Source organism: Cornus florida, unplaced genomic scaffold (genome assembly GCF_030987335.1).
Source record: "Cornus florida cultivar Cherokee Brave unplaced genomic scaffold, ASM3098733v1 CherokeeBrave_3.0.0_Hap2_Chr11, whole genome shotgun sequence".
NCBI lineage: Eukaryota > Viridiplantae > Streptophyta > Magnoliopsida > Cornales > Cornaceae > Cornus > Cornus florida.
The window spans coordinates 120418298-120490234 of record NW_026775581.1 but is presented as its reverse complement, the minus strand read 5'-3'; the positions used below and the strand labels follow the sequence as shown (position 1 = coordinate 120490234).

Here is a 71937-nt window from a genome sequence, read left to right as displayed (position 1 = left end):
AGTCAAGGAAGGAAGTTTGGTGTGTATTATTGGACTGCAATAGGAGTAGCAAGGGTGGTTTAACACAACCCACGTTGCCAGAGAAGATAGAGACAACAGGTGGAGTTTTTATTCAAAGTTTCAAAGACAAGTTCTGTTCTTCTCTTTCCCAAGAATGTGTTCTGTGCATACTTAGTTGGACTCCAGGAATTAAACTAAGTGTTAATCACATTGTTTAAACATGTTAAATCAGTTTCTAACATCACTGGATTATATTCTGTTTCTCAGTTTTTACAAGTTTCAGTTTTTATATGTTTATCGTTGTTTAAAACATTGATCTGTAATTAAATTCATTGATGTATAACTTTGCTTTATGATCAATCTGGGAGGAGGATAGGTACTTAAAACATGTAATAGAACAAAATTGAAAGACTGAAAACCACAGGAGTCGGAGAGGAAAAAAAAAAAACACAGGGACGGCTCTTAGAAGTGAGAGCAGGCTCCAAAAATGGAGGGAGCCTGCTCCCAAAACACAAGAACCGGCTCTCTAAGGTTAAGAGCCGGCTCTCAACCATCTAGAGCCAGCTCCCAAGGAAGGGGAACCGGCTCTCCTTTTTTGGAGAAGACTCTTTGAAACTCAGAGCCTTCTCTTTCTCTTGGAATTGCATAAAACTGAGTTTTTAAGTTCTGTTTGGCTGGCACTGTGGTTCTTAAAATTGTTTAAAAGCTTTTGGGTGACTTAATACATGGTGTAAGACTTATAAAATAGTTGAGAAGCAAGTTTATAGTCAGAATTTAGGACAGAGTTAACATAAGTTTAATCGAAGGTCGATATGTGGATAAGTGAACAATTGACTTATGTTGCAGACTGATTTGCAATTTGATTTCTTTGCATGATCTTAAGTTTTAATCATGTTCTGTAGTTGAGTTATGAGCATTATGTTATTTAAATACATGTATGCTTTGTTGTGATTGATTGATAATTTTAACCTGTTATATATCTCATTTGTTACAACACTGTTTGGAGGAGATTTGATACCTTTGCATGTTCTTAGGTTTGGAGTCATGTTTTGCAGCTCTGTTATAAGCATGTTGCTATTTAATAATGTGTATGCTTAGTTGGAATAGATTGATGTTTTAGTCTGTACATAAATGTATCAATTATAGTACTGTTGGAGATCTAAGTTTCATAAACATGTTTTATTAAACTTAATGGACTGAAACTTGGGTTCTAAATCTTTCAGTGGAGGCATGACTTAGTTACACCCATGTTTAACTATACTTATGTTGGACCAAATTTATATACACCTTGCTATGGAACTGCATCGATTTATGGACAAGTTGAAAAATGTAAATGCTTAGATTATTTTAGCAGTTTACATTATTGGAATGTTATTGTTAGGCCTTATAATGAATGCCTAATATTGATATATATGTATTAGATTATAATGATGCATATTTTGGAGAATGGTTGTAGTATACGTAGTGTTATTTGTAAACTATGCTATTTGGAGGATTGTTTGTACCGGTATGGGACGGTGACATACTAGGTATGGATTAGTTTAAGCACTAAATCCTACCTAATTTGGAATGAGTTGGATTAACCATAAAAATGTTAACTCCCACTTATACGGATGTATATGAACCGGTATGGGACGGTGTCATATTAGGGATGGCTTAGTTCAAAACACTAAGACCTACCTATATTGGGAATGGATTAATTCAAAACACTAAGTCCGACCCAATTTGGATTCAGGTATGGATTAACCATAAAGGTTAAGTCCATCACCTACATGTGTCATATCAATTGTGAATTGAATGATCTACTATGGTTTCCGAATGGATTTATTATATAGATATCAGCCCACTACACAGATGGATGATATTCTGTATTAGGAGGAGTACGGACTTTATATATTTATTATATGTGCCATGGTATGAGCCTGAGTCTCGGGACCATGGTTAAGGTGCGTATATCGCCTAGGATGGATAACTGGACAGTGGTTTTGTTCCCTGGTAGGTCTAGATACACATGACCACATTACGTGCGATTTGCATGGTATCTCTACTCAGGCTGAGACATACCTATTGGACTAGTGAGCGTCCTATAGTGTGTAATATATACATATATGGACTACTCTAGATATTGTTGAGTCTATCTAAGATGTATCTGCGTATCGGATTCCTGTTTGGATCGTAGTAGATCAGGACTTGCATATGGGCCTGACCCACTCTATTATTTTTCAGGTGTTCAACAGTACCTAGCTTGGAGCTTGATCGTGTTGATGCAGATACAGACACTCACTCTTCTGGTTACATAGGATTTTATTTCTATTTTAATTTTGGATTTTAATTCTGTAAATTTAGTCAAGGATTTGGGATTAGGGGTCCACTAGGTGGATTCCCGAGTTGTACGGTTTTAAATCATATTTATTATTTCAAGTTTGAGGATTCTTATCTTAGATTTCTTTCAGCGTATTATTAATTTATTCTTAATTCAGTTTTTATTTCTGCTTGATTACATATTATTTGTTTGGTATCCCTTGGATCTGTGCTCGGACTTGATCACCCGTGGCTCTAGAAACGAGGGGTATCACAACGTGCAATCGTAAATACTCGAATCGGATATCTGCAAATTTCGAAGGAAAAAAGTCAATGTTATGGCCTAAGAAGTCATAAATATAACAAAAATGTTTTATGGCACAGGTAAAGCAAGAAGACTCGCCCGAATCATCAAATGCAAGAACAGATGGGGCATGAAAGCTCGTCCAGATAGGAAAATCCTGAGCAGAAAAGGAGCTCCACGCCCCTCCGACCTTTACAATCTTATCTTTCCAATCTTTATCAGAAGTGTTAAGATAAGTAAAAAGAGCTCTAACCGTCCTACAATGGAAATGAAATTGACCCTCCTTACCTTTAATTTTATTAAGGGTATAACAGAAGAGAAGATCAGCGAGATTCAGGGTCAAACCCCTAACCTTATTCAGAGCAAGAAGGTAAGAAAGAATATGACAAAAGTTAGGGTTAACCTGAAGGGGAGCTAAATCCAACACCGACAGAACCTAAAGATAGAAAGGGTTAAGGGGAAATCGAAAGGCAGGGAAGTGTAAAGATGAAAAAAGCATCTTGCCATCTTCCAAACCCTTGCCGATGCTAAAATTCATATTGTGATCATATTCCTTAAGAGTAACATTTGAAGGGGCACGATTCTTCTTCCTCAACTATGAAATAGAGAAAGATTTTCTCTCTACAATATCAAGGGGAAATACAATCAGCCCCTCAACATAATCACTCAAACTTACTGCCGGCATCACCAACTCAAATTGGATGCATGAACGCTATGGGTACGTTCGCTACTCGCTTAACTCATAACGACAGAAAGGGAATAAGAAAATGACTAACCTTAGCACACGAGAAAAAAATTATGCGGCGGCAGAAAAATCCTTGCTTAGAATAAAAAACAAAACTGCAGAGGTATATATCAAAGTAACAAGGTCACAACATATATGGACAAGATGAAGCAGATAACGAAGAGGCAAACACGAGACCCCAAAAATGTGGGCACAAATGATAATGATAAGTAGTAACAGCCACAAAAACTTCTCTACTTCCCGAAAATAGTTACTATTCCATTGGGTTCGGTTTTTCATCACTTGATGTCGTCTCAGGTGCTCTGGAATGATTTCCGAGTCTCTTTTCCTTGGATTGACAACTTCCTTTGGGAATTGTGTCATTTTCATATTTTATTTTTCCGAACACTATTCACATTTTGTCTTTTTTTCATTTATCCTTTTTCCTTGCACAACCTCACTTTTTATGCTCGGATTTGATTCCGGTTTTGTATGCATTCATGATATTTGATTTCCATGATAGTGGTATTTTTACTTTTATAGAAAAACATGTTGATTTCTTACTTCTTTCATAAAGGGGCATTAATGCATACTTTAGTGTAATTATTCTTAAATGTGGGGTTTTAGTGTATTAAATAAAGTAATTATTTTTCATGTTGGGGACCATTTTGTAATTAAATTTAGAAGATATTTTCAAAAAGGACCTTTTTGCAATTTTTGAAAAGTGTGACAAGTGTCCCACTCTCATTGGTCCACTTGTTGACATTTGTGTGGAAACACTTTAATGCATTGGATGATGACATTTGGAGGGTGAGGATTCACCCACTTGTTGGCCTAGGATTGGTGCACTTGTTGGCTTGGATGGTTGACAAGTGTTGGTGTGGGATTAAGCCTAGGAAGGAGCCATGGATTGGTGACAAATATAGGTTCACAATTTAGTCTTGCAAATATCTTTGGGCCACTTTGTGATTATGGTTTTAAAGGAGGGTTTTTGTGCAATTGACCATAGATGTGTGTGTTGACCATGGTGTAAGAGCACATAGTGAGTGGAGGATTTTTATTTCCTCCACTCACACTTAACCACATTATTTCATTCTCTTCCTTACAAGAAAACCCTAGCCTCCATGGATGGAGCTTGAAGCCTTAGGCATTGACCTTGATCTTTGAGGCCCTTCCACTTACTTTAGACCATAAAGCTTGGAATACTTTTTGTTCCCCTCATCCTCCTCTTCAAAACCCTTGAAGGATCTAGCCTAACTCCTAGTTTTGCTTTGGTATCTAGAGATTCAATTCTCTAATGAGGTATTGATCTATTATTTTGAAGTATTTTTATGTCATTATTGAGTGTTTTGCATGCATGGAAGAGAAAGACTTGTATTTTGCCCTTAAACTGTTTTAACTTGAAATTAATCTTGTCAAATTAAATATAGAATATGAAAATATACTCAATTAGCTTTCATTTAGTTTTGGTTTCATGTAATTTGGATTTAAAATGAATTAGTTATGAATTTTTGAAATTGCAAGCTAGTTGCTGGAAATTTGAAGTTTTTCCTTTTTGGTCCGAAAATAAATTTTTATATGGAGCTGTGGTGCTTCAATTGCCTTAAAATTTTTACTGGAACTTCCCCCATGGGTTTTACACTACTCAGAAATTTTTCACGATTTTAGAGCATTTTTAAATTTTTTTAAAAATCCGAAACTATCTGTTGTCCATGTTTTTATTGCAGCTGGAAAATATATTTTTAGATGATTTATTTCACTAACCTTTTGACATTGGATTGTGGCTTAAATTTCCAGTTTTATACTCTCATATGTTTACTTCCAAAATAAATTAGGTTTGCCCAATTTGGATGTCAAATGAATTTTTCATGAATTTTCAAAGTTGGAAGCTACAGGCTGAAAATGTGTTTTCTGGGCAGAATTTGTTTCAAAGTTGTGGGTCAAAACTGTTTCAATTGGGAAAATATTTTGTTAAACTAAATTAATATTATCAAATTACAGTGTTTAAGCTTTCATTGGGCTTTGGATTCATTCAATTTGGGTTAGAATTGAATTTTTTATGAATTTTACAAGTTGAAGGTAGTAAGCTGAAAAATCTGTTTTGCGGACCGAAAATTTGGGGCGATTTCATTTCGGTGGTAATTGGGATTTTCATTCCAATTGAGGTAGCGAATATTTTAGGATTATTTTTGTGTTTTTATTGTGTATTTGCCATGATTATACAACATATATGTATGCCTTGTATCAAATCTAGAAAGTTAGTAATTTTTATTTCTTTGTATAAGATTTAAAATTTATGATGATGTATAACTTTGATTTGAATTGTAACATGCTAGGAAATTATGCTTAGATATGTTGGTTAACATATATTGAATTTGGATTATTTGATTAAGAATTACAACTTTTATTTAATATTTATCTTTAGTGAAAGTTTAATTCGCATGGTTGTATCAAGCATTAAATCAAGTTGTAATGTGGTATTTAAATAGGCCTTGACATGTTTACTAACATAGATTAAATTGAGGGCATTTGGAATTGTTTAAAAATCTAGAGGAAATTAATTAATTAGCTTGATTAATTTTGTTTTAAGTGTTTTAATCACTAAACTTGTCATTTGATGTTATATATATGATGACCATGACATGTCTTTCAATATTTATTAAATTGAGATTATTTGGATTAACTTGGAATTTAGAGAATTTAACTTTTTATATTTAATTAAATTCTACTTTATTACTCCATGGATTTAATTGCATTTTGGAAGTTATTTCTATATTTAAATTATGGATTTGGATTTGATGTATGTTCACTTGATTACTTTTGAGCATTGGATAACATAGTTGTTACTTTTATATTAATGAGAATATGTTTTTCCTTATTGAATATATTGTTGCTATATGTAAGGAATTGCACACTTTGTATTTGACATCTTACATGCCATAGTAGTTGTGAATTTTGAGCATGTATTGTATAAGTTTCCAAAATTTGGATTGTGCTTGGAAAATAGTTGATATCTTGTATATACATGTTGATATATATACGTTGTTGCACAATTTGTTGATTTTGGAAACTTGGGGATGTTGTTATTTGGCTACGGCTAGGACTTGGTTCTAGTACGGGGGATTGTCCCTCTATATAGTCTAGTGCGCACATAGGGAGGTTACCCATGGGCTAGTAACCCTACAGTAACTATGTTGTCGGTCTGATCCGGCGTGACGTCTGTGATACCCCCGGATTTCCGGATGCAGGTTGGCCAGGCCCACGCCTGATAACTCAAGGATATCAAATCAATTAGCAATAATCGAACACAGAATACAAATAAAAAAACAAGAATACATAAATTGCTGAAAAGAAACTAGAATAATAATCCAAAAACCTCAGAATAAAATTTAATTAATAAAGAATGATTCTGATACATCCTATTTCTCCATTTCCATTACAACTCGGGAATCCATCTAGTGGACCCCTAATATATCTCACTGAACTCAAAAGATTGGAAACGAAACCCAAGTCTAAAATATGAAATAAAACCTTGGTCATCGGTGGAGTGAATAACTGTATCTGCTCAGCACGATCCAGCTCCAAGTCTGGAACTAACAAACACCTGTAAAAATAAGAGTGGGTCAGGCCCACATGCAAATTCTTCTCCAACGACAATCCAAACAGTGACTCGATATGCAGATACACCCTAGATATCTCAACAATAGCTATCTACTCCATACATATATATATATCCACACTAAGGGAGATTCACTGGACTACAGTAGGGGTCTCAACCTGAATAGAAGACAACATGCAAAAACGCACCCAAAGGTGGGCATGAGTACCTAGACCTAACAGGGTACACCTCAACCTACTATAGCCAGCTACGCATCCACTGCATATACGCACCCTAACCAACAAGTCTGAGACTCAAGCTCAACTCGTGGTACCATAAACATATATATAAAGTCCGTCCAAATCCAGGGTATGCAGTTCAACTATTTATTAAACTGACATACAATAAACCAACTAGTTAGTCACTCAACTTATTCAGTTGATATGACTTAACTACCATCCGTTAATCTAAGAAGTCATCCAACTTGGTTACAGCTGATCTGACTTAGTCACAATTAGGATTCAATATCTTTCAATCCATTCCATTAATCCATTAGGTTAGGTTTATGCGTTTTGAGCTAAACCGTCCCTAGTATGTCACCGTCCCATACCGGTACATACAATCTTCCATATCCATATAAATTACAACATATATAACGGTTCAATAATTTACAGACCCAAAAACCACCATCCAAATAATTGCAAAAAAATATTTAAAGCTTCAGCAATTTAAATCCAAACATTTAACCATATAGTTGCTAGAGACGATTTAATAAATCAACAACTAACATCCAGAGCATGCATAGACCAAATTTAATATGTCAGGGACTCCATCATGCATGTAAATAGGTTAAATAATCCTATTATTATCCAATAAATTGCTAAAACAATTTCAGAAGATTGTTTAATATTTCAGCAATTTAAATCCAAGCATTAACCATATAGTTGCAGGAAACGATTTAATAATTCAGCAACTAGCCTCCTAAGCATGCATAGATCAAAATTAATAATTAAATGACCTTATCATGCACTTGAATGCATTCTAAAACAAGTTTTATAAACACATTATATTCCATCAAATTGCTGAAATTTAATTCAACAATTAATTTAACTTCCATTTGTTAACAACATAGGAAGTGCCTTAATTTTTACACTGTTTGTCCCAACAATTTAGAATTAAACTTTAATCAATTTAGGGTCTTAATAACACTCAAAATTCATTCCTTAATCCCTCTGTAAAGTTCCAAATTCACTCAAATAGTCTCCATGCTCCAACAGTGAACACAGTACGTAGAAAATTAAAAAAAAAATTAAAACAAATCATAAAATAAAAAGGGAGCCTGCTCCAAATTTTGGAGCAGGCTCTTTTTTTCAGCCCAGAGCCGGCTCTAGGACTCCTTAGAGCCGGCTCTACTTATTGTGGGAGCCGGCTCCCACTTCTATGGAGCCGGCTCTCACCTCCTTTGAGAGCCTTCGTCCCCGTTCTGCTCCGTTTCAGTCCGTCTGCTCCCTCTCTGATCAATTCCTACCACTCTGCTGGGTTCTAAAACTAATCTTAGGAGTCTTAATTGAGTCTAGAAGCATCCCCAAGGTTGTTTACAATAACTGGGACCAATTACAGATGTTAGATTTAGCCATTAAACTAGCATGTTTACAGTACGAAACTTAAGCTAACTTGCAACGTCCATTCCATTCTAACTCCTCTGTTCCTCTTTACCCCTGAACCTAAAGATCTTATATCATCATAGTAACATCCCCATGATTTATTTACAGAGGTTAAAGGCAATTACAGAGACTAAAATTGCTTAACAACATAACATGCTTAAAACAGAAAACTGATCAAGGCTTGAAACAAGCTTGCACGCATTATACCATAATCAAATTTAACACGTAAAGATCCTCAATATATTATATAGCAAGCATGTAAGTTCCGATTTAAAAAATTAATTAAACCCTAGAGATTATCTAGGTGCACAGAACACAAGCCAGAGGGAAGGTTGAAGAGAAGAACTTGCCTGTGATTTCAGTAATGAAATCTCGGCGTCGTCTCTAAGTTTTCGGCAACTACTAACTTCTTTCAAGCCTCCTGTGGGTTTGACTTAATCCACCACAACCCTCCCTTGATCCTCTCTATTCTTCTCCTTGGTAGCTCTTATGATTTCCTCTGTTCTCTCAACTCTCTCTTTGTTCTGTTTTAGTTCCACTGTGCCGTGAATAAGGTTCTCCCAACCCTCAGTAAAAACTCATACACGTATATATATAGGCACTTAGAAAACCCTAATTAAACTAGAGCTAAGACAAAAACCCTAATCAAACTAGAGTCAGCCGATAAAATCCTAATCATATACATATATAACAGATACCTATATGACGTGCCAATAAAACCCTAATCTTAAATAATGAAATGAAAACAAATAATTAAATTAAAATAGTAAATCAAAGAATTAAAACTACATCACTTAAATCAACTTACCAAATAAACCAATTCAATTAAATCAAATAACTAATTAAATTACCCAATTAATTAAATTACACAATTAAATCAAATAATGAAAGAAAACAATTAAACACCTAAGCAACTAGTCACATAAAAATGAAATAAAAATAATTAAATTCCAATTTATCCTTTTTAAAACTAGGGGTATTACAACGTCCGAGTATCCACTTTGTTTGATTTCGTATTTCATTTCAAGTTGATAACTAGATGATATCGTAACTTGTTGTTCCTATTTGATTTCCTATTTTGAGCTTAAGATGTAGCTTTGTGAAAGCATGCCTCATGCGTTGTATTGGAAGTTCCATTGTTGGTTAAATTGCATAGATATCATAATTTGTGTTTTGATGTTCAAATGTAGTTTAGGAATGACCTTATAGATTCATTTTGAATATAGACGTTAGGTGGCATGACCCACACTTGTTGTTTTCGTATTTTGGATTTCAAGTTGAAGACTTTGAGAATTTATATCTTGTTGACTTGTATAACATGTTTCCATGTTGTTTGAATTGCATGAACAATGTGATTATGATAGAAATGATCTAGGTAGCTTAGGATGCTCCATGGGTCTCATCTTGACATAGACGTTTGGTGGCATGAGCCCCTTTAACATGTTTCACCATAAGGTGATAAAATTGTAAAATGCTAGGTCGATGCATGCTCATCTCCTACGAGTAGCTTTATGTTACTTACCCCTACGATACTGGGGCATATTTCAGGTACAGGACTCAGGATTTGAAGATTCCATTGCTCCTTGGATGGCTTACAGTTTCTAAGTTTCTATTTTATGCAAGTGTTAGCATAAGATGCCTCTTTGTAGCCCTATTTGTTTAAACTTGTATTCGTTGATTCGTATATGTAAAGTGTACGTAAGTGCACTCTTTTCAATGTATTTAACATGTATGAGATGAGGCCGGAGGCAATGACATGTATCTCGTTTTCTATGCACTTTTGTTTTCAAAGTTTATTATGAAAATATTGGAAAATGTTAAGTCATTGCTTCATAACTTTCGCATCGGGCGTTGGAATTTCATATCTTTTCTGCCCGGACTCAGAATCAGACGATTCTTGAGTCTAATTTTGTTCATTTTTTGTTGTCCTTCCAATGGTGTGCACGGTGGCACCCTTTTCAGTGAGAAATGACCATTTTGCCCTTAGTTCATCTCTTTTCGGGTTAGGCATTCTTGCTTCATTTGCTTGGCTCATTTGTTTTGTGGCTTCATAGAGAGTCATTTTGGGGCCTTGGGGATGACATACATCTCTTGAGGTTATTTGGCTTCTTTCGCTTCTGTATTTCGGGTCCGTTATCGGGTCAACTTCCGGTTCATCACTAACGCACCGAGTTGAGAAATCCGGGTCGTTACCCAAAGTGTGGAGGGAAAAATTCCCACCAACCACAAAATACCACGTGGCAACAAAAGAACAACCCATTACTAACTAAAATCACCCAGAAGCATACCATCATCAATTGGGAGCCCAATAACAGAAACCACAAACGTGTCAAGCCAGCCCGATTAAATAAGGGAAGCTTCGCTTGACATAAAACAAACCGATGGACAGTCCAATCTCGGCAAGCCCATAAGTCCATAACGTTTGCCATAAAAGAAATACGTACACAATCAGTAAGCATAAATACCCACGTCTGGGAGTAAAGCCAGAAAACGGCTCCATGTAATTCTCTGAACAAAGTATATAAATAGAGCATGAATGAGAATGAAAGAGAATCGAATTCCCATCACTATTCCTTTCTTCAAAATTGTCTGTTGTCTCATCTATATTTCGTGTATTTCTTTTTGATTTATTTCTTTAAGTGCTCGTGTGTGAGAAATTGCACCTACACCCTCTTAACTAAATGTTCGAGTACATGATATATGCAATTGTGGATTACCTTTTAGTTTTCAATTTTCTTCTTAAGGAAAATGATGTAATGGAGAAAAAAAGAGTTACCAAAAGGTTGGGATGAGACCTAGAAAATTAAGTGTAGGGTAAATTATACTCAGACCCCCTGAGGTTTGGTCATTTTTCAGCTAGATGAAAATTTTGGTTTTAACTTTCACTTACACCCCAATTTAATTTTTTGCCTTTGACACATGCGAATTGACCCTTTTACCCTTAATTTTTTAATACAAAATATACTTAATTTTAAATGACAAAAAAGCGCCCTCTCTATATATACAAAAAAAACCTTCGCCACCATTCTTCGCCGAACTCATTCTCGTCGGACTCGTCTCTGTTCATCGCCGGAATCGTGACTTTTCTAGTCGTTGTTCATTGCCGATCCTTGCTGTTCGCCGATTCCGGCTTGCTAGATCCATCTTCGGCCACTGTCAGTTCCTCACCGGGCTCCATCTTCGGCAGTGGATGATTCGTACTTTAGGAGGAATTATTCGGTTATTGCTGTGGTAGCCGCTGCAGCGGCGGTGGAAAAGGAATCGAATGGGGTGAGTCGAAAGATTTGAGGTCGAGCGAGGAGAGCAGTGGACAGAGGAATAGGGATACTAAGGGAATGAGGCGGTTGGCAAGGGCAATCGAGAGTTTTGGAGAAATATACGAGAGGGTTGAGAGGGAAAAATTGAGGCAAATGATTGAATTAGAGAAGCAGAGGATGGAGTTTGCAAAAGATTTGGAGGTTCAAAACATGTAGCTTTTTATGGACACTCAGGTCCATCTTAAAAAGATGAAGCATGCAAAGAGGTCATAAAGCATCCAACATTTTACTACAATTTTGTTGATTTATTTTATAGATTTTATATGTGCATGTTGCATAGATTTAGTGCGCAAAAGGTATTATGAATTGTTTGCTAAAAGATTGATCCCCATATTATTATTATATCAATTTTTTATTTTAGACTTTAAATTAATGCTGTGATGTTGACGTGTACGTGTAAATCTTTTCTTTAACATTAACATTTTCATTTTTTGAGCAGAGGCATCAAAGAATGCTGCCTGTGAGGCGTCAAATTTGGCTAGCGATAAACTGGGTGATACAAAGAACCTTCCTTCTGAGATGATGATGGTTTGAGGAGGAAGAAAATGAGAAGATGGGTAGTTTAGTCACAAAAATAGTCAACAGGAGGTCAAAGGGTACCATAGTCATTTAACATCTCAAAAGCACTCTACCAAAAATTGACATTTGGGGTGTAACTGAAATGTTAAACCACTAATTCAAATGTAAGTGAAATTTAAAACCAAAATGTTAATTTAGCTGATAAATAACCTAACCTCAGGGGGTCCGAGTGTAATTTATCCTTAAGTGTATCAGTGGCTGCGGGTAATTTTTAAATTTTATAGGTGATTATATAATACAAAATAAAAGAATCGGTAACTTATATAATATCAAAAACTAAAAAATCAGTGGGCAATTGTCCCCACTCCCAGAGGTATGTCCTTGAGATACCGTTTTCGAACTGTATTCCTAACTTGAATGGTGCATACGTCGTGGGGCCGATACACGTGCTCTAAGAAAATAATAATAATAATAATTGCCCCCACTCACTACTATATAGGTCCGTGCATGACAGTGATATCTATAAATCCTTTGTTGTAAGTTGTAACACCCATTAATTTATTGTAGCATTTTTTTTAATGCATTTAAATTTAGTTTCAACATACTTGCTTTAAATTTTAACACACAAATAGAAAAAATGTAATGAATCACAATTTAAATGCGTTGAAATTAAAAATAATGATATTGAAAAGATATTACAACACATTTAAATTTAATTTTAGCACATTATATTCGTATTGAATTTCTATACTACAATATAAGATCCAGACAAGACATTCATAGACGAGACTAAACTGCACCCAGATAAGTAGGGCTGTAAATGAACCGAGCCGAGCTTTAACATGCTCGAGCTCGGCTCGCCACAATTAGGGAGGTGCTCGAGTTCGGGCGAGCCTAGAATAACCAAGCTTCAGCTCGACTCATCAGAAAATCGACGAGCTCGGGCTCGGCTCGGTTCGGTTCAGGTTCGTCTGTGCACATATTGGGGAGGTTCTCAAAGGATACAAGAACAAACGAAGAACCAGTAAAAAAGAACAGTTTTGTGTAATCAGATTCGTGTAAATAGATACACAGCACACACACACACATATATAGTGCACCTATATATGCACAGCACACATATATACAAGCATATATAATACAAAACAAATTAGTATATATATATATATATATATATATATATATATATATATATATATATATATATATATATATGCACATACATACCTTCAGAATCGTTGCAGAGAAGAAAATAAGATAATACGGAGTAGAGAAGATGAGGGGTTACCGCTACTTCGTCAATGAAAGTTGAATAGGGTTTGTTTTTTAACATAAGTTACATAAGTGGGTTGGGTCTTTAAAATGAATATGGGTCATTTTTTTGGGGCTTTATTATTAGATTATAGTAATGGTTTTCAAATGGGCTTATATGTATAATTGTAATGGACTCACACGTATGGGCTAGATCAAGAACTTATAAATGGGTTAACAAACGAGCCTTGTTCACGAGCCCATACGAGTCAAGCCTAACGTTGTTCGGGCTCGCCTCGTTTCCTAAACGAGCCTAAAAATTGGGCTCGAGCTCGGCTCGTTTGCTTAACGAACGAGCCTGAGCCGACCGAGCTGTTCATGAACAGCGTGAACAGCTCGGTTCATTTGCAGCCATAGGGATAAGGTGCCTTGCAACCATTTGATGCTTTGGTCATCAAATATGGCAAATATTGTTTAATTTGGTATGGAGTGAAGCAAAGCTATTATTACAAAAAAAACAACATATTAGGGTCGGTTTGACAACTACAGTTGTTTTGTTGTTTTGTTTTGACTTGAAGTATAAACAATATTTTTGTTTTAGAATGTGTTCAACACTATTTCGAAATTTGTTTGATAACGTAAATTTGTTATAAGATTTTTGAAAGTAAGAACATGAGAGCATGTTTGGTAAAAAGTGTTATAAATTTGAAATTTTGAATGGCTAGTTAAAATGTTAATTTAGAAAAATAAAAATAATAATAATTTTGAATAGTGCTTTGCTACAGTGCGGAAGTAAACAAAAACATCATTTTGATGTTTCTGATTTTGATTTCAATTTTGAAAGTGCTCGATACTATTCAAATGACAACAAACATTATCAAACATACTTCGTGTTTTTATTTTACTACAATACACTAACAAAAGTAAAAATAAATATGAAGAAAAAATATTAGCCAAACAAACCGGTCCAAAACTCCCTTGCAACCATTTGTTACTTCGTCATGGTTGGAATGGGAGTCATTAGTTCGTCAGTGTTTTTCACCATAAAATTGTATATTATCCTTTGGTATTGGTGCAAATCTGGATTTGGTTGGACGCAAGTGACTCCATGTGGGCTGATTGGGAAATGTTGCGGTCGGACAAGTGACTAACTTGTGATTGAGAAATATTTTATTCAATCAATAATTCATTTTATTATTTAATAAATTGTATTTTAAAATTAAATTTAGGGATAATTTCACTGACACCCCCAGTAGTTTGGTCAAATATCAGTCTAAAATATCTTTCGAAAATAACTATCACTTAGGTCCATTTTGATTTTCCGTTACAGCCTCCGTTAAAAACATGTGAAAAGACAACTTTGCCCCTATTTTTTTAATAACATTTATTTCAAAATATCATATTAATTAAAAGACAATTATATCCCGACAATTGGGTAGATGGAACTGTTGGTCGTCATGGTGGTGGTGGTGGGTGGTGGTTCCAAAAGTTAAGGCTTTTTTGGTGGTGGGTGGTGTGTTGCAGAAGAGAGAGAAAGTGTATAGAGAGATTGGTGGTTGGTGGTTGGTGGTCGGTGATGATGGGGTGATGGTGGTGGTGGTGGTGCCGCCGACGACTATGGAAACTTCAGGCGATAGAAGCGGCAACATGGTTTAGGGCGGCGACGGTGAGGACGAGTGCTTGTTGCTGGGAGAGAGAGAGCGAGCTAAGCTTTTTTTGCTCGCCGGCTGCCGTCTGAAGACCCTTGCTCGTCGACCACAGCCGAGCTCGGTGGACTGAATCGGCAGTGAGAACTATATATATACCGATTATCTGGGTTTGAGAGAACCGGCGAGGGGCGACTGGAGGAGGATTCGCGGGACTTGGTAGCGAGTGGATTAGCGGGAGAGATGACAACTCCAATTCGGCAGTGAAGAGCTCGGCTCGGTGGTGGAGTAATGGCAACGGCGAGCTTGGAGATGGAGAGCGAAGATGGCTGTGAGAATGTTGATGGCGCCGGCGAGACAGATCCGGTGGCGGTAGATCCAGCGGAGACGAGCTCTGCGAAGAGGGAGATGACTGGGTCTTGGAGATCCAGCGAGACAGATTCGGGTCTTGGAGGTAGTCGGAGAGGTCGAGGAAATGGTCCGATGATGAGGATTGGAGGATCCGAGCGACCTTGCAGATGAGGTCGCGGCGAGGGAGACATCGGTTTGGAAGGTGGGAGAGTCGACTTTGACGGCGAATGAGCGGCCGTTGTCGGATTCGACAACGACTCCGCCGCTGTATTTGGTGGTGGTGTTGTGCTTGTGTGTGTGTGTGTGTGTGTGTGTGTAGGAGTATATATATGTCTGTCTGTATATATAATATAATTTGTAAGTTTACAAATTTTTAAGGGGCCATATTGTAAAAAAATAAATTAAAAAAATGAGGGTATACCAAAGTCAGGGTCAAACTAAAGTCAAAGGGTAAAAATGTCTTTTTACATGTAAAAAGTGGTCTGACACATCTGTAAACTAACTTTTGGGGTGTGAGTGAAAAACGGAGCAAACGTTTGTAATGTGAGTGATAATTATTTTCGAAAAATGTTTTAAACTGATATTTGACCAAACTATTGAGGGTGTCAGTGAAATTATTCCTTAAATTTATTAACAAAACCCATGTGGATCTTCTTTAGAATATTCACTTTTAATTTAGATCCAATTCCGATGTAGGTGGACTAGCAAATGAATCAAGTTTAACTTATTTTCTATTTCAAACAATTATCCTATTTTATTTACAGAAAAAAAAATTTTAACTCACCAAAAAAATAAAACATTTATCCTATTTTATGAAGTGAAGATTTGTTTGCATAATCTATTGATTATGTTCCACCTGCTGCTGCATGTAAACTCTTAAGGTTATGCAAATTCTAAAATTTAAACTTTTATATTAAGATTTAATGTTGGCAGTTATGAAAAGCAGGAAATGATTGAGTTTTTTAAAAAGTTTTTGAAAAAAAGTGGTGGTTTGGAGTGGCATTGTGAATTTACTTAACCTATTATTTTGAATATTGTCTAGTAGAAGGAAGTAGCTTGTCATTCCCCGCCAAAGGAATTAAGTTCTAGATTCTTTCATAATTGTGTGAGGTGTTGGAGGATTCTAGAATGGTGTGGTAGTGTGTAGGGTAAAGAATGTTTTAGAGAAGCAAAGAGTTTTATAGGCCTGTATATCCCAATCATCCGTTAGCAAGGGCCTATAAATAGTACAGTGGGTGTAGTGTAGCTAGTGAATAGTACAGTGGGTGTAGTGTTCAAAAGAGATGGGTGAGTGTCCGCCTCGAAACTTTAATGTTAAGGAAACCTGTTGAATAAGACCAGAAGTGATGTTGAAAACAGTGTTTAATTCTCAATTGTCTCTTTCTGAAAAAGGTGTTTGGGGTTCAATTTTCTATCTACTGTGCATGGAAGTAGTTACTGGGTATGATGATCACATTTATTTATACACAGCTAATTCTCTATTATGTGAGTGAATTCTATTATGTGAGTGAATGGAAAGTATATGTTTGACACTTAATTGGACAAAAAATTTAATTTCATTTTGGGGTATATTGTAAGAGTAGCTAAATGGATTTGTCTTAATGTACATATATTAATTCTTCTTTCTTTAAATAGACATGTTTCTTTTGATTGCTAAATGAAATATATGAATGCTTACCAATGAATAACCTGACTCTGTAAGTCATCCTTAATCATAAAAGTTCGAATAAATCTGAGTTTCCTTTATTCAAGATTGTCTTGGGTAGTTTGGTCATGGTCTCGTGTATTTGCTCGTGCCATACAAGTTGTCTCTTCTCAGTTGTAGAGAGAGAAAAGAAAAGCAAAAAGGAAAAAAATAAAAAATAAAAAACAAAAATGAGGGATTATGCTTTCCTCCAATCATTCCACTTTTGATGAGGAGTAATATGATTTACTCAACGAGCTTCTATTGACTGAGTCCATTACTTGCCTGGATCTGAGAATGACAACTGACGGGAAAGTAGTCTCTTCTCATCACTCTCATCAAGATCAAGGCTTTCCACTCCTTCATAATCTATTTCAATCACACTTCTTTCCTTTGTGTGTGGCTCATCTAATTCTGCAACACGAAGTTGAGAGTATTCTTCTCTTGAAGGACTGTTATGTGACTCTATTTGCAGCATCTCTGACTCTATTAATAAAGCATCCATTCTTGCTCTTTCCCGGTCTCTCGGATATGTACAGTGGAGGAAGGAGTAGATAATGAAACAGATTGCCATTGGAATGCCTATCGCTGTGTATAATGCCTTTGCAAGTGGTGCAGCATTCTCTCTATCCATTTTAATTTCTTCCGAGTTTGTTGATCCTTTTGCAATTGGTTTATAACCATAAACATGCTGAGCCAAAATTCCAACTAGGGGAGGAGAGAATGATGTTAATATTGACTCAAAAGACATATCCAAAGCATAGATGCATGTTCGAGATCTCTCCGGAACAATCTCTGCAAATATTGGACTGTACACATGTTAATAATGAATGGTTAAATAGCTTTACAAATTTCTAATATGACCATTGCGACACATAACTAAATAATGGTCCGGTCTTGATTACTCTACATTCACATTCCACGCTTTTAACATAGCTGCATGCAGTAACAATGGATTGGCAAGAAGCAGAAACAGCCACAATTCTAGACTTAGGAGGATTTATCAGATGACCTCCTTTATGGACATGCTTTTAGAGCTTTCTACCATTCAAGATCATGTCAGTGAGAATGTCAGATGATATTGACCTGAATAATAATACCGAATAATAAAGAGTTAAATCAAGGAGCAGGCTGCTCTCTTCAGTTTTTCATGCTCACACGGTTCTAGTTTTGCAGTTAATGAAGAAACACCATCCGGAGAACATGCATCTTTGCTCAAAAGTACATACCTGATAGGTTTTTAGGAAGCAATTAATACAAGTTTATAGTCCAGTCATGCTTCAAGCAGGGAATTGTCTGCTGTCACAAAAGATTGCTTGTTGGCTGGCCAGTCAAAAATTAAAAACGAAATCCACAATTTTATGTGTTCTCACAAAATGCGTAAAGAATATCACTAACTTGCAGTCTAATTTTCACAAGGATAAGACTACACATCCAAAAGACGTCTCTTCAGCAAATGAATTTGTAGCTATGATGATTATGACTAAATTTAAGGGTCTTTCTATCAGGATATATAGGAGTTTTTTCAAACAGGGGTGAGTGATGTACATTCCGGTTCCATCATTGTGGAAAGAAATAGGCTGCTACAATTCGTTCAGTGGCATTTAGGTGATCTATACCTCGGTATATTTACAGGAGGGAGTGATGAACAGAACATATTGAAGGGAGTGAATCATTACTCTCCTCCAAATTGGTTATGCAGTCATCCTTCCTAGCTAACAAATATCTCTATTCATAAGTTTCATTATTTATTTATAATTCCTTTGGGGTGCAATCAAAAACCTTTGCTCGTGCCATGCAAGAGCCATTTTGAATTTGAGAGATATTAGAAGAAGCTTAAATTTAAAAATCAAAATTAAAAATCTGTTTATCACAAACATGCGGAAAAATGATTATATTAATTTGAAGACTTACTTGTTTGTGGCCGGAGCACACCAAGATGTGATTAATCCCATGATGAAAAGGACTAAACCGTGCATAAATGCCGTTGAAGGATCATGAGGCAACCCAAGCAGTAGTATTGCTGCTAAAGGGATGGCTGAACCAGCACTTATCTGTGACAGGATTATTCTCCCAGCGTTTGGTAAGCGCTTGGCAAGGATGTCCCCCATCTTTCCTCCAAACAGACCTCCAAGTGAAGTAGCGATAATGAAGAGAGTCCAGAGCAATGCTGTTGTTTTATGAGAGAAGCCAATAAGTTCTAACCACATAGGGGTAAATGAGAAACCTGACCAGGGGAATGATCCTGCCACACCTTGAGCTACAATTATCTGAAAAGTCGGAATTTTCATAACTGATTTTGCTTCTTTAATCAGGTCCTCCATTTCTGACCAAAAGGAACTATTTGGATTTTGAGCTTTAGCTTTACTAGTATCGATAAAGAGGGGATCATTGGCAAAGATGCGGACCAAAATGCCAACGATAACACTTACTAGTCCAACGAGATGGAATGCAATTCTCCACCCGGGTATACCCATGAATGATGTTGAGGCTATCAGTACAGAACATAGGCCACCTAGAATTGCGCCAAGGTTTCCTGTCAATTGTAGCCATCCAAAAGCCATACCGCGGTTGCTCTCGTCAGTTGAGTCAGCAACAAGGGACTGGATAGCTGGTATGACTATGGCAAGTCCTATTCCATTCAATCCTCTTGAAATCGCCACCTGAATCACCAGTTGACACAATTAAATACTTATCATATGATGCAGTTAATTAATTCCAAGAAAGCTACATTTTCTAAGAGGGTGGCAAAGCCTCAAATCCATTAATGGAAATATCTTATTAAACAGTTGTTTGGAGTTTGTTTAATGTTGAACCATAAATGAATTCTTCAGTTAGATGGCTAAGAATTAATGAAATTTTTGGGTTTAGCCATGATCTCTCTATGAATATTTTTCTGTGTCTCAATTATTAAATGCAAAACAAATGCAAGCGCCCATTTGTACTAATTTTATTTTGCATCGATCCAAATATGTTAACACTAGCCTTATCATTCATTAATGGCAATAACTTTTACGGGGTTTTCTATTTGAAGCTATAGATCTCATCATAATTCATACATGTTAATAAATCTAAATAGTGTAAATCAGTAGCAGAGCACAAAATCAGTATCATCATCTCATTAGTGCCCACATTTCATAAGCCTACGCCACACTCACTCTCCTTAACACACCATTTCCTATCATGTCACTTAAATTTCATATGCACCTAGCTACATCTTTACAACACAAGACATCATAATCTTACTCCAAATATAAAGATTGACACATCTCCTATCTAAGTTAAACAGACAAAAGTCAACTGTTGTCTTTGAATCTCAAATCTAGCCATGAACAAAAAAAAAAAAAAAAACTCTAGAAACTTTATAAACATAACCATGTTCTTCTATGCTACACATAATCTATGTATGACAAGCACATACATCTCTCAGTTCAGTTATATCAAAACATATTCCCAATGAGTATGTTTGTGCATATATATATATATATACATATTATATATGTAGAGCTAGCGAGGGAGAGATGGGAGGGACCTGTAAGAATGTGGAGGAGATGGCAACGAGGAAAGTGGCGGCGGCCCAGAGAAAAGCGCCGAGGGCGATAACGTGGGCACGGTTGTGACGAATAGCCAGATAAGCGGCGAGTGGGTAGCACAAGGACTGTACAATGGATCTGAAGAGAGTGAGTGAGCCCAGGCCTGTTGGGTCAGTGTGTAGGGCCGCACCAACCTCTTTGTACACTCCTGGTAGCAGAGACTCGTCGGCCCGCTGCATTATACCAGCCAGATTCACCAGCATCAGAGTCAACGTCTCTGATCTCATCTCCTTCAGCTTCATTTCTGTGACCCCTCTCTCTCTCTTGTTTCAGATCTCTCTTCTCCTTTTTGTATTTTTTAAGGGAGACAGAGTGGGGGAGAAGGATGTTTTTATTTATTTATTTATATGTCTGAAGGATGGATCCGGTGAAAGTGGGAGTGGATGTAGGTGTGGCCCTACTTATTGATCTCGGTTGTAAATTGCTATTTTTAAGGAAAGCAATGGAGAGAGAAAGACAGTTGTGAGTTGCCTCTTTGGGAAAGAATGGGACACCCAATAAGACCCAGGCAAATTTGTTCCACGTATAATTTAAATGGTAAAATGTACGAGTATAGATAAATGGATATATAATATTATTTAATAATTTAAATTTTTAAATAAATGGGCAAATAATCATCTGTTACAGTTAGTATCATAACCAAATTCAATTCTTGATCCGATGCAACGACAAGTGTTTGGGGTGAGCCGCCTTGGTTGTGAGTTCGGATGTAAGAGATTGTTGTAATTGAAAACTTATACCACACTAAAAATGTATAAGGAAAACCTTGTCTCGTATCAGATTCGGATGGAAAAATGTATAAGTATATATATATATAAGAAGAAGTATAAATGGTCCGATGCAACGCTAAGCGCCTGACCCGAAAGGCGCCCGGGTAACTCATCCGAGTAGGTAAGGTGGCCCAAGCCGCAACGAGGGCGTTACGAGTTTGGGTGGGGGAGAATGTAATAAGGGTCATTTGTCCTACATCGGATCCGAATGAAAAAGTGATTGAGTATAGATTGGTGAATATACAACACTACCTAATACCTTTAACTTTTAGGTTAATGAATCCCACCCGTTACAATTGGCCTCCACATAAACAAATTATTTTTGTCTTTTTAAGTTTAAAGTGAGGAATATAAATCAGTGTGAAACTTTATTAAAATATTTGTCTTTTGATTTGGATTAGATTAGGTATAATAGTATAAGTGAACTTACAATTTGATAATTGCTCTTCTGCTGTCTTATTTGTCGTGTTTATAATTTGTTCGGATTGTTCATATATTAAATGGTATGATATGAATTATTTTATAATAATTCGATTGGATTTTTTTAAAGTACGTCAACCTTCATATTAAGATATAAATTTAATATAGTAAAGCAATAATGAAACAACCAAAACCGCAGTGTTTGAAATTAAGATATAAATTTAATATAGTAAAGCAATAATGAAACAACCAAAACCGCAGTGTTTGAAATGAAGGAAAGCAAAGAGAGAAAAATAGCACACAATTTACATCACTCTAGGCCTACATAATGGGCTTGGCTAACCATGTTAACAACAGACACTTGATATTTGGAATGGGCTGTTGGACTACACCGTTATTCAGGCCCACTTTCATGAATTTAAGGGCTGTAAATCTTTTCATTCAGGATTTTTTCCCCCTTCTGCTACATTTAAAATTTTAAACAATTGACTTTAGCATCGTATTTTTCTTTTTCTTTTTTTTAGTTCATTACCAAAAAAAAAATTTAAATAAAGAGAGAAAAAAAAAAAAAACTCTTGCAATAATTGCAATTTGTACCGCTCAGTTGCTGAAAAGGTTGCAATTTGATTATCATGAGGGGGCAAATTGCAATAATTTATATAATACCTTTTGATGTTTTATTCAAATAATTATTCTTTTAACTGGAAAAGTCGATGGCATGCTATGTACCAAAGTCGTCCCCATCATAAGGTGTGTCGGTGTCACCTGTCAATTAGCTACCGTACACTCGAGCCGAGGGGCAACAATGGTAATAAACCACACTAGCACTGGCCTAGGAGAAATGATGGAGGGTCCCACCCATTTGAGGCAGACCGGGCCTTGTGATCACGACACGTTAACTGATGATATTCCCATGTGTGCCACCTCCGTCAACAGTACACGTGTACTTTCCCGCCTCAATTAGATGACCCCACACAAACACGTCAGCATGAGGTGGGCCTGACGTTAGATGAGACGTAATTAACACTTTTCTTTTCTTTTCTTTATGAAATTGGTGATAACAAATGGGACACAAAAGTAATGAATTTCTTTATACACAAACAAGTACTATAAAATATTTATTCAAAACAGATTTATATTCACATATAAAAAATATAACAACATGAAAATTAAGGTTTCTTTATAACGTTTTAGTGATTTGTGCAAATTAATATTTTGATTTTGGAGGTCTTTATATGTGAAGCTTCTTAATTTGTAATATTAGCCTAAAATGCGGTACAATTCATGAAAATTGATACTAACATGGAAATTGAAATAAGAATTAAAGAATTATAAAAGTGAAATTACAAAAAAAAAAAAAAAAAAAAAACATATATATATATGAAAAGTATATTAAAGTCTTCATCATGCCCCCCAACCAACCATAGAATCCATAAAAAAATATATATATGGAAAACTTTATTTTGTCTTGTTCTGATATAAGCACTCGAATATATTCTTTTTCAATTGAGGGATAGCTTCAATTTAAGAGATGGTGCCAATCTTTTGATGGGGTTGCCAAAAGGTCTCTAACTTTTTAAAGTTTCAACTCAAAATTTTAGGGCATAAATGCAGAGGAGAGAGAGAGAGAGAGAGAGAGAGAGAGAGTATAGTATGGTGTTTGATGACACACTGGCATAGCCCTGTGGGCTGTGAGGAGTGAGTGAGTAGTACTGTGTGAGGCCAACAAGAGCCATCATTGCGAAGAACCAAAGGTGAATCGATGGCATGGGCCACCATGATGTTAAAAGAATGACACAGGTAACGAAGCCCTCACTCGAAAGGGCCTGGCCCTTTAAATCTCCCAAAATCCCATGGTTAATCATTTGAATTTTATTATTAATTCGGAAAAATAAAACAGTAATATGTAAAACAATTGTTTGGAACAGTGACATAAACAAGACAACAATTTTAATTTTATTCGATGCTTTATTTATAGCTAGAAAAAAGTCACACAAACCTATGGTTATCATATCCCTCCCAGCAGAGGAATGATTCCAAAATTTTGAAAATAAAGTCACTGCTCTCTCTCTCTCTCTCTCTCTCTCTCTCTCTCATCATTCTAAAATTTAAACCAAGGTGGAGGGTCTATAATTGAAGTGAAAAAGTTCATGATCTATCAATCAGCGGGATGACAAAAGATTACCAACTTTAAGATGGATCACCATTGTTGTAAAGGTTGCCTGCTTTGCCTCTGATTTCTCTCCACTTACACACACACACACACACACACACACACACAAAAGTGTCTTGATGCTCGAGTATTTCACCATGCAATTGGTTCAAAGGGAGTGTTTAAATAGTGGACAATGCTATTCTAACCAAAACAACTAGCAGCACTGGTTGCACCAAACAGCTGACACTGTTTCAGTAATTCTTTTCCGTTGGTTGTTTCACTTTTTAAATAATTGCTTCTACTATTCACAAACTCAATGAAGAGGGTGATCATATTTTGATTAATTATATGATAACTATTGAACTACCCATTCTTTTTAACCCTCTTAACAGTTGATTTAGTTTGGATTAATAAAATAATTAATTACTTAATTACAACAATCAGAGTTTGAAGTTTGAACTACACCATCCAAAGTGAATCAACAAATTCCCGCATAAGGAACCCGCACAAGGATACTGTCCCCTTCCAACTTGTAATTAGTGATTGTCGTTTCTCCGTGTTAGCAAAAGCTGGGTGTTGTACATTTATATTTAATTTGATTAGACATTATCAACAACCAATCACTCCATTAACTGCATATCATGTTCAGGAGGAGGTATTTACGTGCACAATTAATCATTCTCAATTTTATGTGTCTGTAGTACCCCTCCTTTTTTTTTCTTTTTTCTTTTTTTTTTTCCTGTTAATTCAAATGTACGTATACATAATACAATTCCCAATCAGATTAAGACAAGTTTACCTCCAATAAAAGATAGATAGAAAGCACTGCTGATTTTCTCAAGCTTAAACTAAATGTAAACATTTTATTTATTCGCCTGTATATATATATGTGTGTGTGCGCGTGTTAAATTAGTAGAAAAATAAATGTTCTAAGCTGCACAGCCTTTTAAGTTATTCTCAAGGTTTTTTTGTACATTGACGTGTCGAAGTTTTCTTGACAAATTCACAAAATCTGTGCAAAACCACGGAAAATCATTCTCAGGTTGATCTCATTTTCCCCAAATATTCAAGCCACAGTTGTTTGACGATCATTAGACTTTGCCAGGTTGCTACTGTATATGTAATGTGACTACTTTAAAAACATCTATAATATATATATATATATATATATGAGGAAGAATATCCAAAACTTTGGCACTTGAACTCCTGCCCCAACACGTTCACATTCTGTACCCCTATACTGAGACTTCTCAATATACGTGTCCAAAAGATTGCTTACTATAGCTTGTACCTGTGAATCAAATTTAAACTCTTTTTTCAACCTATTTTTAAGAGGAAACTTTAAAATGTGGACGACCATAAAGATAAAAATGTGTACATTTGATTTTTTCCGAACAGTGCAATAATATGATTTTTACAAGTTATTTCATTAATTACAAATTCCAAGACAAATTGAACAAATTCTTCACTAATGACACCAACTAGCACTTTACAGCCATCAAGTCTACTGCTACCGCCCCTACCCCCAACTTTAAAACAAAAAATAAACAAAAACTAATCGAGAACATTTTTTATAAAAAAAAAGAACTAAAAAAAGGTCTTTTTTAATTAAATAAAAAACACTCGCGCTCATGTTTCTCACGGACATATTTTAGAGAACAAAAATAATAGTTGCCTACCACGTTTTTGCTTGTAATGTGGTATTTTAACTCTATCTACTTCGCTAATATAAATGCAATAGTACTCTAACGTGACCTTGTAGGGTTTTGTAATTACTAATCTTAACTCATAGATCGTGTAGATCCAAAGTAGGAGGTCTATCATATTCGAATTTCATTTAATTTTAGTCTATTAATATTTGTTTGAAATCTAATAATATAACTAAAGAGTTTAAAATTAAAGTTCATTCACTAGGGACCCACATTATAATGAGATCAAACTTAATACAACTCGAAATGGATTCCCTTTCTACCAACAAAATCTCAAAATGTATGCCATGTGAGAAGATTATATTTACTCAGTACAGGAGAAAGTGTTCTTCATATCAATCTAGCTGGCAGAATTCATAAAATAAATAAAAATAATTAAAACTATGATTAATATATATAAGTGTGTGTATATATATATATATATAAGTTCGAGTGTGTCTGTGAATATGAATATGATGAATAATTGAATATATAGAAAGAAAAAATAGAAAGAATTTAATCGGACAAAAGTACAAAACTGAAGATGATCCTTGTTCTGCTGATAAGATGGAACCAGGAAGGGAATGTACGAGGAAGAACATGATACATGCACATGACAAAGCCAAGTGATGAATTTGGTTATTTTTGTGATACAAATACATTCTCATAACAGCAGTCAAATCCTCCCGTTCATGAACAGAAAGGAACCCACATGGAACAAACACTAACAGCATTTTACTATTTGAAAGAAAATCCAACAGTGGTATATATGTATATCATCAGTAATATATATATGGCAGAGTCAGACCAAAACCAAAAAAAAAAACAAAAAAAAAATGACAATTATTTACACAGAATTTGAAACCCTTCTTGAAAGTAATGGTTAAGATGGAAAACACATGATTAACCTCTTTCATCTTTCACAACTAAACCGCCATAATTATCTCCATTTCTTTTCTATGATATGATCAATTTTTTTTTTTTTTTTTTCCCTTTTTTTTGTCTGATTAAAGATTACTAATCCGAAGAACATATCCATGATTCCACCATACCTTCACCTCTAGTAGTAGCACCATTTCCCTGTGCCTTCTCGCCATGAAAATCAGTGGAAGAAGCCGACGACGAAGAATTCAACTTTCCTTTCAAAAGGTTCCGAGAATAATCAAAGTTCCCATTCAAAGACCTCAAATTACTTTGATTTCCATCACTTGTATCCGCTCCGCACCCCCACCTCATCGGATCAATATCATCGTTTCGTGTGGCCGGAGTTCCGTCAGCGCAGACCAAATTGGGAAGCCCACTGAGTTGTGAGCTATTAACATGCCCACCACCACCATGACCCAAACCAAATTCATCCAGAGCACCCATTTTCAGATTGGAATGGTTCGATTGAATTCCGAAAGAGCCTTGAGTTTTGGAGCCGAGAATGGACGAATTGGGTAGTGGGTATTTAGGCTGAGATTGAAGGAGAGAGTGAAATGTGAGAGATGGGTCTTGCATGAGAAAAAGATCAGATTGCTTCAAAAGGCCTAACTGTTGAGAGTTAGTATTATTAGTAGAGGCACTAGTATTACTAGTTGATGAATTGGCACAAGTGAATGTGATGTTGTTGTTGTTGTTGTTAGTACTAGTAGAAGCAATATTATGATCAAGCATAGACGAGGAGGAATTAGTCATGAACAGTGATGATGTTGTTGGTGGTTGAAGTTTTTGAGCAAAAGGTCTTAGAAGATAGGGTGGTTGTGAAATGGACAAGGAGGATGGGTTGGATCTGATGGAGGAGGGTGTAGCGAAGAGATCAAGTCTGGTTCTAGGGAAGGGTGAGGATGTGAAGGGTGGTGCTGGGACCCCAGTGAACTCCTGAACCATGGCTCGGAAATTGGTGGTGTCTGTGGTCAGGACTGTGGTTGGTGCACGCCTCGACGCCCTGGATCGCTTCTTCGGGTTACGTGCAACGTGGGCCGTCTGATCAGAGCTGGCTGCTGCTGCTGCTGCTGATGATGGTGTAACCTCTGTCACCGGACGATATGGAACTGTGGGCGATGTGGAGGAGGCTAAGATGGGGTTGATCTGGGTGTAATTGGGGTCAGATCTTAGGGTCTTGGACCAGACCATGTCGAGATTCAGAAGAGCGTTTGGAGTTGAAAAAGGTGGTGGTTGTGGTGGTCGTGATATGGTATCGAAATAGTTGGATAGTGAGTCAAACATAGGTGTGGTGGTGGTGTGGAGGTGGTGGTGATGCGGTGGTGGTGGGTCAGACATGTGACCGATATGGGCGGTTGGGTTCAAGAAAGCTGAGATCGATTCGGCGCGTGAATCGTACTCTTCGTCACCACCACCACCACCACTTGATGATGACTGTAGACTCCCACTGTTTCCAGAATCCATGTCTCTTCTAGAGAGAGAATGAAATAAATATACAGAGAGAGAACAAAAAAGGGAATAACCGTATGGGAGACAAATCTGGAGAGAGATTTGCTTACAAACCCATTTAAGAGAAGCTGTAAAAAGAAACAGTGACACAGATAGATATTTAGAAAGAGAGAGAGTTTCTGGAAGGGATTTCAGAAAGTACTCACGTATTTAAAACTCTGATCTGCAAACCCAACGGTCCTTTTTCATGCTTTTTTCCTTGTTTGTCTGTGAGCAAAAGGGTAGGAGTAAAGAAGAGAATTAAGGGAACTGGGGATGATGAAATTGATGGTTGCAGAGACGAGATCTGTGTTTGGTACTGTGGATTTGTTTTTGCTTTATATGGATTGGGGTTGAATTAGGGTTTCAAAGAAAGAGAGACAGAGAGAGATATGAAAGAGGAGAGGAGAGGAGAGGAGAGGAGTGAACTTTTAAGCATAATTCATCTCTAAAAGAGAGGCGGCTTGGCTTCAGCTCACATTTCCACTAAAAAGATCAGAGTGGGGTCGCCATATATGACACAGAAAGAGAGTTTGAGAGAGAGAGAAAGTCTCCTGTAGACAGTAACGGAGGTGTGTGACTGTGTGTGAAAAAGAAGTTTAGATTTACACTGAAAGGAAGACAAAAATCAAAGTTAAGTGTGTTGTAAGTAAAAGCTTTAACAAAAAAACAAAAAAATGTAAAAGCTTTAAAAGAATTAAACAAATGAAAAAATATACAGACTTTATCAAGAGTATTTTGTATTCAATCTTTAATCTAAACCACAGAATTTTATCTTCTTTTGTATTTGAAATGACAGGACTCAGACTCATACTACTCTCTCTCTATATGTATATAGTACAAGCTAGAGTTAAGATCTATATCATGGATCATTTTAATCTTAATTTCACTAATTATTTTAAAAAATAAGAAATTTAATAATCAGGTTGACTGGCAACCAATAAAAAGCAAGATCATTGTTGGAATGCACCAACGAATTAGAGGGATGTTGCATCACTTTGACTCTTGTGGAACATTAACCCTCTTATTATTTTTTATTTTTATTTTTATTTTTTTTTTTTTTGAAAGTGAGAAGAAATACTATTAAGCTACAAATAATAAAAAAAATATATATATACAAGAATAAGATAAAAATATCTTACAGATAATTATAATAATAAATTCACGACTCTTTTTCACAAAAAATAAAATAAAATTTTCAAATATGCAACCAAATAAATAGCCACAACAACCGTTTTATATTATCACTGTTTAGAAAACTCTACTATGACAGTCACTGATTTGAAATAAAAAATTATTATTTTTATATGTGAAAGTAAGATTGGATATATATATCTATTAAATAATTTTTTATTTCGAAACAGTGACGGTCACAGTGGAGTTTTCTAAACAGTAATCATTTTCAATTTTTTTGTACAATGAAATAACTCTTTTTTTACTTTTTAAAAATTATAATAATTGTTAATGGCTAGATTATAAAATTATTATTAATAATTTAAATCATACTGCAAAATTATATCTTGTTAAAGGTATTGGGTTAAGAACTTAAGTATAGTACCTTATTATGTTCTTAATTTGACCTTAAAACTGCACCTTTTAAATTTACTTCTAAAATTACTAATTTTGTCTTTTTTTTAACCCTCTTTAATTTAAAAAAAATTATATATACTTTATTTAGGAGATGAAGGAAATCTAAATTTAGGCTCCCTTACCACACATTGACCAGGTCAGAAAAACTGAAAAAACTAGGGAAAAAGAAAACATTGAAAACTAGTGTTATTTTATTGATAACCCACACAAAGAATCTTTTACAGTCTACCTCCACTGAATTGTAGGTGGAAAATCATGACACTTCTCTTGTTATTTTCTACTTTACCCACCCATATTTCTTCACCAGTACTTTTCATGAACTTTGTACTATATACTTATACTATTTCCTTAATTTCTTTCTTTTCTGGAGGATAACATCTACATGTGTTTGCTGTTTGGGAGAAAGGAAAAGAAAATTCTATATCTAACCTTTTGGATGGATGGATTCAGTTCAACAACACCCAAAGTTCGCTACAACCATCAGAACAAAAAGTGAACAGTTATGCTTTTCTGCTTTTTTAAATACTTTTTAACATCAGACTTTAATGATATATATATATTGATAGCACAACTAGGGTTGTAGATTAATAGTCTGTCTTTGTCATACCGTCACACTACATATTATAATTATAATTATTATATTTGATTTCATTCCTTACAAATGCCAAACCACAAAACCCTAACCCTAAAATCCGAATTCTCACGTCTTCTATCTCTACACGTAATGTTATGAAAGCAGGTAGTAATTGGTATATGGGGCTCAACTATAAGTATGTGTTTAATTCCACCTCTCTCAACACTTCACATTCACAGTTCTTGACAGTTAAAGATGATACGTACGTATCTTTGAGATATCGTCACACCATATGATTAAAGCCGCGTGGCATTTAATAGACTCGGAAGAGATTACCTAAAATATGAATTACTTGCTCTTCTGAAATACTCCAAGTTTAAATGTATGTGGGGACTATATATATATATATATATATATATATATATCATCGATCATGTATGTATATATATTATATATATGTCTAATTTTGTACATGTATAATGTGGATTGATTGGACACCCATCATTGAAAATGAATCTGTACCTCACATAAGAGAGATACAGCAAACAACATGTTCTCATCATGACCGTCCGATTGATAGGATGCATAATTTGATGGGTGTGATGAGTGATAATAATTTCAGCTCATAATGCTTTTCGAGTTTGGGAAAAACTGAAAACGAAAAAGCAAACAAAGTTGAGAGGAGGGTTGGCTTCCAAGAAAGTGTCCCCATATTCTTACGATAAACTCCTTACATTAAATGCATCAACCAGATACTAGTAAGTTTACCACAAAGTCCATTCTTCTTAATTAATTTTTTTTTTTTTTTTATGAAAAACTTTCATAATACAAGATTAAATTTGATTATACGTCAATATTACAAATGACGGAGGAGGACGAAATCTAAATACAAGATATAATGGAGGATCAACCAAAAAGTCCTCTTCTTTCGTGCATGAAAGTTTCTATTTATAGTCTCAAATCTTTACTTGATTTTCAAGGTTCGTCGAAATTCCTCTCTCCTAGAATAATCATCATGACCCTACAGGCTTTAATAAAGACATTCTGGTCCTTTGACTTGAGAATGGGTGTTATTACATTAAATACACATTTTTTCCAAAAGCGATGGTAGTTGGAATTCATTAATGTAATTATCAGTATTGCACTCGAGACACGCAGATTTATCATTCTCTTGACTAAACCTATGGGTTAGGTGAGAATAGGCCGTGGGGCCATTTCTTCTTATGAGTTTTGCTGTCGAGACACATAGTATCATTAGTGATGATGGACTCGAGCCCAATAAAATGACATGCGGGGTGTGCCACGTGTACCCGTATACTACATCTCCTACACTCTTATATGAAAGTAGGGAAAAATATCATAAAAACACATAATCGCTGTTCTCTTCAAAACATATTGTGCGCAAGGTTATGAGCTAAACCATTTGCTTAGCCGATTGACCCAAAACATCTTCCACTGAATGTATCACCAATTATCCATCAATATCAACAGAGACTTTTGACAAATGAATGGGCTCTGTTAATTTCCCATGCTTGAGCTAATCACCGTAACTAAATCGCGAAGCTAGAACCGACCAATAGCACCATCCTTAGTTTAATCTCTATGTCCCCTGAGCTTAACGCCAAACATCAAGTTGATGAAAACTGCTCACCCCATCTTAGTCCTTTAACTGCCTCCTGAAATTCATTCCAACATGTACAATTAGTCTTTTCTGACCCAACTCATGTCATATAGCTTATCCCTTCGCAAGAAGTGCTACAAATTTCACTTGGGATTAGAAAAAACTTAATTTTGACTTTTTCTTGTTTTCATTTCTGGAAAGTTAAGCAAGTACATTGATATTGAAATAAAATGCAAATGTGTTCTGCAGTAGACAAAGTGACTTAACACTTATTTACCAAAAGAAAAAATAAAAAATTATCGAAAATTAGATATCAAATTTAAATAAAAAGAAAAGATAACATTGTGTATTATACATATATATATACAGAATATTGATTTTTATTTCTGTACTGAAAATCACCGTGTATTTTACCAATGAACTTTTTTTTTATTGAATCTAAATTAAATTAATTATTAAACTCATGAGTTTAATGATCATAATGTAGTTAAAATAAAAATTAAGGAAAAAAATGATCATAATGTAATATTTATGAATTAATTAACTAAAAATGAAAGGAATATATAAACAATTAGATTGTAAATTATTTTTTTGAATAAATTTATAATTATCAATTTTACTTATATTTAATAAGAGTATAAACGGAAGATTTAGTACTTTAGAATTTAAATATAAAAAAAAAAATTCAGTTGATGCATTATTTGTCCAACCAAACCAACGAAATCAGTGGAACTTGGGTTCAGTAAGCCTGGTAATTATGGGTTTAGCCTTGACTTTGATTCAATCTGGCCTAACCACTTTGCCATCAATTTGGACGAACATTTCTGATGAAAATTAACTGATATGTGTTATTCATATTGACCGAAGTTGTTGGCAGGGTAAAACTGACTTTTATTAGCTGGTCTTGGGTCAGTTTTAGTTACCACTTAAAATTAATGTCTTTTTAAATTAAACGGTTAACTCACTTAGACTGCATAATCGTATATTTATATCATTTTTTCCCATTCTATTCCACAATTTGGCTCATTAATTAACTAAAACCCCGACTTGTTCTAATCCTGTTCATTAGAAAAATAAAAATCTCATATCCTCTTAATTAAAAGTGAAAATGGAAAACCGTAGAAGATCAGTGAATAAATATTCTGTAACGTTTATCTTTTTTGTATAAAAAGGGGAAAAAAAAAATAAAATCATTTTCATGGTCTAAACTGGATTTAAAACCTTTGTTTCTGGTTACAAACTGCATGTATAGGTAAGAAGCCAATTTTTTTTTTTTTTGAAGGAAATACAATATACATATCTAATGCATTGTTAGATTATTCTTAGGAATGTTATTTTAGATAATTTAGTATTACATGATATAAGAAATAGTTGGCCAGGTAAATTTGTAACTGTCTGTAAGTATACATATTTATGTGTGTATATATATATAATTCCCATCTAAAAAATATATTCCCCAAATCAGAATTTCTGCAAAACCCACTTATAGGAATATTTTCTGTCTTCTCTTTTCTTTTTCTATTCCTTTTTGGTGGTTTCGATCTTCTCTGGTGTTATTCTTCCCCCACCCACTTGCGATTCATACAACCAAAAAGTTGGGACTTGTTTAAAGATGGGTGATGGCTACAACCTTCTTCAACATAATATATATATATATATATATATATATATATATATATATATATATATATATATTCTAGTTACGTATTGAAGTATTGTTTGTTGCCTAAGAACTCCTCATTTTCCATGTGTATTGTCACGAATAGATGATTCAAATTAAATTAAGTGGTTGATACTTAGAGATTTGATCACTGAATTGTCACAATAACTCCAATATAAATTGAAATTTTAATATGATTATTCATTATCGACTCCAATTCAATAGTTTATTAGGAAAACAAATTAAATATAAATTAAGATCAATTTGATCCGATAAAAGATAAAATATAATATATAATATGTTAAGGTCTATATTCTAATGCTATGTTTATTAAAAGATTTAATTTTATTGTCCTTTTTTATATTTTAGTTATCTTCCATTTTTTTATTATTATTTTAATTCTAATTATTTGTTGTCAATCTCTTTTGATATTGGTTTGGATATTCATTTAATAACAAATTAGATATGAATTTATTATAAAACATCATTAGACTATCGAATCAGATCAAATCCAAAAATAATCACGTCTGACAACCGAAGCTATTAAGTATGTGTGCCCAAAAACAATCAAATTGCAACAACACACAACCTAAATTAAGCAAACAGGATCAAGATTGAAAAATCAAATCTGTTCTAATTATGTGATAAGGTTTACCTAACCCCATTAAGCAAATTTAAGTTCTACATTGCTTAAATAAATTGATTGGACACCACTTAGCTTCTCTGCTATCATATATATATATATATATATATTTTACAAAAATCTTATTGACTTACTTCTTCCTAAATACTTCCAATCTCATTATATTTTGGCGTTGGGTCAATAAAGCAGCACGTAGTAGGTTCACTTTACGGGCTAATTCAATAGTCAAGATTGAATAATCAAATATTTTTTCAATCTCATTATATTTTCGTTTCTTTGAATTCTTTCCCTTGAATTTACTGAGAGAAAAATATTGAATCATTCTTTGTACAGAAGCTGCAGTCAAGTTATCAACATCAAGTTTGAAAATTTATTGGTTTCCATTTGAAAGACGCTACTTTTAAAAGTAAAAAAACGAACTTACAAAATAAGATTAATTTGATCAATTATTTTTGAGAAGTTGTCCCACCAGTTTTAAATGCAAAAGACCTCAAAAGAGGGTTTGGACCTAGCTAGGACTAGTTCTGTTTTGGGGCGAAATTTTTGTTCCAACAATCAGGCCTAGATTATCATGGGAAGCCCAAGCCCAATCTTGAAATTTAATTTGATGAAGTCATGAATGGAACCACGGCATATCACAATAATTTATAAGGCTCTGCCCCTACACGTATCAACATGCAGCACAGGTGTCTCTAAACCATGCAAATCTTCGCATGTATATATTGCTGCTATATGTAGCTATATATAATATATACACACATAGGGGAAGAAAGAGAGAAACAGTATGTGTGTGAGAGAGAGATGTCAAAGAGCTGGTTTGGGCATGGGTACAAGAAGGTGGGTGGTTTGTTGAAGAAAGCAGACCCAAAGTTTGGAATAGTAGAGGGTCACCCAGTAGCACAACAGCATGCAGAGAAAGCAGTAGAGTCACATGAAAAGCTGAAGCAGAAGATGAAAGATTTTGACAAAGGAGTTCAAGATATACAGATGGAATCCAGATTATCCCACCATCAAACCCTATCTACAATCTTACTTTCTAGACCTATCCACCTGTGGACCCATGGTAATTAATATTTAAATTAAATTCAACTAAATGCTCATCTAATTTGTGGGTATCAATTAATTTTTCACTCTTTTTTGTCTTGAAATATATATATGTATGTATATGTATAGGTTTTGGAGATAAAAGCAGAGGATGATTCAAGTTTGAGTTATAGGAGGTCATGCAGAGAAGGGACATGTGGGTCATGTGCTATGACCATTGATGAGACAAATACAGTGGCATGCCTTAGACCTATTGATACTGTTGATGCAAGAATATGTACGACTCCTGTAAGACAAAAGAGAAGTGATGATCGGTGTGGTGCCAGTCGGGAATACTCTGACGGTTAAGTTAGTACTTAACTATTCAATCTCCGATAAGGATTACATATGAAATTTATGGCGTACCTTTTTAGATTGACCTATCACTTCTTTTATTGAAGTATTAATGGTAGTAGTTTTTGAAGCGAGATTCTCTCCGATCCAAAATGATATCGTTTCCTTCTTATAGGAGATGATAACTGTCGTTACGTATGGTAACCAAAGATTTTTTATGATTCCATATAGATTTTGGGGAGGATAAATTCCTTACCCTTATCTCATTTCTCATTTCTCATTTGAGTTGTTTCTTATTTATACTCTTTGAGTCTCTATGTCACTCGAAATTCTTATCTAGTAAAATATTTCGTATCAGTAGCCCCCCATTCCCGAAATCTTGCTTGTCAAGTGTCGGGAATGCCAAGTCCTTCCAAGCTAAGTATGCTTAATGATTACTTTCTTCCCTTTTAATAAGGGAGTGGATTTGCTCGAGCTTTATGAGCTCACCCTTTAATAAGCGAGTAGTTAACCCCTCGTCTCTTTAGTAAATGAAGAAGTTTTAATTATCTCACCCTTCTGTGTAGAGGGAGTAATCGGATTCTTGTCTCTTTAATGAGGGAAGAATGTGTTGTTGCCCTTGGTCTCTTTAATGAGGAAACCTTTAATAAGGTGTAGTCGGCCTCTCGTCCCTTTAATAAGGTAAGTAAATTAATACAAGTTTCACTCAGTTCACCCTTTAACAAGGGAAGTATATTACTATGAACTTCACCCAGCTTACCTTTTAACAAGGGAAGTAGAGTATTATGAGTTTCACCCAACTCACCCTTTAACAAGGGAAGTAGATTCTCTAAGCTTCATGAACTTATCCTTTTAATATGGGAAGGTTGATCCTTATGAGTTTCGTGATCTCATCTTTTTGATAAGGGAGATTAATTTTCTTGAGCTTCGTGTTACTCAAACTCTCCATACGATTTTGAATCCTATATTAGGTGCCCCCATTCCATTCGCAAGCTTGCTTGTTACACGTAAGGAATGCTAAACTGTCTATGTTTTCTCCTATTTGCCAAGTTAGCAAAACAGTAACAGAGAAACATTTACATAAAATTAATAAACGGATGTACCAAAGTAATCACATTAGTATGTTAATTGAAATAACAATGATTACTATAAAGATCTTAGGAGACTGTCATTGTTGGCTGCGACAATTGCCACAGCAAGGTGCAGTGGTCAGGTGTGGCTTTCTAGTAAGTTTTTACCGGATTTGAGTAGTGTATCATGCAATAATAAAACTGGGTGGTGTAGTCAATTAATCTGCCAATCTACCAACCGTTCATCCGAACCTTAAGCACTGCTACTTCTTCAGTATCTTGCTCGATTCTTACCACTCATTCTGCAAACACCTTTATAATTGAACTCAATGTCCATAAACACAAATATATAGATCGATATATGCAATGATACACAAAAATAGACATGGGAGAAGTTCAATTGTTGATTCCTTAATCATAAAACTTTCAGGAAGTTTCCCAATCATAAATATTTATCAATAGCACCAATGTTGTAAAGTTAGGTTGGAGAACTGATTCTTGGGTGACCAAATAGCAATTTGACATAACTATAAATTATCAAAAAGAATTGTGAAGCTAAATCAAATTTAGACTAGTGGGAAGAATTTGAACACATTCACACACTAAGCATGATGGGAAGATAAGAATTTTGCCAACAAAAAAGAATTGAATAAGATTTCTGGTTTAATAGTTTCAACTCCAGGGAATGACTTTAACTCAACAAAATACTAGTTTTTGGTGTTAGTTCAATTTTTATAATGAATTACCATTAGATTATCTAATGGTTTATTAGAATGGACGTTGGGGGCAAAATTTTTACTAGGTATACACGTAGTAACCATTATCTAGTGCATCGGACCAACGCACAAATGGATTCCCCAGCATATTGAATTTTGATAACATAATTATACTATGTTTCTTGTCATCTAAAAGTATTCCAAGTAATAGCTAACATATCACTTGATAAATTCGCCAAATGTGTGAATTAAACCCATCACAATATTGTCATTTGTTTTAAGAACAACCGGCAACTACAAAGCAAATATATATATATATATATATATATATATATATATATATATATATATAACTTATGATCGAAAATTTGATTCTATTCTTTTTGAGTGGAACTATAATGCTCACAACTCCATTGCTACTTCCTGCCTTCTCTCTCTCTCTCTCTCTATATATATAACTTCTCTCTCTATATAACTTCTCTCTCTCTTTCGCCAAATGTGTGAATTAAACCCATCACAATATTGTCATTTGTTTTAAGAACAACCGGCAACTACAAAGCAAATATATATATATATATATAACTTATGATCGAAAATTTGATTCTATTCTTTTTGAGTGGAACTATGATGCTCACAACTCCATTGCTACTTCCTGCCTTCTCTCTCTCTCTCTCTCTCTATATATATATATATATATATATATATATAGAGAGAGAGAGAGAGAGAAGGCAGGAAGTAGCAATGGAGTTGTGAGCATCATAGTTCCACTCAAAAAGAATAGAATCAAATTTTCGATCATAAGTTTAAAGACTTATCTGTGGAACAATTGTTGTGCACCATGAACCTGAGAAGTTGAAATGTATCTTAAGCTACAACAAGTGATGGAGGCAAACCACTTCGAACGGTGCCGGGCCCCTACTTAGGGAATTAGTCGACTTCTCCATCAAGAAGTAAGAGAGTTATTAGGGAAAAGTAGTAACTCATATTCCCTAACCTTGATGTGCAAGCATGGGAATGATTGATTACCTGCATTATAAGCATTTACAAACTACCCTTGTTGGGGCTATATTAGTTTTGCCAGCTTAGGGACAAGTATGATAAACACATAATTTTAACATATGAAATGAGTTAGTTTTGACATTAACCATGACGTGCCAATTTGGTAAACGTATGTAATGTGTCATTCATGGCAGACATGAACTGATCAGGTACTAGAACATTATGGGTCTTATACTTCACTTAGAAATCAAAATAATTCCCTTTTTCCCATTAAAAGGTTTTCACCATGTAGACACTAAAATTTAGTTGGCTTTGGTTTTAACAAATGGACCCATTAAATTTGGGTCTAATGCTTAATTAAGTTATTTAATTGGTCCAAACTTGGTCCACTTAAATTATTTACTTAGCCCAGCCCAGATGATTAAATGAAAAGATAATTATTCCTAATAAAATATATTTGGAATAATTAATTTTAATACAACCGGCCCGGCCCAGTTATTATTTTATCTTTATCAGGAGATAACACATGTCATCATCCTATAGATCCAAAAAACCTCTAAATAAAAGCCTGGAGGAAGAAGGAATGCGTACAAAAATTCAGAGTCCAGAAATCCAAAGACTCAGAAATCCAGAGATTCAGAAATCAAGAGACTCAGAAATCTAGAAGGGCCAGAAATTGAGAGAATCAGAATTCCAGAGGGCCAGAAATCCCGAAGGTAAACCTGAAGGCGAAGAATACTAAGCACATCCAAAGTCGTGCCGTTCTTTACTAAATTCAACAATTTTTCTCCTCTCTGAAGACGAAGAACAATAAGCACATCCAAAGACCGTTCTTCCTCAAATTCAACAAAGGACACAAGTTCAGAATTCAGAAGTTTAGAAATTCAGACACAAATTCATAATTCAGAAGTTCAGAAACAAAGTACACAAATTCAGAATTCAGAAGTCCGGAAATCCAAAGACTCAGAAATCCAGAGACTTAGAAGTCAGAGACACAAATTCAGAATCCAAACCCAAAAGTGAAGAACATCAAGCACATCCAAAGACGTGCCGTTCTTCATCAAATTCCACGATGATCAACAACAAGCACATCCAACGACATGCCGTTTTTCATCAAATTCCACGGTGATTCAAGAATAAGCTCGTGCGGCCCTTGAATCCAACCAACAACAAGAAGGAGATCAAATCAGAGGACCATTCTTTTTTTATAAAAGATATTACAAAGGATTATACTCAAATTTTCCAAATTAATAAATTACTATTTGCTCCATATTTTGTTTTTATTTGCAGACTTACAAATTTTGTGTGTACACACCAAACTTTCATATTTGAAAGAGTATGCAAAGATGGGGCTCATGTCCAAGAAAATATCACTGGAGTTGTAATGCTATTTGTCTTCCTCTTGGAATTAAAAATTATTTCAAATGTAATTCAAAGAACAATATACTATATTAAAACAATATAATATACTTTTAATATGAGCATACTTATATCCAATATAGTGCCATTAGGAACGAAGCCAAAACATAAACATTTAATGGAATATAGTTCCAACTTCAAACTAAAATCAATACACCTTTTCTCAACTATTTGGAATCATTATCTTTCGGGAAAAAAAAAAACTATTTGCAATCAAATAAAAGAATTCCATTTATTTTCTTCCTATAAACCAATTCAATCATGATATTTTAATTTTGCAGTGTTAAAGAATTAGTATATAATGAATTCCCTTTCGAGGGCCGAGAAGTCTAAGCTCGTGTCATGTATGAATACTTGACTGCATATATATATAACAGATAAAATTTCTACCACATTAGTTATCGTTTACAAACGTGGCCATGGAAACACCTGGGATCCCATTCCAAACCCCCAAGTACACCAACATGAAGTGTGCAATTCATTAATAAAATTTCAATTAGTCTAATATTGACCTAAAATAAAATAAACATTTTTATTTTATTTATTTTTTTCAGCCTCTGTACAAAGATCTTCAGTGAGACATACATTCCATTAGATTTATGGTGTTGGGTAAAATTTCATGTGATTCAGTAAACAAAGCATAAAATCCATCATTGCTAGATCATCTATATAATTCAATGAAAAATGAGAAAATAGTGAATGAGAAATTATAAATTATGTATCTTTCTAATCGAGCCTGGACTAGAAAATTTTACTTGTAAAACTAATTTACCAGTTTCCTCATTTTGTCCACTACTCTGCCTTCATGGTTAAACCAGATATATGAAGTCATGACATTCAAGCTTGTACCCATATATGATGGATTAAATTGTTAACTATGATCTAATCTAACTCATGCTCATAGAAAGAAAAATGATCTGTATATGCTCATCTGTGTAAAATACAATGAATATATATTTATACAAGATATGTTACAGAGCAGAGAATTGGATTTATAAAGTTTGAATTAACCATAAATTTGATAAAATGTAATAGACACGGGCAGAGTTGACTGTACGTACCCATTTTCTTAGTTATAGATATCAATGGAGACAGAAATTTGATTGTCACTAAACTCATGATATATATATTTTTTTGTGATCGATAATGAACGAAACGTTGGAGTTGGCCAGTGTTGACGACAAAGGCCAAGAACACGAACAACGTTATAGATCAATAATTTCTAGATCGTAATTTGTTGCGACTAACGCATATTTCCCACAGACGGCGCCAACTGTTGATGCAAGAATCTGTACGACTACTGCAAGACAAAAGAGAAGTGATGACCGGCGTGGTGCTAGCCGGGAGCACTCTGACGGTCAAGTTAGTATTTGACTACTCAATTTCTGATAAGGATTACATATGAAGTTTATGGCGTACCTTTTTAGGTTGACCGATCACTTCTTTTATAGAATCATTAATGGTAGTAGTTTTTAAAGCGAGATTCTCTCCGATCCAAAATGATATCATTTCCTTCTTATAAGAGATGGTAACTGTCATTACATATGGTAACCAAAATTTTTTTATGATTCCATAGAGATTTTGGGGAGGATAAATCCCTTACCCTTATCTCATTTCTCATTTGAATTTGAGTTGTTCCTTATCTATACCCTTTGAGTTTCCATGTCACTTGAAATTCTTATCTAGTAGAATATTTCGTATCAGATACAGACATTACTAAGTCTACTATAATTACTCCTCTGCCTCACATGTTTGTCATCAAAGATCTGGTTGTTGATCTAACCAATTTCTATCAGCAGTACAAGTAAGTATCATCATGTCTGTTTTTTTTTTTTTTTTTTTTGAGATATTGTTTTGTGCTTTGGGTTCCAAGTTACTACACTACTCTTTATTTGCTTCTAGTTGTCAGAGTTGACTCTGGATATGGGCTTGTCCTGGACACTATTAGAGTCAGGCTCAATTTATGTGGTTTTAGTTTTGGTTTTGATTTCTCCTCCCTTATAGAAGATTGAGAAAAAGATCACACGCACTTGGATTTTATGTTTTTCACTGTGGAGAACCAAACAGAGCCCAAGGTTATTCGACACCTTTAGTGGTGTTATTTATTTATTTTTATTTTAAAGACAATGATGCAATTATAAGAAAAATGATCATTCTTGGATGATTTAGATTTTCATTGAGTGTTAACTATTTTAAAATACCATATATACCTTCTTTTTTTACAGAATCTTTTCGGAACAGCTCTGTTTCATGTCACTTTCATTTTATTTTTCCTTTTTCAAGAGCAGGAAAAAATTTCAGAAAATGATAGCAACGTGCAGTTGTTTTGTTTGTAAATTTCTCCTTGGTTTTCAACAATTCAATTGTTAAGATTACTTTAAAAGGGTGGATTTTTTTTGCCATCTATATATAGAATGTTATGCTATTTTTCCCCCATTTTCTGTGCAATCTAACATATGCTGCTTCTTTTATAACATACTTCTAAAATAGAACTTGTCTCAATTTCATTACATATCAAAATTGAGAAATTTCATTACATATCATTAATGATATCAAGTTCTATTTTAGAAGTAAATGAAAATTTTCAATTATTTTTACCAGTAACCTAGCGGTATCAGGCTCCTACTTCTCACAAAGAGGTCCGGGTTTCAAGCATCGGTGGAGGCATGTTGTGTGAGTACCAACTAAGTAAAAAAAATAGAAGAAATTTCTCAATTTTTTAACCCTAGCTTGTTTATGGAAAATTTGTTAATTTATTTTCATTCTAGAGAATTAATGGAAAAAATTATGGTGTCAAATAAATAAATAAATAAACCTTTGTGTTTTGATAATTGCTGAATGCTTCGTTGCATAGAATCCATGAATTTGCTTCACAAAATGTCTTAAGATTGAGTTCAAGAGACCTTTTGGTAAACCAAACTACAATATTGTTAACTTGGCATGATATAGGTTAATTGAGCCTTGGTTGAAGACAACAAAGCAACCGGAGGATGGGTGAGAATACAGGCAATCACCAGCGGAAAGAAAGAGACTAGATGGGCTATATGGAGTGTATACTATGTGCTTGCTGCACTACTTCATGCCCTTCCTATTGGTGGAATCCAGAGGAATTCCTCAGCCCAGCTGCCCTTCTCCAAGCTTATCGTTGGATCTCCGACAGGTAATTCGAGAACTTAATTAATTGAATTAGTTTCTACTTTATTACTTAGGTATCGACAACTAAGAAATTGAACAATTACCTTTCGGGAAAAAATATATAGTAATAAAATAAAGTGAACAATTCAGTACACCCTGCTTCTTGTCATACTCTTTTGGCTCTAATTAATGATATTTGATCATAATGTTCTGAAGTTGAGCTCATGTTTAATCATATCATTGGCCAAAAAGAGTTGAGATCATACTCTTTTGGCTCTAATTACGGTGAACGAGCTAAAAAGTTATTACTATCCATCAAGTATGCTCAAAGTCAGTCTTTGTACTTCTTTTAAGTTCCAACTCAGAGAACAATGCAAGTGTAAAGACCGAAAATTTGGGGACAATCACTCATATGATAGTTTTATCGACGAAGTGTTCGATTTGTATCTAAATGCATGACATTTCATAAAATATGAATACAATTTGTGCAATTGTGTCAATACTATTTAAACATTTTTACGCTATGTTTGAGAGTAATGAATCGGCGGCTTAGATTTGGATTTGGAATTCAAATAAATTTAGTGAAAACTTTGAACTAATTTTCCTCCAATCTTAAATACAAAGCACTAATTCGGTGCTCCCAAATGCAACATAAGTGTTTATTAATGTTTGATTCATATTTCTATGTATTATCATAATTTATTGAAGTTTATACATTAAAACAATCTGATTTATGTTTTTCTATGTGCTCAATTCTTTCTTTGCAGTCGAGATGAATTCACAGATGAGCGATTGCAGGCATTGACGGAGGACGAAAAGCGTTTGTATCGATGCAGGACTATCAAAAACTGTACAAAGACATGCCCCAAAAGCCTGGACCCTGCAAAAGCCATACACAAGATGAAGACTAGGCATCTGCTTTCACTACCAGTTGAGAGGCTTCAAAGTGGCCGGTAAATTACTACCATTTCCTTATTTGTATGTTTTCTTCTCCCCATTTAGAGTGGGAGCTAGGGCTATTGTTGGATCCCTTAAAGAGGGTAGATTGAGGTGATTTATGTGGGCTGGCACGAGACAATAGGTAAATTTATTTATTTATTTTTATTTTTTTATTTCCGAAAATTGAAGCTAATATATAAATAAAAGGAAACTGTACAAGAGAGGCCTTTGGCCCAAACAAACCCATCCAGGATGAGATACAAAGGAGTCCAAAGACCCAAACAACTACACGGCCCACGGCCCAATTAGAAAACAAACAATCCAACAAAATGGTGGACCTGGTACAATTCCGGTCAGCGAGCTTTGGAACATATCTCCCGAGTGTAGGCATGTTGCGTCCCCACTTTTTAGACAATCACTCACTCTCATATCTCTTCGCATCCCTCTTTCTTATGTTGTCTTTTCAGAAAATTGTAGTGATATGGATAGAACTCATTTGTTTGGTTCTTGAATTATACATATGTACTCACAATTTCTTTTAAACGTTGTACATCAAAAACTGCTTGGGAATTTTCCTAGAAAGTTCCCATGCCTGGTTTTTGACATTTTTTCCCCCCACATACAATTGTCATATTCCTAAGGTGCGAGCTCATTGTCAGCCTTAATCATGTACAACAATCGTTTTGAGGGTAAAAAAACATTGCAGGCCAGAGACAACCATGAATTGTTAAGAGTAGTGCTCAATAAGATTCTATACCCACTTGGTAGAACATAATACCAGCAATTTTTAGTCCAGTAAAGTTGCATTTGTTTTTGTTGAGAAATTGAGACCGCAACCAATTTAGGGAAAGAAAGAGACTGATTTATGGACCAAATTCGTTAACGGATTCAAATTATGTGAGTGGTGAATAGCATTTGTTGCATGACAACTGATCTTAATTTGCTTTATAGGTTTGTTAAGTTGTGACTTTTTATCAATTAAAAGCCAAAAGACTAGGTGAAATAAATAATATGGGTTGGGTGATGGTTTCACTTTTTTAACATAATTTTTTCAATCTAATTGCAAAGTACTCAATCCGTTATGGTTGGTATTAGAGTCGGATACAGTTATTAAATCGGTGTTATGCCAAGCTCTCGGTCCAGACGGCAGGGTGGCTCAGTTACAACGAGGGTGTTGTGAGGTAAGGTGTTTGTACTTTTGTAACAAAGCATTTTTTGCATTGTACATTAACATTGTAGCGAAAAAAAAAAAAAAAAATCAATCGTCTGTTTGGCTAATGTTTTTACTTCGTATTTTTTGTTTTTGCTAGTGTATTGTACCAAAGCAAAAGCACGAAACATATTTGGTAATATTTTATGTGCTTTTGAATAGTATCATAGCGCTTCTAAAATTGAGACCAAAATCGGAAGTATCAAAATGATACTTTTGTTTGCTTTTCGCATGGTAGAAAAACAATGTTAAAAAAAAAACATTTCTAAAGTAACATTTTTAACTAACCATTCAAAATTTCAAACTTATAATACTTTTTACCAAACACGCTTTCATGTTTTTACTTCTAAAAATCTTGTATAAATATTGTTGAACATACTCTAAAAGTAGAAATATTGCTTTGCTTCGGGTCAAAACAAAAGCACAAAGCAACTATGGTTGCCAAACAAGCCCGGCCATTTTAATTTTAAAACTTTCATATTTTTATGTTTAGGCTTTAAAAATCTTGTAACAAATTTTATATTACAAAATATGCTTTCAATCACTATTAAATACACTTCACAGCAAAAATATTACTTCTATTTCGAATAAAAACAAAAACTCAAAACATTTCTGATTGACAAATATGCTCTTAAAGATTTCACTTTTTGATTTACCTTAATTAGGTTTTGTTACAATGTACCTCCTTTGTCACAAGCTCACGAGGAGGGGTGCCAATTCGGTTGGTTTAGACAGATTTTGGACAAATCATGAATCAGCTAGTTAGTAATAAGTTAATAACCCGTTATCAACTCATTCATAGTGGTTCATAAACGAATTAGGTGTTAAATGGGTAAATCAAACCACACCTAACCCAATAATCCAAATATTTTTAGACACAAATTGTTAAGTTATTTTGATTGCTGAATATCAAAATATATATATATATTGGTAAATAATCCATTATAATTTTACCTCATACATATATAATATTGTACATACATAAATACACAACTATGTTTGCATTTAGTTTTTTCATTTTTGACAGTTATATATACTTGTATATAACAATATGTTGTCTAAATTTGGGCAAGAATATTAATTTGTATGGCTACTAAAATATGAATAAAATGAATTGGAGTCTTAAGCTGCTTGAATAAATACAAGCAACTTTAGGAAATAAAAAAACTAGAAGCGTGTATATATATATATACACACCATATATTATAGTATATACATATGGTTTATATATATACTATTTACATGGAGGAGATAGAACCAAGGAGTGGGAAGACAGAGCAAAAGGGGGATAGAGTAAAAAATGGTTTTGTTTGACCGGTTTAAATGAAATGGGTATTCACTTTTAATTTGTTATTGACCCATTTATTGTAATGGTTATTCATTTTTCACCCATTAACAACTCATCAGTAATTTAATTTTATTAGACGAGTTTAGGCAGTGTAATGAGTTTGCGTATAAATTACAAGCCATGAAGAGATAAAAGTGTGAAATAGTTAAAATTAAATTACCTGTTTGGTTCAGGAGGAAACAACTTAAAACAAATCATAGATTCTGACTTTTCATTATCTTCATCCTATAAGGGCACTAAACATAATTCTCCAAGGTACCAACTTTGATCAAATCATGATGAGGATCCATAATGAAAATAACATGGTAATGCAATCCATTATATTTAGTAAACATGACAAGTTTGACCATTATTTGAAACACTTCTTTACAAAACTTTTCTTGTCAGTAGTATTCAATTAATGCTTATTAAAGACCTTGAAGCCAAAGGAGATAAGGAGGCATAAATAAGCTTTCCCACCGACAAAAATCAAATCTCACCAAACCTCTATACTCATTTTTTATTATTTCCAATTTTATACCTAACTAAAATTTATTGATTCGGTCTCTCACCATGCCCATGTAGAAGCAAGGGCTTAGGCTAACACTGACTTATATTAATAATAGCATTAAAGTGATAACAAGTAGACATATTGGACAAACATGCAACACACATCCATTAAAAAAAAAAAAATGTGGGCCCATTAAGAGCCATACAAAGTCTTACATAACAGACACAACGGATGCATCAGAGCCCTTGATCATGTTGCGGTCACCATCAAGACCCTTACCATCCACACAATTGTTCCTGATTGCGGTGAGCTCGTACGGAGATGTGTCCAGTGCTAGCCATTGCTCCACCGTGAATAGCTGTTGGGCGCAAGGGATGTGGGCCCCAGTGGAGGTCACCTCCACATAGTTGCAGTACCAGCCGTGGTGATCACCCGACCCATCGGATGTCAGGTTCATCGAGCACATCGACCCGGTCAAACATGGCCCTCTACCGCTGAAGATGTCCAGGTTACCCCTCTCGAAGTAGTTGTATTCCGGGCCCATCAGCCCGCCCCAGGCCTCCAGATTCGGGATCCGAATCCCCCACCCATTGGTGTCGTACAGCGTTACGCTGATTTTCGAGTCCGTCCCTCCCTTAAAGATCGACCCGGTCCTAACGTACACAGTGTACACACAATCATCGTCCTGCATTCACAACTCACAACATACATCAATATATATACTTGTATTTGTGTATATATATATTATATGATGGAATTGATAATTAACTTACGGATCGAGCGATTGTAGCGACGGAGAGGACGATGAAGAGTTGGAACCAGAGACGGTTGATCTTTCCCATGGCTTTCCTTTTTCTCTCTCTCTAGATCGCTCTCTCTCTCTAGAAACGCTACCTTGGAAGGCTGTGATGAGACTTCGGCGAGCGCCTGTGTATCCATTATATAGAGACTTTATGGATATAGATGAAAGGCACATGCTCATATTGACTATTTTGGGGAAAGATCTGGTACTTCGCACAAGCTGGGACGTTCCTTCTTTTACCAATGATACCTCGTCAGTGGCACCAAGTTGCACTCTCCGACTTTGTATGATTACACGGCTGTTTTTAATTGGTTTATATAACATAAAATTTATTTGACGAAACAGCTTATCTATTTGTTTTTTTTTTTGAAAAATAGCTTATCTGTTTGTTTATCCCATTAAATGGTGATTTGCGGCCACCTGTCTGATGGGTTTGATATAAAATATTCTTTTTAGTATTATTCTTTTTGTGAAATTACCATATTACACACCTTGTTGGTAAGAAGGACAAAGACATTGGTTTGTCACGTGCTGACAACATATTTTGAACCCTTGAAATAATGAAGGAAAGAGGAAATGGACAATATATATATATTTCTTGGGTAAATGAATGGGCAATATTTTTCTTGGTATGCAATTATTAATTTTGTTGGCATCTTCATTATCACATGAAAAATTTAGTACTTTTAACCATGGTTGGTCCACCACCAAGGCATAATCCAGTGGGCTGCCAAAGTGATCCAAATGCAACGTGTGGTTGATTTCTCTACTAGGAAACAAAAAAAAATTATTAGAAATTATTCGATAATGTTTTGAAAAGTAATGTTATGCTTTATTTATAATTTATTAATATATTTTTATATAATTATATTTTAAATAAAATGGTGAACTGATCACTAAATATTAATGGATCACAATAATTTAATAATTTTTTTTTTTTTTTTTTTTTTTTTTTTTTTTTTTTTTTTTTCTGTGAAGGCACTCAAAGTTTTGATTTCATAATTCACGTTGTCAGCACAGACTTCGAATTTTAAGTAAGAAATGTAAGACTAAAATTTTATATTAATTTCAAGAAAACATTAACAATTGTCAGTCCACTTACACATAAGTCTGTCCTGCATGTTGTTCAAATGAGCTATACATGGTTCAACGTTGCACAACTACTTTGGAAATTAATATTGGAAAATAATTGCTATTACTAGCTCATCAATGCATTACCAGGAGGAGAGGAGGTCGGGCTTGTGGTAGAATTATGGTTCCCAACGAAAACACAAGAATAACTTGTGACTCGGATGAGTAAACATGATTCCACAACAAAGATAGGTGTATACTGTGTACAATTTTAAGAAGATCCAATTCTTTTTTGTCATTTTTTTTCCGTCCATTTTCTCGCTCTACGAATGCTCTACTTAAAACACACTTGGACTCAAGCTTGCTCTACTAATGCCCTACTTAAAACACACTTGGACTCAAGCTTCAAGTATTCAGTTTCAACCAGACATAACAGCCTTAGAACTTGAATCAAGTACATCCTAGGCAAGATTTGATCAGTGAGTGAGTGATTCTTTTCTTCTACTTTTTGTCCTTTTTGGTTTCTCACTTTTACCAGATTTGAAGTTTACATACTAGGTGATCATATCCTCATATACCACTGATATTCACAAATTTTCTTAATATGCGTCTACATAGTTAAGAAATGGATCGTGACAAATAATATTAGAACTATTTTCCATCCGAAAAATGAGAAAGAGTGCACAAGCCCATGAGGGTCAAGCCAGTAAAAACACTGGGTCCTAATAGAGGATGTGATTATGACATCTCAGATCGCATGGGAGAAGATCTTTTGATGATACTTATATATGTGTGGACACCTACTGACTGTGTATACGTGTTTTGAGGAAAATCATGATCACCAAGATGAGAATGTCCAAATCGAACAATATTTACATAATATAGGGTACGCCTTGACAAATAGTTATTTGTGTGTCAGACAAATGAAAATTTAGCAAATCATATTTTTCTTACAAAACTAAGAAAATTGTTATAGGATGTAAGGTTTATGTTATCGAAAACTTTACCATCAAAACTTGGAACTTGCTCATTTACCCATATTTTTAATCCTTTTCAATTTGGGTTAATACATTAATCTTCCTTTAAGTTTAGCCTAATTACACTCAGATGAGTTTGTTTTTTAAAATCTTGTACTGTGTACCCCTGACACTTGGTGACTAGTTACAAATACCCCATTCACCCAAAAAAATCGCATAGTATGACCGAAATCGTATCCTTCTTTGTTGGCCTTGGGTGCATTGTGAACTTACCACACTAATCCAAAACTAAATTTTTTTCCTAAATCACAAAGTAAAAATTAAATGCAAGTAAAGTAAAGAAAGTTAGAGATTGACATTGATTTTTAGCATGGAAACCCTATCGAAAAAAAAAATTAAAAAAAAAAAAACCTGACCTGACTGAACCACAGAAACTTTCACAGTTTCTTGAAAAATGATAAACTATTTTCGAAGTAAAGTACAACAAACTCTATCTTAAGCTTACATTCCCACAGTTTGACAAAGAATTAGTTGTTGAACGTCTTTGACTTTGCGACTCCTTATCCAAATTAACGTTATAGACTTCAGGCTTACTCCTCAATCGTTGTAGAAGGATACCGACTCGAAGAACATGAACATTCCGCTAATGCTGTGTCCCATTCGTCGCTCAATTGAATCCTTCTTTCTTCAAGTTTTGAATTTGTGAAGGGAAACTAAAACCCTACTTTTCTGAATGAATCTTCGATTGCACACTTAAACTCTGACCAGAAAGCGAACATCAACCTAAATCATTTGTATATTTAAATGTGTACTCTCAAGTTGAAAAGATAAAACACTAAGAAATATATCTCAAAAATCTCAAATATTGTTGCAAGTTGTCTCAAAAGCCGAATCAATTTATGAGAGAAAAAATACTTAATTAGACATTAGAGAGTCATACCCTAACTTGGTAAATCATGGTCGTACATGGACATCCGAACCTATCTAGTACAAAAAGGAAATTAAGAATAATTGAAAAAAACTAAAGTTTCCTTTTCAACGCCGTAGAGTGCGACCTGTCGGACTGAGTTGGCTGGATTGGTCAAATTTTAGTAGTTGCACATTTTGAATTTTTGAACAATTCTATTCGATCAGGAAGTGTCAAAGTGCGACCAATCCAAAATAAGTTTCACTGATCAAACTTTGCCAGATTAATTACACTTTAAAGTTCAATTTTGTCTCAAAAATATTCTATATGCAACCTAACTGGATTAAAAATAAAAACACATTGTGCATTGTCACTTGCATACCAGTACTAAATGATATTCTTATCAAATCAAATTTAAGTTTTAGGTGGTAAAGTCCATACCCAAATTTAGTTTTTATATATTACCATAACACGAGTAGCATATGGTCTTACATCATTGCATCATAACACGAGTAGCATATAATTGATCATTGGAATATAATTAAAAATACCAAACATATATAAAAATAAGCCTCCCATTGTTTCTTTTTGGATTGACCAAGTAAACCATCTAAAAATAGGCTTTGTGCGGACAACCAATTATCGACTTGATTGTCCAACGTTTGTTACTTCCTTCTGTCATTCTGTGTAATTTACCAACTTACCAAAAAAACAAAAAAAAAAAAAATTGTAACGTGACGTCCTCTCCCTCTCTCATAACACCTTTCAGTTATCCAATCAACCTCCATGCTAACTCCTATTCCCATGCAAACTAACTCCCTTCATATTTTGATATATTTCTGCCAACCTCTTTCCTTTCACGGACACCGCTCCCCATCTTCCCATGGAGGAGCGGGTCGGCAGCGCAAACGATGAGCACCCAGATTACCTCTACCCACCACCACCACCACCTGACTCTGCCGATGATACCTACATCATTCAAATCCCTAGGGATCAAATTTATCGCGTTCCACCTCCAGAAAATGCTGTTATTGCCCAAGGTTACCGCAAACCGGTCGAACAAAAGAGCAAAGGTTGCCGCGGTCGCTGCAAGTGCATTTGTCTATGCCTCATTGTCACCGTTGCTCTTATCGTTGGCATTTTTCTAGCGAAGATTTACTTGTTTCCGAGCCCTAAAAGCCCTCAATTCTCCATCAAGAAAGTCCTCGTCAAGACTCCATCGTCTTCTTCAAAAAATTATTCCTCCCCAAGCTATGAAATCTCGTTGAAAGCTGAGAATACAAATGACAAATATAAAATTTCTTATGAAAATGGCGGAGGCTCCAAGCTTTCTTTCAAGCAGCATAAAATTGCAGAGGGGAAGCCTCCGTCATTCTCCCAAAATGAAAATGAATCAAATGATGTTCGAGTAACCCTAGCCGGCTCGAAAGGGACATTGCCAAGTGAGGTTGCAAAGAGTCTGAATGACACGAAGGCGAAAACGCCTGTCTCTTTATCTCTAATGATCAATGCACCGGTGAAAATGAAGGGTTTGATCTCGACGAAGGATAAAGATGTGACGGTCACATGTGATTTTAAGGTGAACACGTTGGCTACCGGTACGAAGATTTTATCTCAAGAATGTAATTCCAAGTTATAGCTAGCAGCCCTAAAGAGAATTCTGGTGGAGACCATGCATGGCAGTGAAGAATATTAATGCTGTCATTCTCTTATGCTATATTAGAGTTTTTAGTTTTTATTTAATTTAAATTGTTTTTTTTACTTTTTAATTATTTCAATTTGCATTGCATTTTCAATATATTTTGGCCAGCACAAGCGTAAGAAAAGAGGGGTTACGAAATTTTTTAATCTCTGTATCACTGTATGGAGTTGAAAATTATTTACTTTTGTGGTTTATTGCATCTAAAATTAGTGTTTAAATATGTTTGCTAGCATCTCAATTCCAGACCTTAGATAGAATTGGAATTGAAATTGAAGATTCTATCATTTCAATTTTTAAACTAGTTTTCCTCTCATTTCATTAATTTTAACACATATTCCATGCCACCCGACACAAAAGTGGCATATTAGATTTTTCATTTTAGGCAATCACATCTGGAGTCTCCATAATATTATTCTTTAATTTCTCTTGGTTTTAAATTCTTTTTGTTCTTTTCATTTTTCATATAGTTGTATTTATTTATTTTTTTTTTCCTTTGAAGGTAATGTGTACGCTTTTTTTCCCAATGAATAGTACTTTGTAGAAAAAAAAGTTGTAGAATTGGTTTTTCTTTGGCTCACTGTTACTTGTTTTATGTTTGCTTTAATAATATATTGCTGCAATCTAATTAATCTTCTAAATGCATGGTAAAAGTCATAGCGTCAACTAATCGCAAAACGTATCAATTTAGACCTTTATGTCTCCTATGGCGAATTTCCTGCTTTTTCATTTTTTAATTATTATTTTTATTTATTATTATCATAAAAAATAAAAAAATAAATAAAAATTTGTGGATAGGAGAAGGGGAATAGACAAACCCATCGTGTCTTTTTTATTTTCCCATTTTTTTAAGGATTTTTTTTAAATAAAGAAGCAACAAACACACCTGTTTTATATTATTTCTTAATAGAATCTAGTAGAAATAATATAAATGCTTATTATTAAGAAATAATATACTAACTTTTAAGAAATAATTATTTACTAACTTTTAAGAAATAATATACAATCCACTAAAGCATTACAACCATCGTGATTAGGGACTTGTTCATTGATCCAGAGCGACAGAGGGCCTAGTTTCAAGCAACGTGGACCTTTCATGGGCCAGAGCGAGGACCTAGGTTCAAGTTAGACCATTCTAACTTTTTTGTTTTCTTTTTCTTTTTCTTTTGGTGACAATGGTGTCAAGTCCTTAAAAAACAACATAATCTACTACCAAACATATGCAATCCCCGTTTCATATGCAAAACATTCATGGTGCCGCTTATTGAAGAGAAGAGTAATTTGTATACATTTAGTCTGTCATTCAAGTTTGAGTTTGTTTATGCTACAATCATCCTACTGATCCTAGGTCATTCATTAAAGTCCTTAATCTCAAAGTGCAAAGCAAAGTCGACTGTGAGACAGAATTTAATTTAAATGGAACTTCAAAACCAACATTTCGCTCAGATTTCATTAAGAAATTAAAGAGAAATACAAGTAAAAAATGGTGACAAATAACCATGACAATGTAGTCTTAAAATTGAATCTGATCATCTTCATTCTAAATTCGGTAGGCCAAGTGTTATGGATAAGACGTAGCTGGGCCCAACATGAAGCCCAAATGAAGCACAACGTTTCTGCAATATATAATTCTGGGTCTCAGATTAAACTTGGCTAAAGGTGCTCGTTCGAAGTAATTGGTCCATTTGATAGATTTTAGGATGCAAGCCTGCTAGAATTCATAACTTTTCTTACTGTGTTTTTAATTTGGGCCAAACAGTTCTGGGTGGGCTCCATAATCCCTATCGTGCTATTAACATTTAACAAATACTGGAATAGTAAAAAAAAATTAATTTATTAAAGGACATTATTATAAAATTAATATTAATATAAGTGCTTTAAATAATATTGTTAACAAATAAATTGAAAATTACTTTAATTGTGAAAAATATTTTATATCATATATCACTAAACACTTAATGTTTTTTTTTATTAAAAAAAAAAAAAAAAAATGTTCCAAACATCACAATATTATAAAAGCTTTATTGATAAAAAAAAATATTTTTTTATCTTTTTAAATAACAACTAACGACACCAAATGGGCCAATAATTAGATTCTTAGCTCCTAGTTGAATCCAAATCATGTAAAGTAGGATGCTTAACTTCCTCTTGGCCTTGGGAGTAATTAAGAAAGTTTAATTAGAGATGTAAAAGAGAATGTACCCTTGCACAACTTTGTAAGGATTCCTGATAACCCAAGAAAAGCTTTTTGATAATAACTTTCATCTTCCCAATTGGTACCTTTGAAGTGTGAACTTGTCATTACATGTTGTTTAGAAGATAGGCTAAGAATATTATTTGATGTTATTTATTTTGTATTTTTAAAGTGGTGGCGGTGGACTGTAAAATTCCTTATCTCACCGCCTCTCTAAGGAATAAGATACATGAAGCATATTTTATGTCATCAGCAACCACCGCCTCACACCACAATGGGTTTGCTGCTGTTCTGTTCCCATCTCCCTTTCCAATCCATACAACAAAATTGGGCCAGTGAAGTGTAACATCATTTCATAAAATAACAATATAATTTAGTTGTTGTTTAAGGTATTAGAGAGTATCCGAGTCCTTCCGAATTCAACTGTTGGGCGATCCCATATACTTCTTGTTACCCACCAAAGATATTTATGTTACAGTGGATGGTGTCGCTGAAAATCAATGGGAATGGTATATTCAAATTTGGTAATGAGAGGTTTGAAGTTCAGGCAATTGTAGAGAGTTTGGAATGACCACCTATCACAAGCTTCTGTGGAAAAAGGATTTTGGAGATGTAGAGATGGAATGGGAAATGATAGAAATGCAGTGAATGAAATTAACTAAACTAGAAGTCTGAAATTCATTCAATAAGAAACTGAAGTAAAAGTGCTGGAAATTAAAGGAATTAAAATACATGTGTGCTTAAAGTAAAGATTGCACTAGGAAAACAAAATTATAAGAATGAAATGACAAATAAATGAAAATAAAGAGTTGTTTGATATATGTGGATATGTCATTCATTCCGTTCAATCTTCTATTTATGGAAAATAGTCAAAAATGGTTACTCCTTCTAATTGTCACCTATTTTTCAACTACAAGTAACCACCTACTTATTTGCGTTCCATGTATTATGCATGTACTTATTTGGCTGTCTCATTCAACAATCATGACCTTCGAATTGCATATAATTGCTTACTTCTCTGTATGCCATATGTCTCATTCAGTTGTCATAACCTTCCAAAGGCCCATTCTTGGCCGGAAATGGTAGACTTGTAATTGCTTATTTCTTTGGCTAATTACTTTTACCCACCAGCAATTAAAATAAAAATAAAAATAAAAAAATTTAATAGTACTAACCTAGCCCAGAATAAATTAGCCCACCCCATTATGCATTTCTGAATCCAATCACCAAATAATTTCCTTTTATGAAGTCACGTGTCTTTGCATGATTACATCCTTATCTACATATCACCCTTCTATTGGGATCGGCCACGTTCATCTTTCCATTGAAATCAGCCACATCAACCTTCCACTGAAAATTGATCGATAATTATGGGATAAACACTTCCTTTCTTAATTTTTTTACTTCTTTATTTTTCTGTTTTTCCTTCTCCCTTTCTTGGTTTAAATAGAGGCAAGGGTTGTTCTTACTTTAGATTAATATTTTTCTAGGCGTTCTTCGAAATGGTCTTCAGTTAGAGATAACAATTATGTTGAATATTTTGTTGTGTTAGAGAGTACGAAATAACTATCTCAATATGAAATTGAAATAAATTTAGTTCAATATTTTAATTAAATTTATTTCAACTATAAATTCAAGCAATTCCCCCATTTCGTTGTAATATACAAATATATACTTGAGTCCACTTAAACACCAACCCTTTCTAATAAAGTAAGTTTTCACGTATGCTGCTTGTATTTGAGTTTGATGTTAACATAATTATGACATCTTCAACCCGCTTAACCTATTTCAAACCACCCCTAAAACAGAATAGACTAGTTCAATTGTCCTGAATGGACTAAATCCAGCTTAAATTCTCGGAATTGAAATTGAAGTTTAACATAGCTCAAACTACTAAATATTTACTAATTGCATATTAAAAAGTTACAATAACATAAAAATGGAACCAAACACTACCCCACAAGCAAACCAAGAATTACAGTTACATAGACAAGGTACTTGATACATTTAAAGGCCACTTTGGTTACACTTATATCCACAACTCTTAACAAACCCAATACTACAAATTCTCCCTCGCCCTCGGTCAAGCATGAGAAAAAATACCAGCAGACCAAGACACAAAGATCTTTCTTTACAGATGAACACAAACTACACACCTTTGCAAATGTCAAGACGACCAATTGCAGAGGCTATGAAAACACCAAAGAAACAACCAAACTAGGAGTACTCAAAGAAGAGGATCATATTGTTATGAGAGAACTAGAGAGCTGCCCAATCTATCTCCTCTGAAGGATACTTCTCCAACATGAAGTTCTCCGATTCATCAAACGATGGCTCCGAGAAGTCCAGCAACGTCATACAGGATTCCGGTGAAGAATCAGACGATGATTCACCGGACAGAGAAGACGGCGACAAAGCCTCCACCTTAATATGCTCCGATCCTGGACACCCGAATTCACCATTTCCTGAATTAACCAAGACGTTCTGAACCTGTGGGACATGTTTTGGCATTGAATCAATGATTGTGGACTTTGTATCAGTTACAAAACAGAGCTCCCCTGAATTCCCCTGTTTCTGCGAATTAGCCAAGTTTTGGCAAATTGCTTGAAGCTTTGCATCCACAGAGGAATGGAGAGGCTTGTAATCTGAGAATTGATGGCCCAAATGATGTCGAAGACTCGGAAAATTGAGCCTAGCAAACTCTCCCCTGAGCTTATAAGCAGCCTCATCGTAGGCCAAAGCCGCTTCTTCAGCTGTATCAAAGGTCCCAAGCCAAAGCCGGGTTCGATTCTTGGGGAGTCTGATCTCTGCAACCCATTTGCCCCAATGCCGCTGTCTCACTCCCCGGTACAGCTTCACCGGCTTCGGCGGAGTTCCAACTTGCTTCATTGGGACAGGTTTTAGGCCAAGGTAGCTAAAGGGTGGTGGTTTCTGTTGCAATTTCCTTGGTGTTTGGTGGTGGATTGAGGACTCTGGTGAAGACAAAGAAGTTAAGTACTGTTGTTGTTGGGATTGTAATTGACTCAATTGAGCTTGGATATGAAGGATCTGAGATGAGTTGAGGTGTTTGAGCCCAATTGAAGGTGTTTGCTCAATACCCAAATGGTTGTTGCTCGAAAACCCTTGAATAAACATGTGTGTGGTTGATGGTGATGAGCTAAAATCAGGGTACAAGATGGGGTCGGAGGAGGAAGAAGCGCAAGAAAAGTCAAGTGGGTAATAGGAAGAACAAGAAGAGGTCTCTGAGAGAGAGAAAGTGGAGTGAGAAGAGGTATTGGTAGTTGAAGCACCGTTCATAAAAGGTTCAAGTGCTTTCATCAGCTCTTCCCTTGAGGGATCTGAGAAAACTGGACTGCTGTAACTGTATATATCTCTAGCTGCTTCCATAATTTATATATATATATATAGAGAGAGAGAGAGAGAGAGAGAAGTATGCTGAAGAAGGCAACCTGTTTCTTATATGAAAACTAAAGAACAGGAGGTTTTGTACACAAACAATGCTAAACGAGGTGAACTTTAGAACAGAAAAGCCAAAAGCAACCCGAGGGACAGAAAAACAAATCCTCTTAGTTGTTTTGATGAGAATAGAAACAAAAAATGAAAGAAAAATCTGGATCTCTAATCTGAATCACCTGACTTTCAAAAAACAGCCTTAGCCTTCTGGAATTGTTGCTTCTTTTGTTTTCAAAGTATTATCTTTAAAATCAACAAAAACAAACCCTCAAAATTGAAGTCTGAAAGAGAGACGATTACCGAAGGGATTCAGAGAAGCGGGATGTTTAGAGAGAGAGAATATGATGAGTAATCACTCTTTTGTTTATGGCCTCACTTTGTTTGTCACACTTGCCTTTATATAAAGCCAAGCCCTTTGCTTTTTTCCGTTACAAAAATAAATTGTTAATACTTGATTACTTGTTGCCCACTCAAATATTATCTAATGAAATTTGGTACACCTTTCATTTCAAAACAAAATCCATATTACTTCTAATTCTTAATTATTACTCTTTCTCTCTCCCTCTGGTCAACTTCAAAACTTAAACTCGCATTTAACGTGTGAATGTGTGATATGTTACCCAATTTGAAAAAGATGGGGATATAAACATTTTAGGGGTAACTCGCGGGAAGGCATATGTGGCCTGATATTGAGTTTAAACGTGGTGACAATATGGTTCACCAAAAATTTTGTTGAGCACTCGTGGCATTTTTGTTTTCTTACATATGGATTTGATGAAATTGGAGGAGAAATTTTTACATGCCCAATCATAACTCATAATTATAATAATTTTTTAATTTTAAAAAACATCACCAATGGATTAAATATGAACACGTAAATACATCATTATAGGACTCACAGAAATAAATGCCCTTTTATTCATATGACATGACATAATTGGTTGTGGACACCCATGACATGATATTATTGTCGCAGAACCAACTAACTTGTATTTTTAAGAGTATATATTCTTGAAATAACAAGGAACAATAAAACTCTCAACAAGAAAAACTTTCCTACACCAATGATTTCAATTTTCAGGAATATTTTGTAATTCATTACCAACACATGCAATCAACCATTTACTATAAATAATCTTTCTTTACATTTTGTTCTATTCTATATCAAAGCAACCTTATTTTTCAAAATACAAAATAATTTCAAAATACTAGAAATAAAGAGTATATATTCTTGAAATAATAAGTATTCCATCTTCCGAATATAAATATATTGTAGAGGGAAAGGTCCTTCCCGATCACGATTCCCTTACCCCAGAGGGAAAAGTCCTTCCCTTTTGGTCCAATTGTGGGCGAGGAGGGATTCGAACTCCTGACATTGTGGTTTGTAGTCACATACTCTAATTCTCTGAGCTACAAGCTCCACCTTGTCTCCACTGGATCTGTTTCCAGGAGTACTCTATAAAAGAGAAATATTTTCTCTCCTTAGCCATTTCGGGTTAAAAAGATGTGAAAGTACTTTTCTTTTTATAAGAACGATGCGCTCCGAGATGTGAAGTGAAAAAGAAAGAATGTCATAATTGGAATTTTCAATTTTCATTTTGAATTTTTTTCTTTTTCATATTGAGAAAATAATAAGGCATCCTAGAATTCCTTAGAGGAGAGGCCCGAATTTTGTTGATTCTTATATTCATTCTTATCTATCTCAGTCAAAGTAGGACAATGGAACTATGAAGTTATCCTTGACCAAAAAGAAGTGGGAAAAAAAAAAATAATAACTATATTATCCCTACCCTAAACATATATTCGTTTAAATATAGGTATTTATCTAACTGAGTTAAGTGTAAATCAAACGAAGAGGAACACGTGGTCTCAACTAAGTTATGGCGTTAGACCTTTTTGAATTATTGTTGGTTAGGTGTCATCGACGTGGACATGAAATGCAGCCACCCACTTTAAATCCTCAATGGGTTCCATTAAGTCAATTGAAATTTTTAATTGCCAATATATGAAGCCCCACTATGTTTTTGCGTTTACTTTTTAATGTATATTCTTGACTTTAGAATTAGTTGACCTTTACATTTGTCAACTCTCAACACCACAATTGAATGCCACCAAGACCATCTCTGGTGATAATGATGCTTTATCCTCGCAAATCGACCTAATTTCACAATACTATATAATCGAAAACAACAATCTACAGCTCAAGTCAACGCGAATGAATGAATATATATATTATATTGCCACCATATTGTAATCAGCATGAATAAGAAAGGGTTGACTTTAGAATGTAACGAGTATTATTTTCGTATCATCTTTGAATGCACTAGTTATATGCTCATCAAACTGTTCTATGTCAGATTAATAAATAAGAAAAAAGGAAAAAATAACTTGTCAAGAAATTTATAAGGTCCATTATAATATGCTAAAATGATGCATATATGTTCATTGGGTATTCCAATGACCCAATATATTCTCACTTTCCACACATACTCCTAATACTTGATAATTCCTTCTTAAAAGAGATCTGCAACAACTTTCAATTTCAGAAAGGAAAAAATAAAAAAATAAAAATTGATTTCCAACCAGAAACCAAAAAAGAACACTTACAATTGATGATTAAATGAGCTTAAAATCTAGGTGGCCTGTAATTCAAATATGCATTTCGAGCAGTTTCACTTTTCTGTCGAATATCTTCATACATTTTTAGTGAAGCCTCAGAGAACTTGGTCAATCTATCAAGAACCTTTGTCAAACTAGTATGTGTGCAGCTTAAATTTGAAGACATATCATCATCTGTATCCTGTAATTCTCCAGTGTTGCTCGAATCAAGTGTTCTTTGTTTTTTCTCCAGTTCTGCCACTTGCTCGAATAAGGCTTTGATGGCATCACTAAGTTCATGAGATGGCAAAGCTTTGATCCCGGCTGACCATTCACGACAGAGAACAAAGATAGGCGGGGCCAGAACTCGACGAGGAGAGAATGCCCTTCTGCCCTTGGATCGCTCCTGTGGTTGCAAGATGCACTTCTGCAGCCAACCGTTGACGGCTTCCACGTATGATGCATTGCTGTTGATCCAATCTGCAAAGCTCAAGCCAAAGCATTCAATCTCGTGTTGGAGCTGAGTCGATATCTGCCTCTGCATATCCCCATGGGGTGTTCTTGATGAGCTCTTTGCATCGTATGCTAGTGATATTGTTATGTATTGCGCATGATGGCATTCATGCATGGCCTTCCACATCCTTATCAATCTGCATACGGCCCGGAGGTCACAGATCTGTTAATTATGATATAGCACATCCAAATGTATATTGTCCAGCTATAGATTTTAAAGACCTTTAACAAACTGAAATTTTTAATCTAATTGTCATTGTAAATGAATGAAACTACAACTTCTATCTCACCCCTGAATCAGTTCTACAAGTTGTGGCTGCAACTCTTCATCTCTCATTTTCTCGATACGCTTTGATATTGAATCAACAGCATGAAGAGCCACTCCAACTTGTGAATGTAGATCTTTCGCCACTGCTCGGGTTTTATCAATCACTTGGGCACTAAGATCCTTTGCAAATTGCTGCCTAAGTTGGTCACACTTCCCGTCATACTCCTTCCTGACAGATTCACTGGCCTACAGAAGGCGAATAGGTGAAAAGAAGATGCAACCTTATATCAGAGATAGATCTTATAAGAATTAGTACCACATCAACAATAATAAGGACATCATAACCGTCAAGACAGATATCAGATGCCAAGTTAACTTAAGATGACTAATAAATGTCAAAAGATGCCAATAGATACATTCTTCACATCTGAGACAGCAAATTTTCTAGCGGATTCTCAATAAAAATTCATTTCCAAAAGAAAATATATCACCTATGTGGAATTCTAGGAGGGAAAGGCCGCAGACTGGTCCCCTCTCAACACCCTGCGTAGGCAGAATATACGGTAGGTGGGATATACACAGGCTAGTGACTTTAATCTGAGTTTTACATTTACCAAACGAATCAAATTGTTTCAACAAGGAAGCTAATCATTCTTCAAATGACAGACTTGAAGGTTACCCCACACTTTAGAAGATCAATACGGTCATCCTATATTACATTTGCTTTTTCCGTTTTATCTAGTTCTTATTATTGGTCAACAATAGCTCATAAGAATTGGTAAATGAGCTCCGACCTTTGGTTTGTTGTCATAAAATTTTCCTATATAAGCCCCATATCATGAATTTAGAAAATTCCAATTTTTATTTTATTTTTTATTTTTAGCACTTATAAAATTGATAGGACTTATGTTTGAACTAATGGTTCATGTAGTTTCTAACACAATAAAAGAATTGACCACAAGTACTGAGTTTTAGAACATTAATTAACGCTAATGTCAGCATAACTAATAATGCACACAATAGTACTGACATGTCCCTCAAGTAAGATGAAGACAGCAGCGGCAAAACTAGATTGGCAGAGATGTGAAAGACTATAGAACAACTGGGGCAAAATTGAACAAGAACAAAAGGTAACAAAGTTTATAGTTTCGATACTGGTTATTTGTGTGGTTTTCACTGGAAATCATCATGCCTCTCTTCAATGCAACATTGTTGTATTTGAGGACTAGCAACCACTTGTTTCTGAAGTGTGGGATTAGATTTTGGAACCTCCAGCCAATATTCCTTTGGATATCCAATCGCAGGGATTAATCATAGTCACAAACAAGGCAAGGTTCTGCAAAAATCAGTCTCCAACAGGGGAGAAATTATTCATCAATGTGGCTCATTACAATTAAAATGATTGTTTGGTGGCTTTCTACTTACTCGAGTTCATCAAAAAGGATTCCAGGATCTGCAGTTTTTGTTATCAATATTCTCAGATTTTTTATTATTTATCTGCAGGCAATATTCATTCTCGAGCAAAAGGCTCTTGCTGGCCTCATTGTCTGTTCTATCCCACAAACCATCAGAAGATCCTCAATCAATTCCAACTCTTCTTCCATCCTTCTCACTCCAAAATATAACTTCTTTTTCTTTCTTTCCATACATTTTCAAACCCAATAGAACCAAATCTACAAAAAGAAAAAATAAATAAAGAATTGTGGAGAAGCAGAGAATTCTGCTCGTGTTGCCACTCCAATTACCATTATCTCAATCATCATCAAGTAATCCAACTGCTGCAACTGCCAGCCATTCTCATTCCTGTCCACGTGAATTACCATCTCTACTGAAATTTTGGAAGCCTCAATTCCTAGTACTCGTTGTTTCTTTCACCATCAAAACTCCTAATTTCTTTCTTAAAAGTGAATATATACACACACACACACACACACACACAATTCTGGACTTCTGAAATTAAGGGCTTCAAGATGAAGAATCTACGATAATGATCCTTCTTTTTTATGGTCTACACTGTACAGATTAAAATAGATCAAATTCCTTTAACGCCTCCCGCAACAGAAGTGAATTGAAGCCTTTAACCATCTGGATAATTTTACTGGAGAAATTCCTGTGATTACTTATGGAGGGTTTGGTCATCTTCTGAAGAAGAGAGTAAAGGTAGGATGAAGAGAAGGCAAGAGGACTTAGGAGTACTGATTGGGAGAGATGTTAGAAGAGTATTTATGTCAGTTTAAGGCATGAGAAAAGGAATGGAAAACAATTCCTGGCAATGGAAACTAATTTTTAAGCATTTTACCATTACCTTCCGAAAAAAAAAAAAAAAAAAAGGGAATGGAAAACAAGATGCTTTTATTGGAAGCGCCAATATTGCCACCCATATTTATAGTTACCTCTTGTATCATGGGTTGAGCTTACAGAATGTTGTAATTCATTGAATTATAGTGCATGTTCATTTAGCAGACCAATCAATGCTATTAAAATCCTAGAAGCCGTGAAGATGTACTAACAAAACAGATATAAGAGGAGTGTAAGCCCTCTAAAACAACTCCATGATTAATTAATACAACCTACTGAGAAGCCACATTTAGTTATATATATCCTGTTTCACTATTGTGCACCTACCAAATCATTTACAAAAACCATACTTTTTCCTTCCATTCCACATCAACAGAACAGTGGCCTATAACCAGAAAGTATAATTATCCTCTGGAGATACTATTCAATGAAGGCTCCATTGAATCCAATAAAAAGATGCAAGATAAAGTATAAGAAGACAAAGACGGTCTATAAATTTTATGGTAACAAAGAAACCCCAAGTAAATACCTTCACTTCATCAAAAAGTTTTCTCTCCCATGCATACAGTCTGTCTAGAGTGGAGGAGTTGCTTCCTGCTATCATGCCAAACTCATCAGCAAGATCATTTCCACTGTCATCATTGTTTTCCTTTGCTACTGTGGCAATAGGATTACTTGATGAAGATGACCGTGAAGATGTTGACCTGTTCCAATCAATAACCTTGATCACATGCTGTGGAGGTTCTGTAAACATTAAAAGTTAGATTATGGCAACAGAAGACAGGAAATGTTTTGTAAACAAATCTGCCTATGACTTGAAAGAGGCCTTTTGTTTATCTGATGCAGACGACAGCCCCTATTGATGTAAATAGATTCCACCTATTACCTTCAAAGTAAAAATCTGTTTCCCGATACAAATTTTAGCCCATTTATCACTGCTTGAAGAAAATTAAATAGCCAAAACATGTTGAAAGAGAGAAATAACAACGAAGATCAAATGATCCTACCCAACATAGTTAACCAAGGCAGATAACACAATTCTATGCAAATATTAGGATGCAAATGCCCACTCCTAAGCATCTCTGAAAGGACAAGGCTAAAATTAACTTCTCAAACTGTTCATTCTAATTATTCATGCCTGTATATGATCTAAATTTTACCATGAAGAACAAGTGCAGTCTCTCTCCTACAACAAACTAGTTGGAAAGCCGCCAAAAAAATCAACATGGATGACCTCTTTACAAGAATAGGTTGTTTTAAAGATCTCAACTAGAAAATCAGGAATTTAAACACTTGAGCTTATAAATAGTATTTGTGTTGTTCTGTACAAAAATAGAAATAAAAATCCATACTGTGCAACAAAGTTATACTAGACAAGCAGACAAATAATTACCTTTTGCCTCGGAATATCCAAATCGGAGTTTGTTCACCTCAAGCATCCTAGAAATCTCCTTGCCAGACTCAGATGCTCTAAAGAAACCCTGCTCAATGTCCTTTATGCTTGATTGAAAATCTTGAGCCCGGTGGGTGATAAATTCCGAAGGACCCCCTCTTTCTGCAGGCATATCTTTGTCCACCACACTCTCATCCGTCTTTGAACTTGACTGTTTGAAAGCTGCCTTGCCAATCAATGTTCCAGCCAATACACTAACATTCTGTTCAGCCTCTAGTTGTTTTGCCTCACTATTAACTGTTTGTCCACCACCCTTAATTCTTTGAGGTGTAAGGGAATGGGCAATGTGTGCCGTCCATTGGTCTCTCCCATCATTGTGAGTCTCTGAATCACTTGAAACCTTGTACTCTTCATTCTCAATTTTGGTTCTAATGGGTCGTTCGGGAAGTCGGATATGATCAAAATTCACATGCAACCCATCCTCTCCGACGAACCTAGAACCCTCACAATCATCATAGGGGTCAAAGAAATCCCAAGAAGACCCTGACTCAGGATGTGGAGGCGGCGGTGGTGGCGGCGGCATTGTAAATGGCATCGATTCACTATCATCCATAAAACTATTAGTACTAGTTAGATTGAACCTAACAGTCACAGCATTAGTCCCTCCTGACCTCATATAACTCAATTTAGGCACAGGTAGAGAAAGAAAGCTCTCATTGTGCGGAGAGGGTGATGTGTAGGACAAATGAATTGGGGTTTTGTCAATTTCAGTGGCCGGAGGGGACAGAGACGACTCTATCAACACTTGGGCCTCCACGAATCGCCGAAGTAAAATGCCAATATTACGAAGAGATTGAAGATAAGCAACATGAGCAGAAGCTAAAGCGTACCTCGAATCAATAGCTTGTTTGATGAATTTCTTCCTCTCCTTGCAAAGTCGAAGAGCTTCGCTCTTCTCAGCTTTCGAACTTGCGGAACCCATTTTTGGGTCAAAACGGAACAGAAAATTTTACAGAATTAACCTCGCAGTTTCTGAGCATCCAAACACAATCTGTCAAACATAAACAAAACCCATAGAAAAACATTTGTGTTTTTTGCAGTGCAATGGCGTTAGTGTTATTGCTATTACTTTATGCAGGGAAAAGCCCAGGTGACGAAAGAAACCCTAGCTTTCCACGTGGGACGCTCAAACGGCTCCATTTTATATAAAGGTTATTTCAGGGAATAATGTGATGCACTTTTACTTTCCTCCCAAATTTTCCCGAGAAAATTATGGCTGGTGGGTAGTGGGCGCGCCCGCCAAACTGCCACAATGTACTGGAGTAGGGATCCCACTATGGAAAGGCCCATTCTCTCTATAAATCAACCCATGGTCGAATATTCCTTCCCTTTATATATTAAATTAACCCAATTTCTTTTTAACTGAATATTCGATCAGCATTAGAAATATACAACCTTTAATCCATTGCGTGATCATATCAAAGAAAATGATAAAGGATGCGTTTTCAATTGATGCATTTGATTTACACGCCATGAGAGAAATTCTATTTTATCTACTAAGACATTTTTTTCTTTGGGCGCTCCTGATTGTGTCGCACAAAATTTCATTCTCAATCGTAATATTATTCAAAACTAGTAGACCATTGGGATCTTTTTAGCTTGGTGCATATTAAATAGTTAAATTGAAAATTAGACCGAATAAAATCAAAAAAAGATAGCGATACATTAAATACTGAAGTGTTAATATTATATGAGATTTAGGCACGCGCATTTGTGGTGAACTTCTAACCTCTTTTTTCTTCTCCAATATTGTCATGTGTCTAATGTTCAAAGCCGGACTCCAAAAACAACGGAACTATGAAGGAGTTGGGATTCAAAACGAACTTGAATGGTGGCGTTATTTGTCTATGATTTTGTTTCTTACTCACGAAGTATATATATAGAATGAAAAGTACTCCATTCAGATCCAATTTGGAATCCGATGTGTTTCGGCGTCACTCCTAAGGGTGAAAAAGAAAAAGTTGGGCTTGGTCTTGTCTCAAATGCCTTTTCTTTTCTTTTTTTTGGAAAAGGTCCATTAAAGTAAAAATCTTCTTTTGTTTAAGGATGGGCCTTTTGGGCTGCTATGACAATTCAGCTGCTCTTGGCCCATTACTCTAGGGGTCGATGGATCCGAAACTTAGGTCCATCACAGCTTTTGGAAAATCTTGAATTATTTCACACACGATGCATACTTTCTGTATACATCAATCACCAGATCAAATGTTATACACACATATATAATATAATCAAAGATTATGATTTAGTTTTATCAAATGTGATTAAAGAAACGTGGAAATCAAAGTTTCACGAGATCTTGTGATATATTTCAAATACTAACATTTATATTAAAATTAGGATTAAATATAAAGTACACTGGCATTCATCTAGTTAACCGAAATTAAAGAAATCTCTTTTATGCATTCAAAAGTTAAACACTTGATTAAATGCAAAAATAATAATAATAATAATTCTAAACTATGTTTTTATTTTTTTCCCAGCCCTAAATTATGTTAAAACCAGCAATACTAGTACGGAGTATTTCATTAGAAAATAACAGACACAATACTAGTATTTCATGAGAATAACACACAAAACACTATGATGTTGCCTAATGAGCATAATTATGAAGATAAATCAATTATCTAGCAAAAAAGCACTCAAAGTCAAAGCGAAGACCTATAAATATCCGCAACTAGAACAGAGGACATAGAATCGAATCCCATCTTTTCAACGTCCCAAATGTTTACTACAGTACTTTTTACCCACTTTTCACTCCTCAACAATTACTAACAACTACTAGTACTACATTAAAAAGTCCATTGATAACAACAATAACCCCTACATAATATATTATAATATAATATAATATATTTAACTTGTCGCAGTTACTTCTCCAACTACAAACGGGGACTCGTTGGTCATTTCATCGATTGTTTTGAAGAAAATTTCTTTCTGGGAATGCATTTCCCTTTCACAGCTTTTCCTCTCTTGGATTCCTCCTCCACAGCTTCTCCCAACCCTACCTTGGAGCTCCTGACAATCAAAACACAATAATTCAATATATATATATATAATATTTTATGAGATTATGAACTTATCTATTGTGTATTTTTCATTCATATTCTTTTGTTGCCGTACAATACTCCAGTTAGTAAGAATGTTCTCCAAATTATTAATCTAACACAATCAATTGAAACATGTAATTGTTCTTCAATTTTATACATAAAAATAAAATAAAATAAGTGGAAATTCTCTCACCTCTTTTCTTTCATAATCAATGTTTGATCATATGTAGAAATATATATTTTATTGTCTCATAGCAACTCCATCAGTGCTCTTTTCGGCGAAACTGGGCCAATTTTTAAAAATTGAATGCTCCAATAGACTATGAAAAAAGTGAGCCCTAAAGAATGTCGAAGTAGCTAGAAAGCAAGAGTGGGTTGACGATTGGGCTCATTTTTTGTAGGGCCATTTTCGTTTTCTTATATTTTTTAAATTCAGGCCAAAATACTATTCCTAAGCCCAAGCCCAGAACATTATTCCTAAAGGCATTTTTGGCTAAAATAAAAACTAAAATTCAGATTTTTGGCTTACTTTGCTTGCTCTTTTTTTTCTCTTAAAATAATTGAACCAAAGAGCCGTTAAGGCACTGACACTATTTGTCTGACACAAACAGACAAACAGGGCCTTTTTTTAGGCAAAAAAAAAAAAGTTTTAAAAAATTGAAAAAAGTTTTTTTTTTTGCCGTTTTTAAATTTTTTAATGTTCCTATTGACATTAGTGAGGAAAAAGTTAAAAAAATAAATTTTATTTTAAAATTTAAAAATATTAAAATATTAATATTTTAAAAATACGAAAATGCACCATTAGAGTATATGCGATAATTAAAATTTAGAGACTCTTTGGCTATAAAAAATGTTTATGTGGCTATTAGAAAATGCTGTGACAAATTAGGATAGCCTAATTTTAGAAAGTCTATTAAGTCTATTGGAATTTGAAAAGTATGGGAGAAATTTTTAGATGATTTTGGAACAGTGATCAAAAAGCTAACTAAAATAATTTACTTATGTGGATATCAGCCACCACGGAATTACTTCTCACGGCAATTAATTTTAGTCAAAGTAAAATATATATATATATATATATATATATATAACAATAAAAAATACTAATAATAATAACGTCTTAGCAAATTAACCCATAAACGTCACTAACCTTTCTTCAGTGTAGGAAGACGATTTCTTCAACACTGGTTGTACCTGAACTTGCTCCTCCATCATGGACTCAACGATACTCCCACTGAAGTAATCTTTCTCCTCCGATAGCAAATTCCCGAACCGCGGGTTCTCCGACATGCAGCAGATCTCATCATCTTCCTCCACCACCACCTTCGCCGCCGCCGTAGTCTTACACAGCACCCCTTTGTGGAGACTAGTACTCTTCCTCGCGGCCATCGTGCACGGCGGCTGTTGCTTCACCACCGGCACGCTCTTCCCTCTCATCGACCCACCACACGCAATGAGTTGGAGCAGCACCGAGTTGCGACTCTGGGACGCGACCGGGTCACCGTCCTCGAACCGCTTAGATGTGTTGTTGCTGGTTTCATTGGGCTTGTCAGAGAGTATTGAGGAAGTGGTTGATGGAGGGGACGAGTTGTTGTCCAGAGTCAACTCAGTGGTGGGGTTGCTTTTTGGGGCCTCGTTTTGAAGTGTATATTCGGTCTCGGTTTCGTCTGTGCAGACTCCTCTGGAGCATCGAGAGTGGGTCGACGCGTTTGAGCTTGTATAGCTTGTCTTTTCTTCATATTCTAGTTCTTCTTCCTCTTCTACATTTTCTTCTTCGTATCTGTTACTACTGTTGAGGACTTCTTCTGGTTCAGGGTGTCGTTTTGGTGCTCTTGCTTTGCGTTTTGGGTGGAAATTTAAAGTTGGGTCTGGGACTCGTTGTCTGTTGCTAAGCTGTGGCTCTGGATATTTTTCTATTTTAAACAGAATTTGTCATTATTTAAAGAAGCAAAACAATAATGACAAAAACAATAAAATGGTGTTTTAGCTATAAAAGGGGGAGACTAACCAGTGCAAGTACCTCCTACGAGTTCAGAACCCTTAAGGACGTATTCATCTCCTTCTGATGCATAGATGATATCGTTGTCTGCTAAGTCATTCCACACATAACCATTCTTGTAGCTCCTGTCATTAGTCATCACTATTCAACTACATAAACAATATTACTACTATATGTTTGCATATTGTATGTATAGAGACTATATATGTAGTACTCTATATGAAGTGTATACTTTCATAAACCACATGAAAATCACTACTATTTGGATTCTATAATCGAAAAAGAAAAACCATAAATGTAACTATATATAAATATGTGTGTGTGTGTGTGTGTGTGCATATGGAACATAGAAGTTGAGGAAATCAAATAGAATAAAGACGAAGAATTAGCATATATACCTTTTACAAGACCATGAATAAAGAGAGGGCATGCCTTTACCTCTGAGAACCGTGAGCCTCTCCATTACATCTACATATGCACAAACATAGCCAGTATATATATATATATATTAAAAAAAAAAAAAAATCTGTGTGTGATTGCGTGAGAGAGATCATATATACATATATAAGTAGGTACCTTTCAAACGGAGAGGTTGATGTGAGAAATGGGTGACTTCCATGTAATGGGGATGCTCAAGCTGAGCATTTCGGTAGAGGTAATACACAACTTGAACTTTTCTGAAAGTGGGCTTCACCAAAGTCCTTGGCTGCACCTGCACACATACTTTCGCCCTCTCTGGACTGCTCTCTCTGAATCTCCTTCCTCTAACATCCATATTCATATTCTTAATTTCTCTTTCACCTCCTTTCTCATTCAAAATCACTCTCTCTCTCTCTCTCTATATCTATCTTTTTCTTTTGGTTCGTTGAAAATGAAATATAACCAACACTTTTGGCCCTTTTATTGTAACTGAGTGATCCAGTACTACTACTAGTAATCACTACACGGGGAGGAAAGAGACTGAGGGAATGCCTCGATAAACGTTATACAGAAATTCTTACTTTTTGATATGATGCTCGTGAAAGGGAGAGAGTATCTGTATTCTGTACTAGTATCTGTGTAAGTTCTGGATCCATACTGTTTAATTCTGTACGATTTTTGTCTGCTTCTCATCCAAATTTACTGTGCCAAAAAGCATTTAATCATATTTATACCTCTCTAAATTGTTTTTTTGCCAGCTCTGCGTTATGACATTAAAGTGTGTTGTTTGACATTTAATCAACTTTTTTTTTTTCTTCCTTCACTTTTTAAGCTTTAAAAGCTTAACATGTGACAACTGTTGCTTGCTCTCCAGCTTCATTGCAGTAGACTTGAAACCGGTAAATTATAGTTGACTAATCAAGTTGACAATACTACCTCAGATGTCTCATGAAGTTTCATTGAATTGAAACTATATGGTATAACAGTTTTTTTTCTTCTACTACGTTTCCTTTGTCAGATGCACTCCTTTTAATGCCTTAAGTACATATG

At 34.9% G+C, this 71937-nt stretch overlaps 7 protein-coding genes and 1 pseudogene across 8 annotated transcripts; 2 read left to right on the top strand and 6 right to left on the bottom strand.

Moving 5' to 3' along the window:
• Positions 1-16770: 16770 nt before the first annotated feature.
• On the bottom strand, positions 16771-21188 carry LOC132286740 (uncharacterized). Of its 2 annotated transcripts, XM_059789121.1 has the most exons (4): positions 20892-21188; positions 19274-20022; positions 17651-18168; positions 16771-16787 (listed from the first exon to the last, which is right to left on the bottom strand). In XM_059789121.1, exons 1-4 carry the CDS (start codon positions 21177-21179, stop codon positions 16771-16773), a joined length of 1572 nt encoding a protein of 523 aa, XP_059645104.1. In that variant the 5' UTR covers positions 21180-21188. The 2 variants fall into 2 exon arrangements, with proteins under 2 accessions (XP_059645104.1, XP_059645103.1); XM_059789120.1 differs by lacking the exon at positions 16771-16787 and having other exon boundaries at positions 17327-18168; positions 20892-21179.
• A 5517-nt stretch (positions 21189-26705) lies between these two features.
• Positions 26706-28876, bottom strand: LOC132285529 (uncharacterized). The gene is made up of 2 exons (XM_059787718.1): positions 28565-28876; positions 26706-28380 (listed from the first exon to the last, which is right to left on the bottom strand). The coding sequence occupies exon 2, from the start codon at positions 28371-28373 to the stop codon at positions 27003-27005; it is 1371 nt and encodes a 456-aa protein (XP_059643701.1). The 5' UTR covers positions 28374-28380; positions 28565-28876; the 3' UTR covers positions 26706-27002.
• A 6410-nt stretch (positions 28877-35286) lies between these two features.
• On the top strand, positions 35287-44158 carry LOC132282001 (succinate dehydrogenase [ubiquinone] iron-sulfur subunit 3, mitochondrial-like; annotated as a pseudogene).
• Positions 44159-47272: 3114 nt separating this feature from the next.
• LOC132285373 (PLAT domain-containing protein 3-like) lies at positions 47273-48120 on the bottom strand. Its single transcript, XM_059787553.1, has 2 exons — positions 47962-48120; positions 47273-47873 (listed from the first exon to the last, which is right to left on the bottom strand). The coding sequence occupies exons 1-2, from the start codon at positions 48028-48030 to the stop codon at positions 47400-47402; spliced, it is 543 nt and encodes a 180-aa protein (XP_059643536.1). The 5' UTR covers positions 48031-48120; the 3' UTR covers positions 47273-47399.
• A 3495-nt stretch (positions 48121-51615) lies between these two features.
• On the top strand, positions 51616-53520 carry LOC132285566 (NDR1/HIN1-like protein 13). The gene has a single exon (XM_059787759.1). The coding sequence runs from the start codon at positions 51829-51831 to the stop codon at positions 52582-52584; it is 756 nt and encodes a 251-aa protein (XP_059643742.1). The 5' UTR covers positions 51616-51828; the 3' UTR covers positions 52585-53520.
• Positions 53521-56804: 3284 nt separating this feature from the next.
• Positions 56805-58673, bottom strand: LOC132284587 (ethylene-responsive transcription factor RAP2-13). Its single transcript, XM_059786699.1, has one exon. The coding sequence runs from the start codon at positions 58223-58225 to the stop codon at positions 57098-57100; it is 1128 nt and encodes a 375-aa protein (XP_059642682.1). The 5' UTR covers positions 58226-58673; the 3' UTR covers positions 56805-57097.
• A 2036-nt stretch (positions 58674-60709) lies between these two features.
• On the bottom strand, positions 60710-66540 carry LOC132284586 (protein ALTERED PHOSPHATE STARVATION RESPONSE 1). The gene is made up of 4 exons (XM_059786698.1): positions 65362-66540; positions 64498-64712; positions 61693-61916; positions 60710-61539 (listed from the first exon to the last, which is right to left on the bottom strand). The coding sequence occupies exons 1-4, from the start codon at positions 66341-66343 to the stop codon at positions 60918-60920; spliced, it is 2043 nt and encodes a 680-aa protein (XP_059642681.1). The 5' UTR covers positions 66344-66540; the 3' UTR covers positions 60710-60917.
• Positions 66541-68321: 1781 nt separating this feature from the next.
• Positions 68322-71248, bottom strand: LOC132286685 (protein SOSEKI 2). Its single transcript, XM_059789050.1, has 5 exons — positions 71044-71248; positions 70866-70935; positions 70477-70592; positions 69619-70381; positions 68322-68436 (listed from the first exon to the last, which is right to left on the bottom strand). Exons 1-5 carry the CDS (start codon positions 71246-71248, stop codon positions 68322-68324), a joined length of 1269 nt encoding a protein of 422 aa, XP_059645033.1.
• Between the last annotated feature and the right edge of the window lie 689 nt (positions 71249-71937).

Coding starts and splice junctions, on each gene's coding strand:
- LOC132285373 (XM_059787553.1), bottom strand. CDS start 48,030: ATGGGAAAGATCAACCGTCTCTGGTTCCAACTCTTCATCGTCCTCTCC. Junction 47,874..47,961: donor TCGCTACAATCGCTCGATCC/GTAAGTTAATTA, acceptor TTGTGAATGCAG/GACGATGATTGTGTGTACAC.
- LOC132284586 (XM_059786698.1), bottom strand. CDS start 66,343: ATGGGTTCCGCAAGTTCGAAAGCTGAGAAGAGCGAAGCTCTTCGACTT. Junction 64,713..65,361: donor TGGATATTCCGAGGCAAAAG/GTAATTATTTGT, acceptor TAATGTTTACAG/AACCTCCACAGCATGTGATC. Junction 61,917..64,497: donor AACTTTTTGATGAAGTGAAG/GTATTTACTTGG, acceptor CGCCTTCTGTAG/GCCAGTGAATCTGTCAGGAA.
- LOC132285566 (XM_059787759.1), top strand. CDS start 51,829: ATGGAGGAGCGGGTCGGCAGCGCAAACGATGAGCACCCAGATTACCTC.
- LOC132284587 (XM_059786699.1), bottom strand. CDS start 58,225: ATGGAAGCAGCTAGAGATATATACAGTTACAGCAGTCCAGTTTTCTCA.
- LOC132286685 (XM_059789050.1), bottom strand. CDS start 71,248: ATGAATATGGATGTTAGAGGAAGGAGATTCAGAGAGAGCAGTCCAGAG. Junction 70,382..70,476: donor CGTAGGAGGTACTTGCACTG/GTTAGTCTCCCC, acceptor TGTTTAAAATAG/AAAAATATCCAGAGCCACAG. Junction 68,437..69,618: donor TCTTCCTACACTGAAGAAAG/GTTAGTGACGTT, acceptor TTTGATTGTCAG/GAGCTCCAAGGTAGGGTTGG.
- LOC132285529 (XM_059787718.1), bottom strand. CDS start 28,373: ATGGATTCTGGAAACAGTGGGAGTCTACAGTCATCATCAAGTGGTGGT.
- LOC132286740 (XM_059789121.1), bottom strand. CDS start 21,179: ATGAGATCAGAGACGTTGACTCTGATGCTGGTGAATCTGGCTGGTATA. Junction 20,023..20,891: donor TCTCCTCCACATTCTTACAG/GTCCCTCCCATC, acceptor CTGGTGATTCAG/GTGGCGATTTCAAGAGGATT. Junction 18,169..19,273: donor TGTGCTCCGGCCACAAACAA/GTAAGTCTTCAA, acceptor ACATGTGTACAG/TCCAATATTTGCAGAGATTG.